The sequence below is a fragment of the Rana temporaria genome, chromosome 12 (genome assembly GCF_905171775.1).
Source record: "Rana temporaria chromosome 12, aRanTem1.1, whole genome shotgun sequence".
Lineage (NCBI taxonomy): Eukaryota > Metazoa > Chordata > Amphibia > Anura > Ranidae > Rana > Rana temporaria.
The window spans coordinates 6,770,064-6,842,152 of NC_053500.1; the positions used below are offsets into that span (position 1 = coordinate 6,770,064).

The following is a 72,089-nucleotide window of genomic DNA, read 5'->3' on the forward strand; positions in this document are numbered from 1 at the left end:
GTATGCCCTTCTTTTACTGGTCTCACCTCTACAGTATGCCCTTCTTTTACTGGTCTCGCCCTCTACAGTATGCCCTTCTTTTACTGGTCTCACCTCTACGTATCATTTACATTGTAAATCATTTTATTCCTAACATTTGAGCAGTGGCGGTGGCAGTGGCGGCGGCGGTGGTGAAAGCTTCCTTTACCTTAGTGCCGTCCTACTTCACTTACCTCATCCTTCCATTTTGCTTTTAAATGTCCTTATTTCTTGTGAGAAATCCTCACTTCCTGATCTTCTGTCTGTAACTCCACACAGTAATGCAAGGCTTTCTCCCTGGTGTGGAGAAAGCCTCTTGAGGGGGGAGGGGCAAGCAGGAGTGTCAGGACGCCCACTAACACACAGCTCCTTTCTCTATCTGCAAAGTAGAGAGTGTCCTGACTTGCCTGCTCGCCCCCTCAAGAGGCTTTCTCCACACCAGGGGGAAAGCCTCGCATTACGGTGTGGAGTTACAGACAGAAGAACAGGAAGTGAGGATTTCTCAGAAGAAATAAGAACATTTAAAAGCCAAATGGAAGGATGAGGTAAGTGAAGGAGGACTGTACTAAGGTTAAGGAAGATATTCAGGGAATTTTTTTTCCTTTACAACCCCTTTAAATTTAGAGGGGGATCAGAGAGTTTATTGACTCTGATCCAAATTACAATGTTCAAAAAAGGTCTCTGTCTCTGTCTCAGCTTGGCTGTGGGCTGTTGTTACACCCCAGGACGACAGGTGGCAATAGTGGAGTTGAGATTTGGGTGCTTTTTCCTAGCAGCCAATCAGGAGGGAGTTTCCTCGCTGGTCATGCTGGGAGAGGGTACTTATGGAACAGACGCCATTGAGCCTGGGTTCTTCTTCTAGTGTGGCACCCACCTTTAGCGTGACCACATCACGGCGCCCCTGCGTTATGGCCTACCTGGCCGGGGCGTGCGTGCCACGCGGTGTTTCCGGTTTCCGGGACCGTGTTGGTCCGGAACATTTGAGCAGCGGAGGGGGCCCAGTGATCGGCTGGGTTCCCATTCTTGAAGATCCCAAGCGATATAGCTGTTCGGTGGGGGAGTCCATCTGAGGAGAGCCAATGAGAGGCTGGCGATCCAAAAGGATCTCGACAAACCACCGGGGATCAAGGTAGCCAGACACTGAAGGATTGATCACCTGTCAGTTGGTACCTGGGCGACTATCTGAAGGAGATCCAGGCGTAATTCTTTCAAGGAGGATCGTCTCCGTATTTGCAATCAGTGAGGACCTGTGGCAGAGGTTTCGCCCTGAGTCCATTCCAGGAGGGTCTGTGGCAGAGACTTTCCCTCAAGGTCAAGTTCATTCAGGAGGGTCTGTGGCAGAGACTTTCCCTCAAGTTCATTCCAGGAGGGTCTGTGGCAGAGACTTTCCCTCAAGTTCATTCAGGAGGGTCTGTGGCAGAGACTTTTCTTCAAGTTCATTCCAGGAGGGTCTGTGGCAGAGACTTTTCTTCAAGTTCATTCCAGGAGGGTCTGTGGCAGAGACTTTTCCTCAAGTTCATTCCAGGAGGGTCTGTGGCAGAGACTTTTCCTCAAGTTCAAGTTCATTCCAGGAGGGTCTGTGGCAGAGACTTTTCCTCAAGTTCATTCCAGGAGGGTCTGTGGCAGAGACTTTTCCTCAAGTTCATTCAGGAGGGTCTGTGGCAGAGACTTTTCTTTAAGTTCATTCCAGGAGGGTCTGTGGCAGAGACTTTTCCTCAAGTTCCAGTTCATTCCAGGAGGGTCTGTGGCAGAGACTTTTCCTCAAGTTCATTCCAGGAGGGTCTGTGGCAGAGACTTTTCCTCAAGTTCATTCAGGAGGGTCTGTGGCAGAGACTTTTCCTCAAGTTCATTCAGTAGGGTCTGTGGCAGAGACTTTTCCTCAAGTTCAAGTTCATTCCAGGAGGGTCTGTGGCAGAGACTTTTCCTCAAGTTCAAGTTCATTCCAGGAGGGTCTGTGGCAGAAACTTTTCCTCAAAAAGGTTCGAGTGATACTCCGGCTGTCGGGTCAGTGAGAGAGGCCTGTCCGGGTACACTAAGCCCACTCAGGCAGGAGTGGCGCAGAAAGTGTTACATGTGGGAGCAGAACTGTTTCCCTATACTACGCCTGAATCTGCTGTTCTCCTTCTTCCTTCAACTCTATCATTTCACCACAAGTTCGTTGTTTTTAACCGGCTGTGTAATAAAGAGCACAGAAAAGACACCCGTTGCGGACATTCCATTACTATTGCTATATGCACTATTCACCCCTAGGAATTCGGAGAGAGCCACAAGGTAAATGTGCCACCCAAAACAAACCAGCAGCTACAGTGCTACATATAGGAAAAGAGTGTGGAGGTTATGATAGTGGGCAGTGGCGGCTGGTGCTCAAAATTTTTGGGGGGGGTGCAAACAAACTGAAAAATACTGGGGGGGAAAAAACATTGATTGCAGCCATTGTGCCCATCATATGCCGCCACTTGTGCCCATCATATGCAGACACTTGTCCCCAACTTGTGCCCACCATATAAAACCATGTGTGCCCAACTTGTGCCATCATATTCAGCCACTTGTCCCCAACTTGTGCCCATCATATGCAGCCACGTGTGCCTAACTTGTGCCCATCATATGCAGCCACTTGTGCCCATCATATGCAGCCACTTGTGCCTAACTTGTGCCCATCATATGCAGCAACTTGTCCCCAACTTGTGCCCATCATATGCAGCCACTTGTGCCCAACTTCTGCCGATCATTTGCAGCCACTTGTGCCGATCATATGCAGCCACTTGTGCCCAACTTGTACCGATCATTTGCAGCCTTTTGTGCTCAACTTGTGCCCATCATATGCAGCCACTTGTGCCCAACTTGTGCCCATCATATGCAGCCACTTGTGCCCATCATATGCAGTCACTTTTGCCGATCATATGCAGCCACTTGTCCCCAACTTGTGCCCATCATATGCAGCCACTTGTGCCCATCATATGCAGCCACTTGTCTCCAACTTGTGCCTATCATATGCAGCCGCTCGTGCCCAACTTGTGCCTATCCCTTTCATTGTTGCCGCTGTGCCAATTGTCCCCATTGATGTCACTGTGCCCCTGTCTCCCCCCCGCCCAGCACTTACCTTTACTGGAGTCAGCCATCCACGTCCTCGACCCTCGCCTCGATGTCCTCTCCCGCCCTTGATGACGCTTCAGCCAATCAGGTTACCGGTAGCCAGAACCGGCCAACCTGATTGGCTGAGATGCCTGTCAGTCTTATCCAAGGAGCGCACATACCATGCATTCCGAGGATAAGCTTCCGGGGACCTGAGGGCTGTACTCGGAAAGCCTATCAGAGCCGCTGGCTCTGATAGGCACTTCCGTACAGCCAACCAGCTGCCGTTATTCAGCTGGCTGGCGCTCAACATACGGCCAGCTGAATAGTGGGCGGCAGCGGGACAATAACATAGATTCGTGCAATGCATGAATCTATGTTATTAGACTCAGTGGTGGTGAGAGCCAGAGGGGGCGGCGCTCCAGCGCCCTCTATGGACGAACCGCCACTGGTGCCCACTGTGTGGGGACAGGCTGGGGAGAGACAAGTCAGCAGTGGGCCATTGAGCTCAGTGCCTCTGACAAGAAGTGAGGAGAGGCACTGTGAGCTCATCCTCTCAGTCTGCTGTAGAGTGTGTCAGCTTGTATTTAAACTGACCGCTCTGTATGTAGCTTCTGACAGGCTGTGCAAGGAGCCCTGTATCTCCGGAACCATAGGTCGTAGGAGCCCCAACATTCAATGGAGGAGTATACCTCCTAAATCTGACGTCTGTGACCCCTGGTCGCTGAGCCACGACCCTCGAAGTAGATTGTTTTTTTTGTTTTTTTTAGGCAAATGGGCCTATCCTAAGATAAGGGGCCTGGAGCTGCAGCTCCAATAGCCCCTATGGTAATCCAGCCCTGTATGTGAATCTGGTACCCATCATCATACCAGGGGTTGACTATCCATCGTACTCATCATACATTGGTCACACCCATCGTCATACCATTGTACCACAGGTTGCTACCCAACCTTCTTCCAACCTCATCATAACTGAGACTGCTACCCATCTTACCAGGGGCTGGTGCCAATCTTCACCAAGGACTGATATCCATCATATGTACTCATTGTCATACCTGGAGCTGGTACCCATGATACCAGGGGTACTCATCCTACTTTTGGCCGTTATCCATCGTACCAGAGGTACTCATCCTACTTTGTGCTGCTATCCATCGTACCAGAGGTACTCATCCTACTTTGGGCCGCTATCCATTGTACCAGAGGTACTCATCCTACTTTGGGCCGCTATCCATCGTACCAGAGGTACTCATCCTACTTTGGGCCGCTATCCATCGTACCAGAGGTACTCATCCTACTTTGGGCCACTATCCGTCGTACCAGAGGTACTCATCCTACTTTGTGCAGCTATCCATCGTACCAGAGGTACTCATCCTACTTTGGGCCGTTATCCATCTTCCAGAGGTACTCATCCTACTTTGTGCTGCTATCCATCGTACCAGAGGTACTCATCCTACTTTGGGCCACTATCCATCATAACCAGGGGTACTCATCCTACTTTGGGCCACTATCCATCGTACCAGAGGTACTCATCCTACTTTGGGCCGATATCCATCGTACCAGAGGTACTCATCCTACTTTGGGCCGTTATCCATCTTCCAGAGGTACTCATCCTACTTTGTGCCGCGATCCATTGTACCAGAGGTAATCCTCCTACTTTGGGCCGCTAACCATCGTAACCAGGGGTACTCATCCTACTTTGGGCCGCTATCCATCGTACCAGAGGTACTCATCCTACTTTGGGCCGCTATCCATCGTACCAGAGGTACTCATCCTACTTTGGGCCGCTATCCATCGTACCAGAGGTACTCATCCTACTTTGTGCCGCTATCCATCGTACCAGAGGTACTCATCCTACTTTGGGCCACTATCCATCGTACCAGAGGTACTCATCCTACTTTGGGCCACTATCCATCGTACCAGAGGTACTCATCCTATCCATCGTACCAGAGGTACTCATCCTACTATGGGCCGCTATCCATCGTACCAAAGGTACTCATCCTACTTTGGGCCACTATCCATCTTACCAGAGGTTGCTACCCCACCTTCCTTGCACAGGATACTTTGGTTGGTACTCAGTAAAATGTCTTCTTATATAGGTGATCTGTGGAGAAAGGTCTTCTTATAAAGGTGATCTGTGGAGAAAGGTCTTCTTATATAGGTGATCTGTGGAGAAAGGTCTTCTTATATAGGTGATCTGTGGAGAAAGGTCTTCTTATATAGGTGATCTGTGGAGAAGAACCTTCTTAGATTGGTGGTCAATGGAAAGAATGTCCCTCTTACAGATAACTACAAAGATCACCAGTGTCTCTGGTTACTTATCTCAGAGGCAGAAACTGATCACTGCTCAAGAAACCCCTAGCAATCTCTGGAGGAACCCTAGGCTTCCATGGAACCTTGGTTGAAAAAGGCTGAACCGTACTATACCTCTATAAAATAGAGACAATGGGCATCTAACTCACAGCCCAATGCTACATGATGTCAATTGGAACTTTTCACATCTTCCGGGAACGTTCTGAAATTCTACCCTTCTGGCAACAGAAGCCCTACCTTCTGCTGACTACAGTTCTGAGTTTTAACTTACTGTTTAACCCGCAAACCTATCAAAACTACATACCAAGTGCGCACACCAGGATTTAGGAGGTATTCACCACTGAAAACGCCATTTCTGTTCTATACCAGGAAAACCCTTCTGTAGACAGTCTTCAATGCTAGACTTAAAAAAGTTTATTTTAATTTTAAATGGCATGCTACCAAAATACCAACAAGTGTCATTAGCAGGGCGTGCCCAGCCAGGTTTGGTAAAATCTGTGGCCTGTGGCTGTGGGCCTCACCCCTAATAACTTTGTTTTATATAACCTAGATTTATGTGTAGGCAAGAACTGACAGCACTCCCGAACCTATAATTATATGTGGCATCCTGCGAGTTCCTATGGGTACTTTGGAGGGGGGCTATTGGTTAATCCAGTAGCATGTGCAACAGTTTTTTCCTGAAGCTAGTTGATTCAAATGTTATAATCTATGAGTGTAACATTAGAGGTAAACATACAATACAGTGGGGATCGAAAGTTCGGGCACCCCAGGTAAAAATTTGTATTAATGAGCATAACGAAGCCAAGGAAAGATGGAAAAATCTCCAAAATGAATAACATTACAGATTAGACATTCTTATAATATGTCAAAAAAAGTTAGATTTTATTTCCATCATTTACACTTTCAAAATTACAGAAAACAAAAAAATGGCGTCTGCAAAAATCTGGAGTTAATATCTTGTACTGCCCCCTTTGGCAAGTATCACAGCTTGTAAACGCTTTTTGTAGCCAGCCAAGAGTCTTTCAATTCCTGTTTGAGGTATCTTTGCCCATTCTTCCTTACAAAATTCTTCCAGTTCTGTCACGCACTGCTCTTTTAAGGTCTATCCATAGATTTTCAATTATGTTGAGGTTAGGAGATTGTGAAGGCCATGGCCATTGAGGGTTAGATGGTCATGGAGGGATGAACTGTTAATTGGGGGCGAGGTGGCCATGGAGGGATGTACTGTAAATGGGGGATGTGGTGGCCATGCAGGGATGCACTGTTAATGGGGGGGGGTAGTAGGTCTATTATGGGTTCGGTGCTCATGGAGGGGTGAGGTCGAAATAGAGGGATGTACTGTTAATGGGGGATGTGGTGGCCATGCAGGGATGCACTGTTAATGGGGGGTAGTAGGTCTATTATGGGTTAGGTGGTCATGGAGGGGTGAGGTCGAAATAGAGGGATGTACTGTTAATGGAGGGTAGGGTGGTCATTAAGGGTTGGGTGGCCATGGAGGGATGAACTGTTATTTGGAGTGAGGTGGCCATGGAGAAAGGCACTGTCAGTGGAGGGTAAGGTGGCTATTGAGGGTTAGGTGTCCATGGAGAGATAAACTGTTAATTGGTGGTGAGGTGGCCATGGAGGGATGCACTGTAAATGGGGGATGAGGTGGCCACGCAGAGATGCGCTGTTGGGGGGAGTAAGGTGTCCATTATGGGTTGGGTGGCCATAGAGGGGTGAACTGTTAACTGGGGGTGAGGTGGAAATAGAGGGATGCACTGTTAATGGAGGGTAGGGAGGTCATTAAGGGTTGGGTGGTCATGGAGGGATGGACTGGTAATTGGGGGTGAGGTGGCCATGGATGGATGCACTATAAATGGGGGATGAGGTGACCAAGCAGGGATGCACTGTCAATGGAGGGTACTGTGGTCATTAAGGGTTAGGTGGCCATGGAGGGATGAACTGTTAATTGGGTGAGGTGGCCGTGGAGGGATACACTGTTAGTTGGAGTAAGGTGGCCATGGAGAGAGGCACTGTCAATGGAGGGTAGGGTGGCCATTATGGGTTAGGTGGTCATGGAGAGATGAACTGTTAATTGGGGGTGAGGTGGCCATGGAGGGATGCACTGTAAATGGGGGATGAGGTGGCCACGCAGAGAAATGCGCTGTTGGGGGGAGTAAGGTGTCCATTATGGGTTGGGTGGCCATAGAGGGGTGAACTGTTAACTGGGGGTGAGGTGGCCATAGAGGGATCCACTGTTAATGGAGGGTAGGGTGGTAATTAAGGGTTGGGTGGCCATGGATGGATGCACTGTAAATGGGGGTTGAGGGGACCATGAAGGAATGCACTGTTAATGGAGAGTAGGGTGTCCATGATTAAGGGATGGGTGGCCATGGAGGGATGAACTGTTAATTGAGAGTCAGGTGGCCATGGATGGATGCACTGTAAATGGGGGATGAGGTGACCAAGCAGGGCTGCACTGTTAATGGACAGTAGGGTGTCCATTAAGGGTTAGGTGACCATGGAGGAGCGAACTGTTCAATGGGGGTATCTCACTGTAAATGGGGGATGAGGTGACCATGCAGGGATGCACTGTTAATGGAGAGTAAGGTGGCCATTAAGGGTTAGGTGGCCATGGAGGGGTAAATTGTTAATTGGGGGTGAGGTGGCCATGGAGGGATGCATTGTGAATGGCGGGTAAGTTGGTCAGGTGTTCATAGATGAATGAACTGTAAATGGATGATGAGCTGATCATAGAGGTATGCATTGTTAATGGACCAGATAAGATCGGACTTGCGGCACCTCAATGGCCGTGCTTATAAGGTCTCTGCTGAAACTAATAGGGAACGAGTAAGCGTGACATTACAAACGGGTCGGGAGAGATGAGTTGGAGCAGGATGAAGTGATGAACTGAAGAGTGGGGTTGAGGTGATGGTACCAGGACATAGCAGAGGAGACAGAGCTCCGTCCTGAACCTTGGTGGCCAGAGGGTCCAGAAGCAGAAGAGATGTACACTACACCAACGCGGTGTCTAAAGACCTCCTCCAGTCAGTGGCTTTTCTAGGCTGAGCACATGAAATCAGTCTGCTGCAGGGAAAGGAAGCATTTCCATGGTCTCCTCTTCCCAGTAATGAAGCTGTAACTTTGTAGCATGTCATACGGTGAAAAGGTGACAAATTACTTAGCACAGGCCTGGACAGATTTTCACCAAATTTTCCAGCAGCCAACTTTATAAAACCTAGGAGCCAAACTCTACGCAACCTGCATATGACCGTAGAGGAAGCTGAATGAACCGCAGTCAAAAGGAAAAACAGTTTGTTCTGAAAATTTTCAAAAGACTTTATTTTAGCAATTAAATTAATAAAAAAAAATACAGAACAGACTATTACTTTACTGGTAGAACAACTTGAAACCATAAATAACAAGGAAGAGAAAGTGCCAAATATTCCGAACATAAAACCAGGAATTATTTCATTGGTGGGGGGGGGGGGGGGTTATAACAGAATGCCAGTCGGTTCCCTCCCCACCCCTCCACACACACGTGCCATGGCTTGCCTGCAACGCAGTAGTAGGTAGCGCCCTTCTCTCGCGACTTAGACAAATAATGGTCCTGGAAATTATACATTTTGGTTTGGGAAAGGGGAGGGACCATTTAGGCATGGGGTGTTCCCCAACATGCTGATAAAGCTATAGCAGGCGGGTGCTAAAATGCCGGGGCTCTCATTAGGTAAGCCAGCGCTGGGTGAGAAAGTAGTAGCTGATGTTATTGTATTGACAGCCGGTGTTGTGTGAGACTGACTGAGCGAAGTTCACCATTCTCACATGCAACACCGGCTGTCAATATAGTCACATCAGCTACTATTTCCACATGCAACACCGGCTGTCAATACAGTCACATCAGCTACTATTTCCACATGCAACACCGGCTGTCAATATAGTCACATCAGCTACTATTTCCACATGCAACACCGGCTGTCAATACAGTCACATCAGCTACTATTTCCACATGCAACACCGGCTGTCAATACAGTCACATCAGCTACCGTACTACTTCCTCATGCAACACCGGCTGTCAATACAGTCACATCAGCTACCGTACTACTTCCTCATGCAACACCGGCTGTCAATACAATCACATCAGTTACCGTACTACTTCCTCATGCAACACCGGCTGTCAATACAGTCACATCAGTTACCGTACTACTTCCTCATGCAACGCCGGCTGTCAATACAGTCACATGAGTTACCGTACTACTTCCTCATGCAACGCCGACTGTCAATACAGTCACATCAGCTACTATCTCCCCATGCAACGCCGGCTGTCAATACAGTCACATCAGCTACTATCTCCTCATGCAACGCCGGCTGTCAATACAATACATCAGTTACCGTACTACTTCCTCATGCAACACCGGCTGTCAATACAGTCACATCAGCTACTATCTCCTCATGCAACGCCGGCTGTCAATACAGTCACATCAGCTACCGTACTACTTCCTCATGCAACACCGGCTGTCAATACATTCACATCAGCTACCGTACTACTTCCTCATGCAACACCGGCTGTCAATACAGTCACATCAGCTACTATTTCCACATGCAACACCGGCTGTCAATACAGTCACATCAGTTACCGTACTACTTCCTCATGCAACACCGACTGTCAATACAGTCACACCAGCTACCGTACTACTTCCTCATGCAACGCCGGCTGTCAATACAGTCACATCAGCTACTATCTCCTCATGCAATGCCGGCTGTCAATACAGTCACATCAGCTACTATCTCCCCATGCAATGCCGGCTGTCAATACAGTCACATCAGTTACCGTACTACTTCCTCATGCAACGCCGGCTGTCAATACAATCACATCAGCTACTACTTCCTCATGCAATGCCGGCTGTCAATACAATCACATCAGCTACCGTACTACTCCCTCATGCAACACCGGCTGTCAATACAATCACATCAGCTACTACTTCCTCATGCAACGCCGGCTGTCAATACAGTCACATCAGTTACCGTACTACTTCCTCATGCAACGCCGGCTGTCAATACAGTCACATCAGCTACCGTACTACTTCCTCATGCAACGCCGGCTGTCAATACAGTCACATCAGTTACCGTACTACTTCCTCATGCAACGCCGGCTGTCAATACAGTCACATCAGCTACCGTACTACTTCCTCATGCAACGCCGGCTGTCAATACAGTCACATCAGCTACCGTACTACTTCCTCATGCAACGCCGGCTGTCAATACAGTCACAGCAGCTACCATACTACTTCCTCATGCAACGCCGGTTGTCAATATAGTCACATCAGCTACTATCTCCTCATGCAACACCGGCTGTCAATATAGTCACATCAGCTACTATTTCCACATGCAACACCGGCTGTCAATATAGTCACATCAGCTACTATCTCCTCATGCAACGCCGGCTGTCAATGCAGTCACATCAGTTACCGTACTACTTCCTTATGCAGCGCTGGCTTTACCCAACAATAGCCCCGGCATTTTAACACTCACCTCCCCAGCGTATAAATACATTCTATTGTGAAGGATAGAGATCGGTAAGTAGTTCTTTAGGTGACCAATGATTTTTTTTTCCAGGGGAGAAACAGATGCAATAAAAGTTATTTGTGTAAAAAAAACAAAAAAAACGTGTGCCAGAATTTTTGGTGCCATAAGCACCTTGCCAAAAACAACCACGCCAAATTGCAGAAGGCGGAAACTGATACTCCCCAGCACTGCCTTTGCTATACGGCTACGATAAGAGTCTCAAAAATGTTGCTGCAGTTTTCGCAATTGAAAAAGAAAACAGCAATTGTGAAATCTTCTCCAAACACAAGTGCAGAGCTCCCTATGAGGTTATTTATTTCATGAGCCAGTGACCAACCAAGAGGGAGCAGATAAACACTTTAAGAGCATGCTGTAGAATGTTGTTGTTCTGGTATCCTCAAGTGTCAGTGTGTCATTGTTCTGGGACCCCAAGTGTCAGTGTGTCATTGTTCTGGGACCCCAAGTGTCAGGGTGTCATTGTTCTGGACCCCCAAGTGTCGGGGTGTCATTATTCTGGACCCCCAAGTGTCAGTGTGTCATTGTTCTGGGACCCCAAGTGTCAGTGTGTCATTGTTCTGGACCCCCAAGTGTCAGTGTGTCATTGTTCTGGACCCCCAAGTGTCGGGGTGTCATTATTCTGGACCCCCAAGTGTCGGGGTGTCATTATTCTGGACCCCCAAGTGTCAGTGTGTCATTGTTCTGGGACCCCAAGTGTCAGTGTGTCATTGTTCTGGACCCCCAAGTGTCAGTGTGTCATTGTTCTGGGACCCCCAAGTGTCAGTGTGTCATTGTTCTGGACCCCCAAGTGTCAGGGTGTCATTGTTCTGGACCCCCAAGTGTCGGGGTGTCATTATTCTGGACCCCCAAGTGTCAGTGTGTCATTGTTCTGGGACCCCAAGGGTCAGTGTGTCATTGTTCTGGGACCCCAAGTGTCAGGGTGTCATTGTTCTGGACCCCCAAGTGTCGGGGTGTCATTATTCTGGACCCCCAAGTGTCAGTGTGTCATTGTTCTGGGACCCCAAGTGTCAGTGTGTCATTGTTCTGGACCCCCAAGTGTCAGTGTGTCATTGTTCTGGACCCCCAAGTGTCAGTGTGTCATTGTTCTGGGACCCCAAGTGTCAGTGTGTCATTATTCTGGACCCCCAAGTGTCAGTGTGTCATTGTTCTGGGACCCCGAGTGTCAGTGTTTCATTGTTCTGGACCCCCAAGTGTCAGTGTGTCATTGTTCTGGGACCCCCAAGTGTCAGTGTGTCATTGTTCTGGGACCCCCAAGTGTCAGTGTGTCATTGTTCTGGGACCCCCAAGTGTCAGTGTGTCATTGTTCTGGACCCCCAAGTGTCAGTGTGTCATTGTTCTGGCCCCCCAAGTGTCAGTGTGTCATTGTTCTGGAGCCCCAAGTGTCAGTGTGTCATTGTTCTGGACCCCCAAGTGTCAGTGTGTCATTGTTCTGGACCTCCAAGTGTCAGTGTGATACTGTTCTGGAACCCCTTACTGGCGGTTTGTCTCTGCTCTGGAACCTCCAAGTGTCAGTGTGTTACTGTTCTGGAACCCCTTACTGGCGGTTTGTCTCTGGTCTGGGACCTCCAAGTGTCAGTGTGTTACTGTTCTGGAACCCCTTACTGGCGGTTTGTCTCTGGTCTGGGACCTCCAAGTGTCAGTGTGTTGTTGTTTTAGGACCTCACGGGTGTGAAGATCGAGTCAACAGCTACGATGAACTCCTGTGAACTTTCGCTCACGTTATCTGCCCCATCTTATCAGCACCATTGCCAATCTGACCTACTTCTAGAAAAACAAACAGTAGATTGTACAAGCGCCTCTGTTTAGGTTGGGAGCAGTGTGGGCGGCTCCGCGCTTCCATCATGGAAATCGACCTTTGCCAGCTCTGGCGCTCTGACGTCGGGGAGGGCTGTAAACACTGGCCATTCGCCTGATCTCGCAGGGTTCAAGGCCTGAAATCTGCGCAGTCAGTAAATGAAGCAGAAACTGGGTACAGCTCGCTCAGCCATCTTCGGATGCGTCACGTGGAGAGACACTGCGGACAGAAAGGTGAGTTGCAGTCAGGCATGGTGGTGGAATTTCCAATCTCAACTTTACAAGGTCCTGCCCCATGTTTTTACAATTTTTATAATTGCTGTCCTTGATCTACACAAAAAAAAAAGAGCCCCTCTAGCCAGACATACATGTTGGAGGACAGTTGGGCATGCATGTTCAGACCCATCATCTCCTGGGCCGATTCCTACCCATGACATGAAGTGATGAGATACTGTATATCAGAAACAGAGCATGGCCCTACCATAGAAACAGAGCATGGCCCTACCATAGAAACAGAGCATGGCCCTACCATAGAAACAGAGCATGGCCCCACCATAGAAACAGTCCATGGCCCCACCATAGAAACAGACCATGGCTCCACCATAGAAACAGACCATGGCCCCACCATAGAAACAGACCATGGCCCCACCATAGAAACAGACCATGGCCCCACCATAGAAACAGACCATGGCCCCACCATAGAAACAGACCATGGCCCCACCATAGAAACAGACCATGGCCCCACCATAGAAACAGACCATGGCCCCACCATAGAAACAGACCATGGCCCCACCATAGAAACAGACCATGGCTCCACCATAGAAACAGTCCATGGCTCCACCATAGAAACAGACCATGGCCCCACCATAGAAACAGACCATCGCCCCACCATAGAAACAGACCATCGCCCCACCATAGAAACAGACCATGGCTCCACCATAGAAACAGACCATGGCCCCACCATAGAAACAGACCATGGCCCCACCATAGAAACACCCCCCCCCCCCCTGATGCAAGCTGAGACCTCTCGGAAACGAAAGTTTAATAAACCTTTATCGGTCTGCCGGTAGGGTGACCACGTGTGCCGGATTTTGCAGGTCTGTCCCGGGCACATTCATTCCAGGACAATACAGTGTCCCGGAATGAAACTGACACAGCCACCCCCCCCCCCGGCCAATCTGATGCCCCCAAAAAAGGCCGCCACATCACCGCTTTACTAACTGACAGTCAGGGTCGCCATCAGGAATTATGGGGCCCCTTACACAGCTTCAGGCCTGGGCCCCCTGGAGCACAGAGAACCGGGGGGGTGCACTGCCACCGCAAATTGGGAAACCCGGGGGGGGCCCTTTACAAAAAAAGAATAAATAAAGAAAAATATATATTAAAAAAAAATTATAAAAAAGGGGGGGGGTAGCCATTCAGGGCCCTGTGGACCTCTGGGCCCTTTAATAAAAATAAAAAAAAAATAAAGAAACCTCTGGGCCCTTTAATAAAATAAATAAATAAACATTTATAAAAAATAAATAAAAAAAAGGGGGGTTGACATCCGGGGGCCCTGGGAACCTCTGGGCCCTTTAATAATAATAATAATAAAAAAATAATATATATAACAATTAAAAAAAAAAAAAAAATATATATATATATATATATATATATATATATATAACAAATTATAAAAAAAGGGGGGGTTGCCATCCGGGGCCCTGGGGACCTCCGGACCCCTAAAAAAAAAAAACTCTGGGGGCATCCGGGCCCCTTACAGGTGTACTGCCTGTACCCCCCTGATGGCGGCCCTGCTGACAGTGCTTGTCCTGGCCGGGAATGGCTGGAGGAGCACAATCCCCGCCCCCTGCTTGTGATTGGAGAAATCATAAATCCCGCCTCTTGTGTCCAATCGCTGTGCTGTGATTCGTTACAGCACAAGCTGATTTTTGGGAAGGGAGGGTGTCCCTGTATGGTAGTTTGGAAATGTGGTCGCCCTATATTCCGGTACAATTATAATCTTGGTGCCGGTACATCTTTGGTGGGCGTTATTACCAGATGGCACCGACTCACCTTGGGTCTACCTGCGAAGGAAGGCCACCGGCAGCTCTCTGCTTGGCATCAGAGTCCCCAAATGTAAGGTGTCCACAGGATGGTTATCAGTGGCTACGATGTTATATCTCCTGACGAGCTGCAAGAGAAACACGGAACACAAACTTACTACAAGAGGGAAAAGGGCGAGAGCGTAAAAATGGCTAATGGATCCGAATATCAGAATTGTTTACGGCTGTAACCTATTACCAAATCCGTCTCAGTCTGGGAGAGGCTGCTAAATACGTGTCCCATCTGATCTCCTGACACCCAGAATAATCCGGTATCCTTGCCCCGCCCTGTTTTAATATGAATGTTGTGAGCAGTAGGAATGCCGTGTCTGTGCCCCGCCCCTGTCACGCCACCACCACTATGGGTGGCACGTGAAGAAGAGAAGAGAAGAAAAAAAAGCTCCCGCAGAGACATTCTGAGGAGGTGGGTATGCCAGGCCATGTACAGAAGAGCTAAGGAAAGATGAATTTGGTCCAGTAGGAACCTTATGGCAAACATGGGTGAGGAAACTAAGACTTTATGGCAGTTATGCCAGGCCATGTTCTTCTGTACTTGGCCTGGCATAACCACCTCCTCAGAATTTCTCTGCGGGGAAAAAAAATGTTCTTCTTCACGTGCCACCCATAGTGGTGGTGGCGTCAACAAAGTGTGCCCTCACACTCAGGGCAGCCTCATCACAAGTTTTGTGGCCCCTTACACAGCTTTAGCAGAGAACCGGGGGCTGGGGACTCCTGATGCAAGATAATAAGCGGGGGGGGCTGGGGACCAACATTTACGGTTCCTGCAATCTGTCTCATATATAGTACACGCTACAATCTGATTGTTCAAACATCCTTTCCTTTGCCATAACCATGAAATGTGAGGCCCCGTACACACAATTCAGCCAGAAACTCGATCGGAGCCGTATTCTGCCGAGAAACCCGGTTGTGTGTACACTTTTGGCCGAGGAAACCGACAAGGAACTCGTCGAGCCAAATAGAGAACATGTTCTCTATTTCCTCGTTAGTCAATGAGGAAACTTGGCTCGCCGAGATCCTCGGCAGCTTCACAAGGAACTCGACGAGCAAAACGATGTGTTTTGCCCGTCGAGTTTCTCGGACGTGTGTACGGGGGCCTGAGGAGAGTCTACCTAAAAAGAGCCCATGCTTTATATATTCAGGCAGGCTTGTGTAACACATCGTTTGTTGATAGATCTGAAGGTTCATACTCCATATGCTCAGCACATACGCAGCTATCAACCTGTTAAAGTGTCCCTTGCATCATGCCCACCAATCGATGAGAGGGGGGCCTCCCCCACGCTGGAGAGGACCCATGCCCTTTACAAGGGCAAGGGTGTGGGATGCTATTTTAGTGCCCAATGTGATGGTGCTGGGTATGTCGAAGATTTTATCTCTGTGGTGGGATGGGAGGACCTTCAGCTAGACTGGCCAGGAGGCCACGGATTGGTCCTGGGGTTTGAGTCCTGAGTTCGGGGTAACAGTTTTGGATAGCCCTGAACTGAATTATATGGATGCACCAAGTGATGTCTGTTCTATAGAAGTTGGTGGGATAGGGAGACCTCCAGCTAGACTAGTGGACAGGCCACTGATTGGTTGAGTCCTGAGTTCAGGGAAACGATTTTGGATAGCCCTGAACTGAATTATATGGATGCACCAAGCAATGTCTGTTGCAAAGAAGTTGGTTCCCATGAAGCCCCATTGTAAATTACACAATTTGATGCATTGCTTGTGGACAGGCCACCGATTGGCCTTGGGGTTTGACTCTTGAGTTTGGGGTACAGTTTTGCATAACCCTAAACTTAATTATATGGATGCACCAAGAAATGCCTGTTCTATAGAAGTTGGTGGGATAGGTAGACCTCCAGCTAGACTGGTTGACAGGCCACTGATTGGTTCTGGGGTTTGAGCAGGGGCGGACTGACCATTGAGTCACTCGGGCACGGCACTGCCCGAGGGCCCCATGCCACTAGGGGGCCCCACCAGGGTTGCCAGGCTCAGTAAAACCAGGGACAGTATGTAAAAATCTATGTTTTTTTTAGATCTGTCTCCGATATGTCCGAAACCGACATGTTTTTGATGTGAAAATCCCAAGAATTTAGCTGCCCTGCCTCCTGGCGTGGTGGCCATCTGTAAGCCCAGGGGCCCCATAATCTTCTATTGCCCGGGGGCCCCATGAGTTGTCAGTCCGCCCCTGGGTTTGAGTCCCGAGTAACGGTTTTGGATAACCCTGAATTGAATTATGTGGATGCACCAAGTAATGCCTGTTCTATAGAAGTTGGTGGAATAGGGAGAGCTCCGGGTAGACTGGTGGACAGGCCACTGATTGGTCCTGAGGTTTGAGTCCTGAGTTCGGGGTAACGGTTTTGGATAGCCAGGAACTGAATTATATGGATGCACCAAGTGATGTCTGTTCTATAGAAGTTAGTGGGATAGGGAGACCTCCAGCTAGATTGGTGGACAGGCCACTTATTGGTCCTGAGGTTTGAGTCCTGAGTTCGGGGTAACGGTTTTGGATAGCCAGGAACTGAATTATATGGATGCACCAAGTGATGTCTGTTCTATAGAAGTTGGTGGGATAGGGAGACCTCCAGCTAGACTGGTGGACAGGCCACTGATTGGTCCTGGGGTTTGAGTCCTGAGTTAAGGGTAACCATTTTTGGATAACCCTGAACTGAATTACACAATTACACAATTTGATAAAGTGCTCGTTGAAGCAGCAAAGTGCCAGCCGCTGACACAGTGAGCCACGGTGGGACAAAGAAGATTTGGGGGGGGGGGGGTGGGGACGACCCCAGAAACCTGCAAAGTAACTCACCCAACAAATGCCAAGCTGCAATTGAAGCTCAGCTAGCCGGCGTCCGATGCACATTCGCTTTCCAATGCCAAATGGGACGTGGGCGAAAGGGTTGATGGTGTTCTTGACCTGCAGCCAACGTTCAGGCCGGAACTCAGACCAGTCATCGTAGCATTCTTCATTGGAGCCCAGCACATGGCTGTTTATGGTCAAGACCGTCTGCAGAAAAAAAAAACAGATGCTTAGTTCCATTCTTCTTCTATTCTACTATTGTCCTCAATCCAAATATCCAGTCTTAGCTCTGAGATGGTCAACAAAACCCAGAGGAAAAATCATATTAGAATGCTCAATGGATAAACAACTAAGTTCTACAACCAGGCCCGTTGCTACAGGACAGGCAAAACAAACAATTGCTTGGGGCCCCGAGCTGGCCTGGGGCCCCCAACTTCCCCTTCCCAGGCTGTAGCGTGGCCGAGCTCCTCTTCCTTCCACCTGGAGTCCTGTCAGTCCGGCCGGGTACCGCGCGTGGTACAGGAGATTCAATTTCCTGTTCCCAGCCGGACTGACAGGAAGTGCACACTGAGTGCTCACTTCCTTTCAGTCCGGCCGGGAAGACAGGAAACGGAATCTCCTGTACCACGTGCGGTTACCCGGCACTTTCTGATAGGGGACTGGGTAAGAGAAGCTCGGCCACGCTACAGCGGCAGCCTACAGGGAAGAACGGGAGGTAAGAATAGAAAAAAAAAATTAGTGTAGTGTTAACGTAGGCTTTGCATGCTGGGGGGGGGGGTGTTGCTTGGTGGCCCCCATTTTGCTTGGGGCCCCCAAATTCCTTCAAACGGCCCTGTCTACAACATCAATTAATGAGAAATGGAGATATGACAACTTATAATTAAGTTTTTAAAATATTAACTTGTTTGAAAGACCGCCCCACAAATATAGGCCCAGGTTCACAAAGCACTTACGCCGACGTATAGCACGTTACGCCGACGTAAGTGCAAATGTGCGCCGGCGTATGTGTGCGGCAGACCCACGAACCAACACGCGCCTAAAAACAGGCTACACCCCGCGGATGTAGCTCGCACACGCCGGCGTAGAGTGGGGGCACATATGGGCTGGGCGCATGGTGCCGCTCCCATTGATTAGCCATTCAAACATGCAAATGAGGGGAAATACGCCGATTCACGAACGTGCGTGTGCCCGGCGCATGCTACGCGAGATGCGCGCAAGTTGTACGTCCGGCGTAAAGTTATTCTCCATAAATGAGGTGCAACCCCGGCAACGGACATGCACAGGTCTGCACCAGGGAACACAAACCTGCCTATTGTGCAGTGGACGTGGGCCAGATTCACAAAGAGATACGACGGCGTATCTCCTGATACGCCGTCGTATCTCTGAGATCCGACGGTTGGATCTATGCGACTGATTCATAAGAATCAGTTACGCATAGATATCCCTTAGATCCGACTGGTGTAAGTGACTTACACCGTCGGATCTTAGGCTGCAATATCCCGCCGGCCGCTAGGTGTCACTTCGGTTTTTTACGCGAGGAATATGCAAATTCCTGATTTCCGCCGATTCAGAAACGAACGCCCGCCCGTCGCTTTTTTTTTTTACGTAGTTTGTGTTCGGCTTTTTCCGGCGGATAGTTACCCCTGCTATATGAGGGGTAGCTAATGTTAAGTATGGCCGTCATTCCCGCGCCGAGTTTCAAATTTTTACGTCGTTTGCGTAAGTCTGTCGGGAATACGGATGGCCGGAATTTACGTTGCCGCCGAAAACAATGACGTCCTAGCGACGTTATTTGGAGCATGCGCACTGGGAAATATCGCCGGCGCGGCATGCACAGTTAAATCGGCGCGGGAACACGCCTGATTTAAATTGTACACTCCCCCTAGCCGCGGAATTTGAATTCCGCCGGGGGAGTTACGATCCGCCGGCGCAAGTTTGAAGGTAAGTGCTTTGTGAATACTGCACTAGCCTCGCAAAAGTGCGCCGGCGAGTCGTAAATCACATAGATTACGCGGATCTAAAGATCCGCTAATCTATGTGAATCTAGCCCCGTGTGTCTGGCTGGGCGTACGTTATGTTCACGGCGTACGCAGTGATCCGGCTTAGCTTAGGCAGTTGTGCCGGCGTGGTTGTGAGCAGGCGCAGGGGGGTGCTGTGCATGCGTCCACGTCACGGCGCATGCGCAGTTCGCGAGACGTACCTGTCTGGCGCTCGGCCCATCATTTGCATGGGGTCATGCCCACTTCCACCTACGCCTACGCCGCCGTTAAACTTGTAAAATGAAAAGTTCCGGAAAAGGCTCGGGTCAGCAAGCAGAATTTCTAATTTCCGCTATCAGTAAACAGAATTATGTAACATGGGAGTCTGGCCTATTCTGCGGGAACACCCGCCAAGCTACGAGGGTCGGGGCGTCGCGATCCTCCAATCTGCCAACGTGAACTTAATATTGGGCTACTCATCGGAAATCTTACATAAGGCACATGCTAAATTTACAAGCAACGATCGTTCTGTCCTGCAATAAGGTCCCAGAAGCCTTTGCTGCCAGCATTTAGTGGTTTCGGAAGAAAAAAAAAACAAAAAAAACAAAACCTCAGCTCTGTTGCACAAACCACTAATAATGATAAAAGGGGGGGGGGGGGGGGGGTTCTGTTTTAAATAGCATGACAGCAAAACTTTTCAGAACTTGCAGTACTGTGGTCCGGGGTTCAGTGCCAAGCAATGCAATCTCTATGGAGGGATTATGTTCTTTCCATGTTTGCTTATGTGATCGCGTTTCCACCCACAACCCAGAAAAAAAAACATGGAGGTGTTTAAACTGGCTTCTGACCAAGCTGGCCGCAGGGTGTCTTCTGACGCTAGATAAATAACTATAATAGTGTGTGACTGGGGGGTGGGGAGGGACATTAGAGTGTAAGCTTCTCTGGTACAGAGACTGATGTGACTGGTTCTGTGTTCTATGTACAGCACAGCGACATAAGTCAGAGCGATTTAAGGCCCAGATTCTCAAAGGGCTTACGACGGCGCAACGCAATGTGCGCCGTCGTAAGTCCTAATCTGGGCCGTCGTATCTATGCGCCCGATTCTTAGAATCAGTTACGCATAGATAACCATTAGATCCGACAGGCATAAGGCTCTTACGCTGTCGGATCTTAAATGCGATTTTTTTTTTCGCCGCTAGGTGTCGCCTCCGTCGTTTTCCCGGTCGAGTATGCAAATGAGCAAAATACGCGAATTCCCGACCGACGCAGTGAAGTTACGACGTTTACCTTAGATTTGCGACGCGTAAAGTTGCCCCTGCTATATGAGGGGCAACCAATGTTAAGTATGGCCGTCGTTCCCCTGCGTCGAAATTTAAAAATTTACGTCGTTTGCGTAAGTCGTCCGTGAATGGGGCTGGACGCCATTTACGTTCACGTCGAAACCAATGACGTCCTTGCGACGTCATTTAGCGCACTGCACGTCGGGAAATTTTAAGGGACGGCGCCTAATTTAAATGATCCACGCCCCCTACCCGGCTCATTTGAATTAGGCGGGCTTGCGCCGGGGGATTTACGCTACGCCGCCGCAACTTTACAGGCAAGTTCTTTGTGAATAAAGCACTTGCCTGTAAAACTTGCGGCGGCGTAACGTAAATGACATATTTTACGCCGCCGCAGTTTTACGCCCAGATACGAGAATCTGGGCCTAAATGTATAATAACAATATTAATAATATGAGGGTGTGACTGTGGGGGGGGGGGGGACATTAGAGTGTAAGCTCCTGTGGTGCAGAGACTGATGTGGATCATTTCACATCCTCTGTACATCACTGGGGCATATGTCAGCGATATATAAATGCGTTTATTTCACAACTTCCTATGTGGCCTTGTTTACTGAATCCCCGCTGTGTAGATCATGGGCGCACATTATCCATCAGATAACCACAGATACTCACCCCCTCAGGCAGTACATAATCCCCCAGCACGGTCTCCTTATCCAGAGTGCGAGTGGTGAACGGCACCGAGGGGTTTATCCTGCAAATGGAACATTAATATGAGAAGTCATCAGAAGTATGTACATGTATCTCCCCCCTTCAGCGTGACGGATAAGATCTACAATTAGCATGTATCATCCAGGGAGGGTCGCCAGTGATCAATTCCTAGCAGGCATGAACTGTCATAGATTCCCGACCAAAGCTCCATCGCCGTTTTCCTGTCGGGGAAAACCTCTTGTGTGTAGGTGGCAGTGGCGGCTGGTGCTCCAAATTTTTTGGGGGGGCGCAAACAGACAAAAAAAAAACAAACAATTGCAGCCTCACTGTGCCCATCATACACAGCTACTGTGCCCATCAATTGCAGTCACTGTGCCCATCGAAGGCAGCCACTGTGCCCATCATACACAGCTACTGTGCCCATCAATTGCAGCCACTGTGCCATGCCATCAATTGTCGCCACTGTGCCATCAATTGTCGCCACTGTGCCATGCCATCAAACGCAGCCACTGTGCCAATCAACTGTCACCACTGTGCCATGCCATTACACGCAGCCACTGTGCTATCAATTGTCACCACTGTGCCCATCAATTGTTGTCACCACTGTGCCATGCCAAATGCAGCCACTGTGCCATGCCATCAAACGTTACCACTGTGCCCATCAATTGTTGTCACCATTGTGCCCATGAATTGTTGTCACCATTGTGCCCATGAATTGTTGTCACCACTGTGCCCATCAATTGTTGTCACCATTGTGCCCATGAATTTCTGTCACCACTGTGCCCATCAATTGTACTCGCCACTGTGTCCATCAGTTGTACTCGCCACTGTGCCCATCAATTGTACTCGCCACTGTGCCCATCAATTGTACTCGCCACTGTGCCCATCAATTGTACTCGCCACTGTGCCCTGTTAAATTCTGCCACTGTGCCCTATAAAATGCCCCCTCCCCATTTCAGCCCGGCACTTACCTTTTTGGGGTCAGCCATCCTGCTTCCACCGTCCCTCGATGTCTTCTCCCGCCCTCGATGACGCTTCAGCCAATCAGGTTACCAGAACCGGTGAACCTGATTGGCTGAGACGCCTGTCAGTCTTATCCAAGGAGCGCATCCCTAGTGCGTTCCTTGTATAAGCTTCCGGGACCTGAGGGCTGTACTCGGAATAGCCTATCAGAGCCGTTGGCTTTGATAGGCACTTCCGTACAGCCAACCAGCTGCCGTTATTGCAAAAAAACAAAAGAACAAAAGCTGGACAGCCGCACTCCAAAATTTTCTTTAAAAGAGATGTCTTTATTTTCAACTGTGCATACAGTCACTGCAAGCCCACAAAAATCAGTATGGCCAACGTTTCGCACTGGCGTCAGTGCTTAGTCATGGCTAAAAGCTGCCGTTATTCAGATGGCCGGACATGAGCGCCGCGTCGACCATCTGAATAGAACAGCGGCAGCGGCCATAATAACATAGATTCGTGCAATGCATGAATCTATGTTATTAGACTCAGTGGCGGTGAGAGCCAGAGGGGGCGGCGCTCCAGCGCCCTCTATGGACGAACCGCCACTGGTAGGTGGAAAAACAAAACTTACCAAGCAGGTTCCCGGTTTTCCCCTCGGGATTCCCGCCGGACGTTTTTACTGCCGGGAATCCCGTACGTGTGTACGAGGCTTGAGTGTCTAGGACAGGGGTCTCCAAACTGTGGCCCTTTGCTTAACTTTCTCCGGCCCTTGGGGCACTGTCCCTCCCACTGAGACGAGACACTATTCTTCCATCTGCCACCGACATTGGAGCACTATTTCTCCCACTGACACCACTAATGGGGCACTTTTCCTCCCTATGATACTAACGATGGGGCACTATTCCTCCCCCTAATACCAGATATTTAGTCCCACTAAAAAATGTCCACCCCCGCTGGCCAAAGCCAGGCCCTCCAAGAATCTGAAGGACAATAAACCGTCCCTTTGTTTAGACTGTTTGGAGACCCCTGGTCTAGGAGATCAGATTTTTCTCTATTGCCATTAGGTATCACTTACAGGTCTTGTCTCCCCCCCCAACCCAGCCTGTGATTGGACAGTGGGAAGAAGCAGACGGATGAGCTCATCTCTCTGCTCTTTCCCTCTATCAACCTACGGTATTTATTTATTTTTTCTAGCGCATGAGCACTGCAGCACATCCAAATTTGCACATTTTGACAGTCGATAGTTTTTTTTTTACACAAAACTGACTTAGCTAATTTAAGACCTACCTCATCGATTCCTTTAGGCAGGCCTTTAGGTACGGCATGTGCCTCAAGTCGTCCGCGCATGGCACCTGGTCGGGCGACAAAACCCCTTGGATTTCGGCGTAAAGCTTCTCTTGGATGTGCGGGTTTCGGGAAAGGTTGAACATGGCCCAGAGTAAGCTGTTTGCCACCTGGATGGATGACAAAAAATACAAATAAAAAAATATGTTAAAAAGGGAAAGATAATTAGAAACATTAACTAAATATAAATACAATTTTTACACTGTGTCAGGAATGAGGAACAGCGATCACAGAGAGTGGAGTGTGTGTGATGAAACAATTAATATCGGAGAGAATAATCATCTGAATACACAGAAATTAAAGTTTAAAAAAAGAAGAAGAAGGTGGGCTGGACAACAGAGAGAAAAAAAAAGGATGAGAAAGAGGAAGAGAGACACTGAGAGGGAAACGAAAAATACGATAATATATATATATATATATATATATATAGAAGCATGTATGGAAAAAAGGAAATAAAAACATAAAATAAACTGGAAATATCAAGGGCAGGCAATAAAAAAAAAAAGAAGAAAGAAAATAAAACAGAAAGGAAAAAGGGAAGGAATGAAATGAGATAAAGAAAAAGGAAGGAAAAAGGAAAGGGTGGTTAAAAAAAAAAAAAAAACTTAAAGAGAAGAAAATAAAACAAATAAAACAGAAAGGGAGGGAAAAGGAAAGGAAGGCAGGAAAAGAGAAGAGGATAGAAAGGAAAGGGGAAAGAAAGGAAAAGAGAAGAGAATAGAAAAGAAAGGGTAAGGGAAGGAAAGGATAAGATGATAGAAATGAAAGGAAAAGAGAAGAGGACAGAAAATAAAGGGGAAAGGAAGGAAAAAGAGAATGGAAGGGAAACATAAGGAAAAAAGAAAATAAAAAAAGGAAAGGAAAGGTATAGATGATAGAAAAGAAAGGGGAAAGGATGGAAAAGAAAAGAGGATAGAAATGAAAGGGGAAAGGTGAGAAAGGGAAAGAGGATAGAAAGGAAAGGGGAAAGGAAGGAAAAGAGAAGACGATAGAAAGGAAAGGGGAAGGGAAGGAAAGGAGAAGATGATAGAAAGGCAAGGAAAAAAGAAGATGATAGAAAGTAAAGGGGAATGGAAGGAAAAAGAAAAAAGAGAATAGAAGGGAAAGATAAGGAAAAGAGAAGAGAATAGAAAGGAAAGGGTAAAGGAAATAAAAGAGAAAAGAAAAAAAAGGAAAGTGGAAGATGACATGAATGAAAGGGGAAAGGGAGGAAAGGAAAAGAAAAGAGGAAATGGTAGATAGGATCTGCTTGGCCTAGATTAAAGCATATGCACAACAACGCACCTCATACCTTATATTATGAGGTGCGTCAAAAAGAAAAGAGGATATAAATTAAAGGGGAAAGGAGGGAGAAGGAAAGGGGATAGAAATGAAAGGAAAAGAGAAGAGGATAGAAAGAAAAGGGGAAAATAAGGAAAAGAGAAAAGGAAAGGGGAAAGGATGGAAAGGGAAAGAGGATAGAAAGGAAAGAAAAAAGGAATGAAAAGAGATGAGAGTAGAAGGGAAAGGAAGGAAAAGAGATAGAATAGAACAGAAAGGCGAAAGAAAGGAAAGGAGGACAAAAAGGAAAGGGGAAAGGGAGGAAAAGAGAAGAGGATAGAAATGAAAGGGGAAAGCAATGAAAAAAGGGAAGAGGATAGAAGAGAAAGGGGAAAGGAAGGAAAAGAGAAGATGATAGAAAGGGAAGGAAAAGAGAAGATAATAGAAAGGTAAGGGGAAAAGAATGAAGAGAAAAAAAGGATAGAAGAGAAAGGAAGGAAAAGAGAAGAGGATAGAAAGAAAAGGGTGACAGGAAGGAAAAGGGATGACGTGAAAGGGAGGGAGAATTATTAGAAAGGGAAGGGGTGGAGAAAGCAAAAAGGAAAGGAAAGAGAATGTCAGGGGAAGGAAAAGAAGATGAAATATAAGGAAGGGGGAATGGAACAGGAAGAATAATGAAAGAAAAAGGAAATGGAATTAAAAGCAAAGGAAAGGAAATTGGTAGGAAATAAAAGGAAAGGCCAAGAATATAGAAAAAGGAAAGAAAAGGATTTTGGTTGATTTGTAAGTAAAGCCGGGGCTCCAATAACAAACATCTGCAGATTCTATCAAAGTTTGTTGGTCTGCAATTCCCACAGCTTACCGTTTCTACGGCTCCGATCAGCATCTCGGTGATGGTGGCGTACATCTCTTTCTTGGATAGCTTGCTGTCTTTGTAGATGGTGCAGAGGAAATCCTCGTCCCCCTTCCCGGAAAGCTTCATCAGTCTTCTGTCTATGTGACACTTTGCTGTGAGGGGAGACAGATGACTGTGTAAAGCCGGCTCTACACCACATATCCCGGTAAGAAAGAAGGGACTCACATGGCGTAACAACACAACGTAAATCAACAGCGCAGATAAAAATGACAACGCTGTCACCGTTGTTTATCAATCACTGTTGTAAGCGAGCAGAATGATTGACGGGACGATAGCGGGCTCATTGTGCTTCCTTCAGACAGTAATTGCTCCATGGGTAAACATCCATAACAAGTACTGTTGTATCACTCTTTTATGTGTTTTCCTACCTTTTATTTTTATTTCTTTTTGTGTTTGTCACTTTACAAATGTCATGTTTGTACTATAACTTCAATAAAAAAAAATCCCAAAAAAATAAAAAACATCCATAGCAAACAATAAAATATAGATTGTGATCAGCTGGAATTTGATTAGCTTCTTCTACAGCTTCAAGAGAAGCTCTATTCAAAGGGAAATAAAGTCTAAGGGACGGATTCTTAAAGCACTTACGCCAACGTATCTACTGATACGCCGCGTAAGTGCACGGATGCGCCGTCGTATCTATGCGCCTGAGTCTCAATGCAAGATACGCCTGAAATGTGGCTTCATGCGACCGACGTAAGTCTCCTACGCCGTCGGAGCCTGGGCGCATATTTACGCTGGCCGCAAGGGGCGCTTCCATTGATTTACGTGTCGAATATGCAAATGACCGAGATACGCCGATTCACGAACGTACTTGCGCCCGTCGCATGAGTATACGCCGTTTACGTAAGGCGTACGTCCGGCGTAAAGTTAAAACACCTATAGGGAGGCGCAACCCATGCAAAAGTATGGACGACGGAACAGCCGTCGGATTTTACGTCGTTTACGTAGGACTACGTGAATAGGGCTGGGCGTAGGTTACGTTCAGTGATTCAACGTATCTTAGGCATTAGGTCCGACGTGATTCTGAGCATGCGCACTGGGAAGCGTCCACGGGACGGCGCATGCGCCGTTAGTTCGGCCATTCATTTGCATGGGGTCACGGTTCATTTAAATGGATCACGCCCACTTCCTTCCTATTTTGAATTAGGCGGGCTTACGCCGGCCAATTTATGTTACGCCGGCGCAAAGTTGGGCGTGAGTGCTTTGTGAATACAGTTCTTGCCTCACTGAGTTACGTCGGCGTAGCGCATATGAGATGCACTATGCCGGTATAAAGATGCGCCAAGCTACGTGAATCCAGCCCTAAATGCGTTTCAATGGACTGATAACCTCACCATAATATGCCTTAAGCCTCGTACACATGATCAGTCCAACCGATGAAGCTGACTGATGGTCCGTCGCGCCTACACACCATCAGTTAAAAAAACGATCGTGTCAGAACGCGGTTACGTAAAACACAACGACGTGCTGAAAAAAACTAAGTTCAATGCTTCCAAGCATGCGTAGACTTGATTCTGAGCATGCGCGGGTTTTTAACCAATGCTTTTGCATACTAACGATCGGTTTTGACCTATCAGTTAGGAATCCATCGGTTAATTTTAAAACAAGTTGCCTTTTTTTTAACCGATGGTTAACATGGCGCCCACGCATGATCGGTTTTGACCGATAAAAACGGTCCATCAGACTATTCTCATCGGTTTAACCGATCGTGTGTACGCGGCATTATAGTACAACTCTTCCCAAGACTATTTTGCTTTGGATACAGCAGGAGAATATTTTAGCTGGAGTTAGGCCTTAAGTTTAAGCAGACATAGAGGATGAAGAGAGGCCACCAGCTTGGATCCCAGAAGGTTCTCTACCTGTTTTGAAGATGCTGTCCCAGGCTTGGGTGTGATCTTTCCAGATTTTGGTGTTCAGACGTTTGTGAAATTCCACCGGTGTCACCATCATCAGACCGAAGGTGCTCATCATCTGTAGGTTGAATCACAGAGGGGTATATTCTTAGTCTAAAAGTACGTACCTGCAGCCATATCAAAACTCAAGCTTTAATATATTTTAAATCCTTTTATTTTTTCTTGCCAGAGCACTCATGGCTTTATTTGCCAAGACAGACTTGGGTATGGTCCTAGAGAAGTCTATAATGATCTACTGTGCATGGTGGCCATCACAATGAAGATTTGCCCTGATGTGAATATTTTAGGAAGCCACGGGCACAGTTTGGAGGTATGTATCTGGGGAGGGGCAGAATGGGATATTTTAAGTCAGGGGTTTAAAAAGCATAAGCTGGGTGTTGAGTCAACAGGCCCTACACAAAATGCTTATTGTGCACTATGCAACATCTTCTCATAATGAACATGGCTCCACGATGGATCGATTTTCAGAGAATGGTACAAGCCGTCTCCTGAATGCCCCAAACACGGTTTTTGATTGGAAATACTTTGCCTTAAGCATGAGCCTAGCGTTTGGCTCGCGCTCGTTTGGCTTAACCCAATTTACTTGAATGGGTCACATTTGGCAGCATGATCTCTCCAGCATCTGACTTAAGAGAAGAGGAGAGATCGCCTGCAATGGCTGCAGAGCCTGAGTGGTGACGTCGCCCATAGGCTTACTATGGGGCATACATTGTTGGCTGTCCTTCCTCTACACCAGCTTCTCTCAACCTTATCAACACAGAAGAACCATTGAAACAACTAACTGGTCGCAGGGAATACCCTGCTAAAGAATTCTATATCTACATCTCATAATACATTAGTGTGATGGTCAGTGGAAAGAAAGTCTCTTACATTGGTGATCAGTGGGAAGAATGTCCCTTACATTGGTGATCAGTGGGAAGAATGTCCCTTACATTGGTGATCAGTGGGAAGAATGTTCCTTACATTGGTGATCAGTGAGAAGAATGTCCCTTACATTGGTGATCAGTGAGAAGAATGTCTCTTACATTGGTGATCAGTTAGAAGAATGTCCCTTACATTGGTGATCAGTGGGAAGAATGTTCCTTACATTGGTGATCAGTGGGAAGAATGTTCCTTACATTGGTGATCAGTGAGAAGAATGTTCCTTACATTGGTGATCAGTGAGAAGAATGTCCCTTACATTGGTGATCAGTGAGAAGAATGTCTCTTACATTGGTGATCAGTGAGAAGAATGTCCCTTACATTGGTGATCAGTGAGAAGAATGTCCCTTACATTGGTGATCAGTGGGAAGAATGTCCCTTACATTGGTGATCAGTGGGAAGAATGTTCCTTACATTGGTGATCAGTGAGAAGAATGTCCCTTACATTGGTGATCAGTGAGAAGAATGTCCCTTACATTGGTGATCAGTGAGAAGAATGTCTCTTACATTGGTGATCAGTGAGAAGAATGTCCCTTACATTGGTGATCAGTGAGAAGAATGTCCCTTACATTGGTGATCAGTGGGAAGAATGTCCCTTACATTGGTGATCAGTGGGAAGAATGTTCCTTACATTGGTGATCAGTGAGAAGAATGTCCCTTACATTGGTGATCAGTGAGAAGAATGTCCCTTACATTGGTGATCAGTGAGAAGAATGTTCCTTACATTGGTGATCAGTGGGAAGAATGTCCCTTACATTGGTGATCAGTGAGAAGAATGTCCCTTACATTGGTGATCAGTGGGAAGAATGTTCCTTACATTGGTCATCAGTGGGAAGAATGTTCCTTACATTGGTGATCAGTGAGAAGAATGCTCCTTACATTGGTGATCAGTGGGAAGAATGTCCCTTACATTGGTGATCAGTGAGAAGAATGTCTCTTACATTGGTGATCAGTGAGAAGAATGTCCCTTACATTAGTGATTAGTGGGAAGAATGTCCCTTACATTGGTGATCAGTGGGAAGAATGTCCCTTACATTGGTGATCAGTGAGAATAATGTCCCTTACATTGGTGATCAGTGAGAATAATGTCCCTTACATTGGTGATCAGTGGGAAGAATGTTCCTTACATTGGTGATCAGTGAGAAGAATGTCCCTTACATTGGTGATCAGTGAGAAGAATGTCCCTTACATTGGTGATCAGTGAGAAGAATGTCCCTTACATTGGTGATCAGTGAGAAGAATGTCCCTTACATTGGTGATCAGTGGGAAGAATGTCCCTTACATTGGTGATTAGTGGGAAGAATGTTCCTTACATTGGTGATCAGTGGGAAGAATGTTCCTTACATTGGTGATCAGTGAGAAGAATGTCCCTTACATTGGTGATCAGTGAGAAGAATGTCCCTTACATTGGTGATCAGTGAGAAGAATGTCCCTTACATTGGTGATCAGTGAGAAGAATGTCCCTTACATTGGTGATCAGTGGGAAGAATGTTCCTTACATTGGTGATCAGTGGGAAGAATGTCCCTTACATTGGTGATCAGTGGGAAGAATGTTCTTTACATTGGTGATCAGTGGGAAAAATGCTCCTTACATTGGTGATAAGTGGGAAGAATGCTCCTTACATTGGTGGCCATTGGGAAGAATTACAACCTTACAGATAACTACAAAGATCAATGGTGTCAGTGGGAACGTATCCGAGAGGCAGAAATTGCTTAAGGAACCCCTAGCAACCTCTGGAGGAACCATGGTTGACAAAACCCTGCACTACACTGAAGGCGGCGCTGTGACCGAATCATGTTACGGGACCAGAGCACCCTCAACATAGGTAAGACCTCTTTCCTTTGACAGGGTATATAGAATAGGCTTAGAATGGGGGTGGGAGTATATTTAGGCATAGTAAGGATTTGACTGGAATGCTACTTTAAAGCGAAGCTCCACCCAAAAGGGGAGGCTCCACTTGTTCGCACCCTCCACTTTTTGGAGGGGAAGAGGTTACCTGGTTTTGACAGGTACTCGCTCCCACTTTCGGGTTTTTCTTTTATACAGACTGGAGCTCCTCTTTAAGCTTTAGAGTCACAATTTTGGCATATTTAGCACAGATCTATTTTTATTAACATTTTGGTTTTTAAGGGGTGTGCTTGATTGCGTGTATTATTTGGAATCTTTGGTGCTCTTGCGACACATGAATATTTAGTTGAACTCATTATTGGCATCTCCTGGAATGAAGTGTATTATAAAAAGGGTGGCACCTTTATTTCCTTCCAGTAATCCCAGCCTAAGCTTCATGGAAAGCCTACGTAAATACTGGCACTGCCATCCAACCATGAGATTTTATTTTCACCGACTCTTCAAAACTCCCCAAAATTTCCTAAACCCCGACCCGCCTGTTATCGGGAGACCCGGCGGCTCTAACCTGCCTGTTATCGGGAGACCTGCCTGTTGCTGGAACAATCGTCGTACCTTTTTTATAGCCGTGATAAAGTCCAAGGCTTCTTCTCCTAAATTCGGCTGTAAGAAGCCGAACCGCTTCTCGTAGAGGACCAGGCAGATACCTGGGAAGGAAACACAAAATGATCTGTAAATTGGAACGTTAACGGGAAGGGGCGGCCTGGGGGGCCTCCTGATCTTCTTTCAGAACGTTCAACAAACACGTTAGAGCCAATCAAAATGTCACGTTGATGTAAATAATTTTGGGGAAACAATGTACAGTATCTCACAGAAGTTAGTACACCCCCCCTCACATTTTTGGAAATCTTTTCTTCTATCCTTTCATGTGACAACACCGGGGTAGATTCAGGTACAGCTGTGCGCTCCTTACGGAGGTGCAGTGTACCCTTTTTACCCTGCGCCTACGCAAATTATTTGCGCTACGCTTCATTCATGAAGCAGTAGCCACGTAATTTGCGTGGGTGCTCCTCAAAAATGCCCTGCGTAAGGGCGCCTAATGTAAATGATCCCGTAGGGGGCGGAATCATTTAAATTAGGCGCGTTCCCGCGCCGAGCGTAGAGCGCATGCTCCGTCGGGAAGCTTTCCCGACGTGCATTGCGGTAAATGACGTCGCAAGGACGTCATTTGCTTCAAAGTGAACGTGAATGACGTCCAGCGCCATTCACGATTCACTTACGCAAACGACGTAAAATTTAAACCTCGCGACGCGGGAACGACAGGTATCCTTAGCATTGGCTGCCCCTGCTTTTAGCATGTGCAGCCTTACGCGAAACCCGACGTACGCAAACGACGTAAACTGCGTATGCAGAGCTCGCGTAACGTTGTGAATCGGCGTTAGTATGCAATTTGCATACTATACGCTGACCACAACGGGAACGCCACCTAGCGGCCTGCGTAAGAATGCAGCCTAAGATATGAGGGCATAAGAGCCTTATGCCACGCATATCTTAGGCTGCAGTCGGCGTAACAAGCTCTCTGAATCAAGAGAAGTCGTTAAGTAAGCAATTGCGCTGCGTAACTATGGTTACGCAGACGCAATTGCTTCTTGAATCTGGGCCACTGATGAAATGACACGTTTCTACAATGTTGTGTAGTGAGTGTACAGCTTGTATAACGGTGTAAATTTGCTGTCCCCTCAAACTTCCTGTTTGGCTCTGGGACAGGAAGTGAAGGTAAATCTCTGCAATGGGACACAGTTGCTCTATCCCAGCCTATAGTGCTACTTTCATGAAATGAAGGCAGAGGATCATCATGACAGCCAAGAAACTAGCATGGGGATTGCTCTTATGACAGGTCGTCTTTTACAGGATTACTAAATATTCAAATAGAGAAAGTAACTTACTCTCCAGAGACCACTTATTCAGTTCACAATACAAGTCCTCGATCTTCCCCTCGGGAGTCAGCACGTCATCCATTCTTTGCACCAAGTCCACCATCACCTTGGTGTAAAGGAAATACATTCAAAGTTTAGGAACAGCTTTTGTACGGTTCCTGGCCACAAATGTATCCCAAGCAAGTAAAAAATAAAATAGAAAAAGTGCAGCGCAAAACTCAAATATATAAATGATACTGGTATACTCAAACACCAATACCATAAGTGTGAATATGAATATGCAGAAAAAAAAAAAAAAAAAAAAAATTAAAAATTAAATACAATTCAAACAAACAGTCCAAAAGTCCATAAGTGTCAGAAGATGAGTGAATTAAACGAAAATAAATCTCCACCACGTGACAATCCACCAAAATTTTGAAGTGATCCCTCCACCGTTGTAGATGGCTACTCTCACCTTCATATATGGACCACTGAGTTAACAGATGGTCAATAAAGCAAATCAAATAGGCAGGTCATGAACAGGAACCAGGCTGATGTATTAGATCCTCATAAGACAACCAAACCGCAAAGGACAGGTGCATGTAAAGAGATAATCACAGACTAAGTGCTCACTGTTGCAATGTGTGAATTTATTCTTTAAAAGAAGCAAAAGTCAGGCTACTCACATTTGGCCAGACAAAAAACGGCATGAAGTAACAATCTTTAGGAATGAACAGCAGATGAGCGACGTGATGTTTCAGGCTCCTAAACCACCGGACGCGCCCCGCTGAGGAAGTTGATATAACGTAACGCGTCCGGTGGTTTAGGAGCCTGAAACATCACGTCGCTCATCTGCTGTTCATTCCTAAAGATTGTTACTTCATGCCGTTTTTTGTCTGGCCAAATGTGAGTAGCCTGACTTTTGCTTCTTTTAAAGAATAAATTCACACATTGCAACAGTGAGCACTTAGTCTGTGATTATCTCTTTACATGCACCTGTCCTTTGCGGTTTGGTTGTCTTATGAGGATCTAATACATCAGCCTGGTTCCTGTTCATGACCTGCCTATTTGATTTGCTTTATTGACCATCTGTTAACTCAGTGGTCCATATATGAAGGTGAGAGTAGCCATCTACAACGGATCACTTCAAAATTTTGGTGGATTGTCACGTGGTGGAGATTTATTTTCGTTTAATTCACTCATCTTCTGACACTTATGGACTTTTGGACTGTTTGTTTGAATTGTATTTAATTTTAAAAAAAAATTTCTGCATATTCATATTCACACTTATGGTATTGGTGTTTGAGTATACCAGTATCATTTATATATTTGAGTTTTGCGCTGCACTTTTTCTATTTTATTTTTTACTTGCTTAGGATTTTTGCGAATTTCCCTTAGTGTTCAGCTGGCATTACCAGTGATTTGAACCCTGGGGGTCTGTATCACATAAATACACTTTAATATCATCATTTTTTGATCTATATATTTGCGCTGATTGCACCCTGTTTTTTATATATTTTTGCACAAATGTATCCCACCCATTATCACAAATCTAAATCCCTCCCAGTGTGCCAGGCAGCCCCTGATCCATTTGTGTAATACACGTCCATCCATGAAACTTTATACTGATGTCTCCAGCTGATGGAGTATCCGGGGCTATTCCCATACGTTTTTGCCATCATGAATGTTTTGAAGTATAACCTCTTCCCCTCTCTCCTTCCTCTCTTCTTCTCTCGCCTTTCTATATCTCTGTCACTTTCAGATCCCTATTTCTCCTGCTTTTTCTTTTTTTCTGCCTCCTTAAATTTTTGCTCTCCTTGTGTCTCTTTCTTCTCCTCCCCCCCTAATACTCATTTAATTTCTCCCACCTCCTCACTATACCATTATTTTGCTTCTTACTTTCTCTCCCACTTTCCCTCCACGTATTCACCGAATTTCTCTCGCTCTTACTTTCTCTCCGTCATTACTCTCCCACGCTCCCCCTCTCACCCAACTTGCCTCTCTCCCCTCCTTTTACTTTCTCTCTCTCATTCCTCTCCAGTTCTCCCCTCCTCTAATCCTCCTCTCTCTCGCTCACTCTCCCCCTTTTACTTTCTCTCCCTCATTCCTCTCTCTCGGCTCCCATCCACTTCCTCTCTCTCTCTCTCCCTCCTACTTTCTTCTCTCTCTCATCCCTCTCCCGCTGTCCCCCCCTCTCATCCACCTCCTCTCTACTTCTTACTTTCTCTCTCTCATTCCTCTCTCTCTCTCTCCCTTACTTTCTCTCTCTTATTCATAGGCGTTTGCACAGGGTGTGCCAGGTATGCCTGGGCACACCCTAATCCCCCTGTGCTGGGCAGATTCCCCCTGCTGCTTGGCTACAGAGAAAGGGACTGGATAATCTCTGTCCCCAGTAAGGATGAGCTCTGGCGTGTTCGCATAGTACACGTGCAGAGCCCGCCAGGAAGTGTGCACGGTGCTGTGCTAATCACAGACAGGGAGACATTTCACGATCCCTGCAGCCGAGCATCGGGACAATGTCTCCCTGACTGTGATTAGCGCAGCGCCGTGCACACTGCCTGGCGGGCTCTGCACGTGTACTATGCGAACACGCCAGAGCTCATCCTTAGTCCCCAGTCCCTTTCTTTATCTGAAAAGTAAGACTTTAGGGGGCCGTTTAGACCCCTAACATTTCACCAAAGCCCCCAATGGAGAAAATTGTAAAAAAAAAAAACAATAAAAATGATTGTATAAAAAATGATGCAATTGTAAAAATGTAATAATAAAAAAATATAAAAAAATGTGACCACTCACACCAACCTCTGCTCTACTGACTTTGTCCACTGCTCTACCGATGCTGTCCATTGCCCTACCGCCCTATATATTTATACACACACACACACACACACACACGCGCATGTGTGTTTGAGCTTTGGGGTGCACACCCTAATGCAATAGGCTGCGCACACCTATGCTCTTATTCCTTTCCGGATCTCCCCCTTCCATCCATCTCATCTCTTTCCTTTACTACCTTTCTCTCTCTTATTTCTCTCCCACCCCCCTAACCCACACTTTCTCTCTCTCTCATCCCTCTCCCTTTCATCTCCACCCTAACCCAACTCCTCTCTCCCTCTTACTTTCTCTCTCTCTCATTCCTTTCTCTCTCCCCTATCATCCAACTCTTCTCCCTCTCTCCCTTACTTTCTCTCTCTCATCCCTCTCCCGCTCACCTCCACTCTAACCCACCTCCTCTCTTATTCTTACTTTCTCTCTCTTATTCCTCTCCCTCTGTCCCCCCTCCCATCCACCTCCTCTCTCCCTCTTACTTTCTCTCTCTCTCTCATTCATTTTTCTCTCACCTCCACTCTAACCCACCTCCCCCTCCTTACTTTCTCTCTCTCTCTCTCTCTCTCTCTCATTTCTCTCCCGCTGTCCCCCCTCCCATCCACCTCCTTTCTCTCTCTCCCTCCCTTTCTCTCTCTCTCTCTCATCCCTCTTCCGCTTTCCTCCACTCTAACCCACCTCCTCTCTTATTTTTATTTTCTCTCTTATTCCTCTCCCGCTGTCCCCCCTCCCATCCACCTCCTCTCTCCCTCTTACTTTCTCTCTCTCATCCACTCTATCCCACCTCCCCCTTCTTACTTTCTCTCTCTCTCATTTCTCTCCCGCTGTCCCCCCTCCCATCCACCTCCTCTCTCTCTCTTTCTCTCCCCCTTACTTTCTCTCTCTCTCTCTCTCATCCCTCTTCCTCTCTTCTCCACTCTAACCCACCTCCTCTCTCCCTCTTACTTTCTCTCTCTCATTCCTTTCCCGCTGTCCCCCTCCCATCCAGCTCCCCGCTCCCTCTTACTTTCTTTCTCTCATTCCTCTCCCGCTGTTCCTCCTCCCACAAACCTCCTCTCTCATCCCTCTCCTCCACTTTAACCCACCACCTCCCTCCCTCTTTCTCTCTGTCCCCCTCCCCCCCTTACCCTCTCATTAGCTCTGGTAACATTAGCCATGCATATTAAGCATCTTGGTGTAATTACCTCATTGATTTTGGTGTCTAATTTCCCCACTTCTGTCGGCTTCATTAACTTTTGTTGAAAAGCACTTCGAACTCGCTGCCAGTCCTTCCCTTCCCTGTACAAGGACATAAACTAATTACTGAAACATCCTACAATAGTAACACCATGATACTTTGTTTTTCTACATTGTGTTTGGGAGGGAGCTCCTCACAAATTTACTTGCCAAGAGTAGTCATATTGGTCGATTGATAGAGATCTATTAGCCTTGTTGCACTTTTCTCTTCTACCACTAGGTGGCCGGGAACATGGTGGTACTAGATATGAGAGGGCAACCCGAGGTCAGGTTATGGCTATAGGGGGTATCTCAGACAATGAGCAAGGGTTTTTTTGAATCCCTTGGCCTGCTGGGAGAACAGGGATGGACTGGCCATTGGGACTACAGGGAGTTTCCCGGTGGGCCGATGGCTCAGTGGTGGGGTGACCACATTTCCAAACTACCATTCAGGGACACACTCCCTTCCCAAAAATCAGCTTGTGCTGTAACGAATCACAGAACAGTGATTGGACCCAAGAGGCGGGATTTATGATTTCTCCAATCACAAGCAGGGGGCGGGGATTGTGCTCCCCCAGGTATTCCCAGCCAGGACAAGTACTGTCAGTGAGTAAAGCGGTGATGTGGCGGCCCTTTTTTGGAGGCTTAAGATCGGCCGGGGGGTGGCTGTGTCAGTTTCATTCCGGGACACTGTATTGTTCTGGAATGAATGTGCTCGGGACAGACCTGCAAAATGCGGGACTGTCCCGGGCAATCCGGGACACGTGGTCACCCTACTCAGTGGGCCGGCTTCAGTGACAGCGGACCACCGCCCCCCTCCAATCCTCTGTCTCTCCCTTCCCGCAGCGCTCACCTGGGGGGAACAAAGAAGCAAGGGGACAGACAGCTGACTCAACAGCTATGGCCTGGGAGTTTCTCACTTCTGCCTAATCTTGTCCCATAAGGGGGGGCACCGAACTGATTATTTGCCCCAGGTGAAATAATGTCTAGCTTCCCCACTGGTACTGCCTATAACAGTACCAGTACCAGCCGTTCTACTATAATAAAGTAGGACAGTTAGTGGCTAGTGAAGGGGGGAGAGGGGGTTTGGGTGGCCGGGGGGGGTGCAGGAGTTGTCCGGCCGCCATGGGAGAGACCTGTCAAAGTGGGCCAGTCTGGATGAAGTCCAGGGCCAAATTTTTGTCCCAGTCCAGCCCTGTGGGAGAACCTATATATTTGGGTGAGGTCAGGTGATCTGTGTTCTGTGCCACCTGAATGGCTGTCGGGGTGGACGTGTGTGGTATGCCCTGGGCTGCTAGGCCGGAGATTGGGCCTATGCCAGGTTGTGTGAGGTCCTATCCAGAAGTAAGAGGGATTCCTGGTATAACAATGACAAAGGGCTTACGATGGCGCAACGCCATTTGCGCCGTCGTAAGTCCTAATCTGGCCCGGCGTATCTATGCGACTGATTCTTAGAATCAGTTACGCATAGATATCCATTAGATCTGGCAGGCGTAAGGCTCTTACGCTGTCAGATCTTAGTTGCAATTTTCTTTCCCGCCGCTAGGTGTCGCCGACGTCGTTTTCCCCGTCGTCTATGCAAATTAGCTATTTACGCGAGATTCCCGAACGTACGCGCGGTCGACGCAGTGAATTTAGGACGTTTCCGTAAGCGTAAACTTACCCCTGCAATATTAGGGGTAAGTTTACGAAGGTCCGTCGTATGCCATGTTAAGTATGGCGTTGGGTCAGCGTCGTCTTTTTCCGTCGTTTACCTAAGTCGTTCACGAATAGGACTTTACGTCAATGACGCTCACGTCGGCGTCATTGACGTTTTCCGTTGTGAGCTGGAGCATGCGCACTGGGCTGTTTTTACGCCCGGCGCATGCGCAGTTCGATCGGCGCGGGGGCGCGCTTAATTTAAATACAAGCCGCCCCCTTTGAATTACGCGGCCTTACGCCGGGCCAATTACACTACGCCGCCCGCAAATTACGGAGCAAGTGCTTGAAGAATACGGCACTTGCTCCAGTAAGTTGCGGCGGCGTAGTGTAAATGGCTTACGCTACGCCGCCGCGGATTCTACGAGAATCTGGCCCTAAATTTATTTTTAGGAGGAGCTCTAAATAGGATTTCCCAATCAGAGATGGGGTTGTTGGGATTCAATGCCGAAACTGACAGATGAAATGAATGAAGCGTATGATTCATATCCCCCCCCCTGGCTCAGTCGCACTACAGCGTGCCGGAATTTACCAGACCGACGAGAAAACAGTCTGGCCGCGGCAGAATCAATCACGGAAACCTGATTCTGGAAATAGCTCTGCATCCAAACAAAAAAGAGGACCCCGCCTGGCTAATTTACGATGCCTCCTCAAGAAAACCGCGAAAGGCTTAACGTCTTGGCCAATTAAAAAAAAAAAAAGTTTATATATTTTAGCTACCCGGCTGCGTCTGTCGGCCCTGCTTACGTGACGATTGGCCCGGTCCGAACAATGAACCCCATAGACAGTTGGTGTAGGTCGGAGCCGCCCGTCTGCTTTTTTTTTCATCTCTATTTGTAAAATTCATAACCAAAGTAGGGAAGCAAAAAAAAAAACGCCACGCCATCTGCAAATATTTTTATAGGACCTCAGCTATTCCTAACAAATCAAAAGTTTTCTAAAGGCGTTGGCTTTATCCAATCCAATCTCCTCGTAATCAAAATGTAAACATCTGGTATTGCGCATGCTACAGCAACACTCGCAAACCGAGTCCAATTTAGAAAAAAAAAAAGTTGCTCGTCTTTCAAAATGCTCGTTGACCGCGTTACTCGTAAACCGAGGTTCCACTGTGCATTGAAAATTTCATGAAGTATTAACCACTTAAGGACCGCCTCCTGCACATTTACGTCGGCAGAATGGCACGACTGGGCACAAGCACGTACAGGTACGTCCTGTGCTAGTACACAGCAGTGGGTCACGGGCGCATGCCCGCGGCCTGGTCCGAAGCTCCGGGACCGCGGGACCCGATCGCCGCTGGAGTCCCGCGATCGCTCCCCGGAGCTGAAAACCGGGGAGAGCTGTAAGTAAACACAGCTTCCACGTTCTTCACTGTGGCGCCGTCATTGATCGTGTGTTCCCTTTTATAGGGATACACAATCGATGACGTCACACCTACAGCCACACCCCCCTACAGTTAGAAACACAGATGAGGTCACACATAACCCCATAGCGCCCCCTTGTGGTTAACTCCCAAACTGCAATTGTCATTTTCACAGTAAACAATGCATTTTAAATGCATTCTTTGCTGTGAAAATGACAATGGTCCCAAAAATGTGTAAAAATTGTCCGAAGTGTCCGCCATAATGTCACAGTCACGAAAAAAATCACTGATCGCCGCCATTAGTAGTAAAAGAAAAAAAAATTTAATACAAATGCAATAAAACTATCCCCTATTTTGTAAACGCTATACATTTTGCGCAAACCAATCGATAAACGCTTATTGCGATTTTTTTTACCAAAAATATGTAGAAGAATACGTATCGGCCTAAACTGAGGAAAAAAAAAATGTTTCTTTTTATATATTTTTGGGGATATTTATTATAGCAAAAAGTAAAAAATATTGCATTTTTTTTCAAAATTGTCGCTCTATTTTTGTTTATAGCGCAAAAAATAAAAACCGCAGAGGCGATCAAATACCACCAAAAGAAAGCTCTATTTGTGGGAAAAAAAGGACGCCAGTTTTGTTTGGGAGCCACGTCGCGCGACCGCGCAATTGTCAGTTAAAGCGACGCAGTGCCGAATCACAAAAACCTGTCCGGGTCCTTTAGCTGCCTAAAGGTCCGGGTCTTAAGTGGTTAATGACTACAATTCTGCATTACTGTGGCGTTGTACGATTCGCCCCTCACTGCTCCAATTGAGTTTTCCGTTCTGAATTTCAGGAAAACAAAATTAAACAAAAAAACGCACATTATGCCGCCCTTCGGCAAAACATTCTTCAACTGGGAGTTCCACCAGACAAGTTGGGAGCTTTGATGCGGTCGGAGAATTATTTGAGCGCCTCGAAGAATAGAACAATAAAAATAAATGATTACATATTTCAGAGATGAGTAAGGATTGTTACACAACGCAATGGAAACCCAAAGAATCTCACTTTCCTCGGAGATACAAAATAACAAAATCCGGCGCGGGTCTGGTTTGCAGAAAAATAAACAGTTTCCACTTGCTGCCCCTCCCAGTGTGAAAGAAGACGTATCTAACTGCCGAATTCTGATACGCCCAGGAAATCTTTACCTATGTAGGTGGAGGGTCAGTCCATCCAAAAGTAATATTTTAATTACAGATATAATCTGGTGGGCGGAGTCTAGTCTTTCATAGTTCAACATCAAGATGCCAGAATCTCTGAGCATAGGTGTGTGCAGGGTGTGTGCCAGGTGTGCCTGGGCACACCCTAATCACTAAGTGCAGTGCCGTTCCCCCTAATGCCACCCCCCCCTTTGTTGACCCCCCGCCCTGCATTGATGCTGGCTTCCCTCCTCTCCTCTTCCCCCCTCCGGCTGCTGCAGGGGATTTTTCAGGATGAAGAGTGGGGGGAAGGGGCCGGTAAATATGTAATTTACCGGCCCCTTCCTTTTCTAAATGAACACAGAGCACACACTCGCTCACTGTCTCCATTCATGACTGAAGCATAGTAAACTCTGTTCACTATTGCTCAGTTTGTGAATGAACAGGAAGCCTCTCAGCACAGAACTTCCCATTCATTCACTGTCCAGTGCAGCTGAGGCTGCAGAGAAAGGCATTAGATGTGTGTTTGAGCTTTGGGGTGCACACCCTAATGCAGTAGGCTGCGCACACCTATGCTTAGGAGATTTATGTCCCACCTCCTCCTGTTACATGTTCCATAATATTGTGCAGGGAGAATGGTCACAGCAGGTCTACAGACTCGGGAACTCAGCACAGGGATGGTGGGAACCCCTCCTAATTTGCACAGAAGGGGTACAGACCCGGGAACTCGGCACAGGGATGGTGGGAACCCCTCATAATGGGCACAGCGGGTGTACAGACCCGGGAACTCAGCACAGGGATGGCGGGGACCCCTCATAATGGGCACAGCGGGTGTACAGACCCGGGAACTCAGCACAGGGATGGTGGGAACCCCTCATAATGGGCACAGCGGGTGTACAGACCCGGGAACTCAGCACAGGGATGGTGAGAATCCCTCATAATGGGCACAGCGGGTGTACAGACCTGGAAACTCATCACAGGGATGGTGGGAACCCCTCATAATGGGCACAGCGGGTGTACAGACCCTGGAACTCAGCACAGGGATGGTGGGAATCCCTCATAATGGGCACAGCGGGTGTACAGACCCGGGAACTTGGCACAGGGATGGTGGGAACCCCTCCTAATTTGCACAGAAGGGGTACAGACCCGCGAACTCAGCACAGGGATGGTGGGAATCCCTCATAATGGGCACAGCGGGTGTACAGACCCGGGAACTTGGCACAGGGATGGTGGGAACCCCTCATAATGGGCACAGCGGGTGTACAGACCCTGGAACTCAGCACAGGGATGGTGGGAACCCTTCATAATGGGCACAGCGGGTGTACAGACCCAGGAACTCAGCACAGGGATGGTGGGAACCCCTCTATATGGGCACAGCAGGTGTACAGACCCGGGAACTCAGCACAGGGATGATGGGAACCCTTCATAATGGGCACAGCGGGTGTACAGACCCAGAAACTCAGCACAGGGATGGTGGGAACGCCTCATAAAAGGGCACAGCGGGTGTACAGACCCGGGAACTCAGCACAGGGATGGTGGGAACCCCTCATAATGGGCACAGCGGGTGTACAGACCCAGGAACTCAGCACAGGGATGGTGGGGACCCCTCCTAATGGGCACAGTGGGTGTACAGACCCGGGAACTCAGCACAGGGATGGTGGGAACCCCTCATAATGGGCACAGCGGGTGTACAGACCCGAGAACTCAGCACAGGGATGGTGGGAACCCCTCATAATGGGCACAGCAGGTGTACAGACCCGGGAACTCAGCACAGGGATGGTGGGAACCCCTCATAATGGGCACAGCGGGTGTACAGACCCGGGAACTCAGCACAGGGATGGTGGGAACCCCTCATAATGGGCACAGCGGGTGTACAGACCTGGGAACTCAGCACAGGGATAGTGGGAACCCCTTATAATGGGCACAGCGGGTGTAAAGACCCGGGAACTCAGCACAGGGATGGTGGGAACCCCTCATAATGGGCACAGCGGGTGTACAGACCAGGGAACTCAGCACAGGGATGGTGGGAACCCCTCATAATGGGCACAGCGGGTGTACAGACCTGGGAACTCAGCACAGGGATGGTGGGAACCCCTCATAATGGGCACAGCGGGTGTACAGACCTGGGAACTCAGCACAGGGATGGTGGGAACCCCTCATAATGGGCACAGCGGGTGTACAGACCCGGGAACTCAGCACAGGGATGGTGAGAACCCCTCGTAATGGGCACAGCAGGTATATAGACCCAGGAACTCAGCACAGGGATGGTGGGAACCCCTCATAATGGGCACAGCGGGTGCAAAGACAGAATGTATATATATATATATATATAGGGTTTACGTACAATATTAGGAGACCATAGGCTTCGTCCCGGTAGTCTCGGTAAGCCTTCCAGGGCTTGATCTCCAGTCTTTTGGGGTAATTGCTCTCCTCTCTGTACAAGGCTTCTAACAGGCAGGGAGCCCCGATGTGGACGGAGTCAAACGATCCCAGCTTCATGCGGAAAATTTTCCCATACTGCTTGTGGTAGTCGGCCTGGAGAGAGGAAACACGGACATGTAACGTTACAACCAGCGCAGCGGTTTCCCCAACCACTGGAGATGGCGCTCCATCGGTCGTGGTTACAGGACATTATGGTCATCCTGCGCCAATACACGCAAAGGCTTATATAAGATAAAGCAGAACCAGAGTAATGAGAACGTCGGCTGCAATTGGGATTTTAGGCTCTATTCACACCTATACATGTGTAGGGTGCCTATGATGCCACCCTATAAAGGGCAATCAAATGCACCAGCCCCTGCAATGTACATAGGTACAAATGCTCTGAGCACTGCCTCTTGCTGCATAGCCCAATAGAAGCAGAGCAGCTTAGTCACCACCACAGGACTGGAAGTATGTTAGGACTACAGAACACCCCCCTCCTCTCCTTATCTACATAACATATCGGGAGGTCAGCTGGTTAGGGCTGATAAACATTGTTTTAGATGATACTGGACATCTCTGGATTTCTTACAGGATATACAGATATTTTTGAACTTTTTCAAATTATCAGCTATACCAAGGCGCTGTACAAAAATACTGTATATATTTAACAGACCAAAAGGGAACAAACAATAAATAAAAAGAAGCTCATTTAAAAAATGGATGGTGTGCATAATTGTACATAGAGCCTTACAGACTCATTTTTGAGGGGCAGGTGGGGAGTGTCTGAACTCCTCTCATTATATTAACCTCAACACTGATTCTGGGGGTCCCAATGATGATATTGTAGAAGGGAAGGGAAGAGAAGGGAAGAAAAGAGAGGAGAGGAGAGGAGAGGAGAGGGAAGACGAGACGAGACGAGACGAGACTAAAAGAGAGGAGGGAAAGGGAAGAGAGAAGAGAGGAGGAGGGGAATGGAAGAGAAGAAAAGAGAGAAGGGAAGAGATAAGAAGAGAAGAGATGAGGGGAGGGGAGGGGAATGGAAGAGAGGAGAGGAGGGGATTGGGAAGGGAAGGGAAGAGAGAAGGGAAGAGAAGAGAGGAGGGGAAGGGAAGAGAAGAGAGAAGGGAAGGTAAGGGAAGAGAAGAGAGAAGGGAAGGGAAGAAAAGAGAGGAGATGGGAGGAGAGGAAGGGAAGAGAAGAGAAGAGAGAAGGGAAGGGAAGAGAAGAGAGAAGGGAAGGGAAGGGAAGAGGAGGGGAAGGGAAGTGAAGAGAAGAGGGGAAGGGAAGTGAAGAGAAGAGAGGAAGGGAAGTGAAGAGAAGAGAGGAGGGACAGGAACGGAAGAGAAGAGAAGAGAAGAGATCAAAATAAAAGGGGAAATGAAAGGAGGAAGAAAAGTAAAGAGGAAAGAAAAGGAAAAAGGAAAGAGGAAATTAGAGGCAAAGGAAAGGGAAAGAAAGAATAAGCGAAAGCAGAGCGGAAATGAGAGGAGAAAGGAAAAGAGAAAGGGGGTAGGAAAGGAAAAGAAAGAAAGGAGAAATGAAAGGGGAAAGGAAAGAGGAAATGGAAAGAAGGAGAAAGGAGGCACAAAATGAGAAAGAAAAGGAAAGGAGAAGAGATGTAAAGGAAAGAAAGGGGGAAAGGAAAGGTAAGGAAGGGAAAGGAAAGAAAATGGAAAGAAAGAATAAAGGAAAGGAGAAAGGAAAGGAGAAAGGGGGAAAGGAAAGGAGAGGAGAAAGCAAAAGAGAAAGAAAAGGAGAAAGGGGGAAAGGAAAGAGGAAAGGGGAAAAGTAGAGGATAAAGTAAAGGAGAGGAGGAAGGAGAAAGGGGAAAGGAAAAAGAGAAAGGAAAAGAAAGGAAAATAAATATAAGGTATAGGAAGGGAATAGAAAAGAAAGGAAAAGAAAAAATAAAGTAAAGGAGAGATGAAAGGAGAGATGAGGAAAGGAGAAAGGGGGAAATAAAAGGAGAAAGGAAAGAGGAAATGAAAAGGGAAGGAAAAGATAGAGAAGGAAAGGAAACTAAACAAGCTGAGAGAAGAATGGAAGTCTGGGAAATGAAAGTAAAGGGAAAGAAAAAGAAAGATAAGGAAAGGAAAGAAGAGAAGGCAAAGGAAAGTAAAGGAGAGAGGAAAGAAGAAAGGAAAGGAAAGAATAAAATAAAGAAGAAAGGAAAGAAGAAAGCAAAGGAAAGAATAAAGTAAAGGAGAGAGGAAAGGAAAGGATAAAATAAAGTAAAGGAGAGAGGAAAGGAAAGGAGAAAGGAGAGGAAAGGAAGGAAGAGAAGGCAAAGGAAAGTAAAGAAGAGAGGAAAGAAGAAAAGAAAGGAAAGAATAAAGTAAAGGAGAAAGGAGAGAAAGAAAGGGAAAGGTTGTGTCTAGCATGACACTAATTATTATTATCCTCAAACAGAACCAGTATTTCCGGAAGGTGAGGTTTCCCTGGCCCTGTAACCTGCATTTTCTCCTGCTGTCAGTTTCTCTGCCTAATAAAGAATATTTGAAGGTTTACAATCCCGATCCTCATTTCCATTCTGGAGAAACAACAACTTGTTGTATTTATCAGACATTTCATACACACTGTGGCGTCGTGTAGCAGCTTCCCTCTCACTGCTCTATGAGGGACTTTCATGACAAGGCTGCTTTGTCCGGTGATCAATGCCAAACGACAGTGACCACCGCCAACCATCTGTGAATGTGTTCCTTTCCCTGCAGACGGCAATCATAGAGATGCACATCCGAAGTCGCACAGGGAAGACGCGCTCTCTGATAGTAGCTGTACACCTGTAGCTAGTACACCCTAAGGCAGGGATCCTCAAACTACGGCCCTCCAGCTGTTGTAGAACTACACATCCCATGAGGCATTGTAACACACGGACATTCACAGACATGACTAGGCATGATGGGAATTGTAGTTCCTGAACAACTGGAGGGCCGTAGTTTGAAGACCCATGCCCTAAGGGGTTAAACAACCTCTTGCACCTTATATTGAACAAGGCAGCGAGCCACGTGGAAAGTTCAGCTATCTGCAACAGATTTCAGGCTGCCATAATCCAATCACTACAAAAAAAAAAAAAAAAGTATTTGCATACCGCCGCCTTCGCAATAATACGGAGACCTGCTGCTGTTAACCCTTCGCGCTCTAAAATAAAAAATTGGCAGCAGTGATTTTTACCTTTTTTAAGTGCCTTATAGTACAAAAAAGTGAGAATAATGTAAAAACAAAACAAACAATGAATATAAAAAATATTATTATAAATAATAATAATAATAATAATAATAATAATAATATTATTATTATTATATATAACCTAAGCATTTGAAATATAAAGATAAACTTGAATAAAAATCAACTTGATGCAAAAGGATTAAAGGACTATACAAATGTTTTTAAAAATAATAAAAATAATAATAATAATAGTAAAAAAATATATATATATATATATATAAAAATATATAAAAAAATGATAATAATAATAAAAAAAATATATATAAAATAATAATAATAATAAAAAAAAAATATATATATATATATATATATATATATATATATATATATATATATATATATAAAAATATAAAATAATAATAATAAAAAAATATATATATATAAAATAATAATAATAATAAAAAAAAAATATATATATATATATATATATATATATATATATATATATATATATAATAATAATAATTAAATATATATATAATATATACTGTGTATATATATAAAAAATGTAAGTAAAAATAAATAAATAAGATGACATAAAAATCCAGTAAATTTTAAGATTTACCAGCGCCTGGTGCTGCCTCTTCAGCCCTCCTTTGCGCAGGATGTCCACGAGGCTGCCCAGCACGGGCCAGTTGGTGGGTCCAGGCAGGGTGGACAGGGAGTGTGGGCACTGGGGTGGGGTAACCGGAAGCCCCTGGGTTTTCAGGTCGCAGGCTGTGGCCCCTGGGATGCTGTGGTGCAGGCTGATGTACCTGGACTTGAGCATCATCCACAACTTCTCCGCTTTGATCTTGGCAGCCATGGCGTTAACAGAAGCAGGCGTTGAGCAGCTGTGAAAATCTGCATTTTTAGCTATGGTATATATAGACGGCCGAGGTGTCAGAAAGGTCTCCTTCACAACAATCCCCAGCCAATCAGAGAGGCCCAATTAGACGATGGATCAGCTTCGTCAGGAGGCTGCTCTGGTACTTTGAGTTCATTAAAGGGCTGTTTTCCTGGCATGGGAAAGGCAGGCAGGAGCCAGATCCCAAGATAAAGGCGTTCCACAGAGAACTCCACTGATTAGTCACCTCTCTCGGAGGATGGACTTACTTTGCAGGGAAAGTTGACTTTTTTTTTATCTTCTTCCCTGATTTGCTTTTGTTTGCTGTATGTCAGGTGTCACCCAACGCTGACACAGGGGTGTCATGGCTGCACTCGCTCACCTGCACTGATCGGTCACCGTGACTTTCTGCGCCTTCAATGTAGAAACGTTGAGTCTGAACTTTTTCAAAAGATTATTTTTTAATCAGTCGGTTTTAATCGAACAATTAACTTCATTTATTACTTTATTCATTTATAGATCGCAGCAAAGTTCCCTAAAACCGCGTACTTTCCAGCAATGTGCGGCGGTGCCATTGGTTCATTGTACGCTTTCCTGCAATGCGCAGTAATGTGCGGCGGTGCCATTGGTTCTTTGTACGCTTTTTGTACGCAGTAACAGGCTGCCCTTCTGCACATGCCCAGCGGTGCCATTAAAATTTGGTGCGCTTTCCTGCAATGCGCAGTAACGCTCTGCCCTTTTCCAGATGTGCGGCGGTGCCATTTATTCTTTGTGCGCTTTCCTGCGATTCCTGCATTGCGCAGTAACACGCCAATCTTCTGCAGATGTGCGGCGGTGCCAATCAGCAGTGGAAAATCAGGTTGCAGTTTTCTGCAGCTGCCATTCTAGGCTCATTACAGAACTAAAGGACTCCAAAAATCAGAATTTACTTTCAATTCTAGAGACGTTTCCCTGCAGGATTGTATTTTTGCCACTAGATGTCCTCAGCCATCATTCAATCCACTGCCTCTCTCAGCCCAGGTCATCCCGGATGAGCCCCCAACCTGTGACTGGACAGTGAAAAGAGCGGCAGCACAGCGATGAGCTCTTCTCTCTGCCACTCTACTCTCTCCTTCTATCAGCATCAGAAGACTTCATCTGAAGTACCTTATCTCTGCCACTAGATGTCCTCAGCTTGATGACCAGCATCATTCTCTGAGGCCAGATTTTTCTGGACCTGCCCCCAGCCTGTGACTGGACAGTGACAGGAGAAGCAGCACAGTGATGAGCTCATCTTTCTGTCACTCCTCTCTCTCTCTCCTCCTATCAGCATGCTTCTTCTCAGCACATGAACTGGTTGGCTCCTTGTGCTGCTTCTTCCTCTCATACTCCAGCCCTGCTGTACAAGGACTGCAAGAGGCTTATACTAGGTCACACTGCCCACTTCCTCTGAGCCCAGGTCACCCTGGACGCACCCCCAACCTGTGACTGGTTTTCAAGAGGCCGATACCAGGTCAAACTGCTGAAACATGTGGTGCGCGTTCCCAGATGCATGGGGTTGCCATTCAGAATTAATAGTCCCGCCGCACATCTGCAGAAGGGCAGCGCGTTATTGCGCATTTCAGGAAAGCGCACCAAGAATTCATGGCACCTCCGGGCATGTGCAGAAGGGAAGCGTGGTATTGTGTATTGCAGAGACGCGTATTCCTTTCCTTCCCTTATCTTTCTTTCCCTTTCCTTTATTTCTCCTTTCCTTACTTTTCCTTTCCCCCTTTCTTTCCTTTTCATCTCTTCTCCTTTCCTTTCGCCTTTCATTTCCTTTTCCCTTTCTCCTCTCCTTTCCTCCCTCCTTTACTTTATTCTTTCCTTTCCTTCTCTTCTCCTTTCCTTATCTTTTCCTTTCCTCTTTCTTTTCCTTTTTCCTTTTATTTCTCCTTTACTTTCCCCCTTTTCCTCTCTTCTCTCCTTTACTTTATTCTCTTTTCCTTTTCTTGCATTCCCTTTCCTCTTTCCTTTCCCTTTTCTCCTCTCCTTTACTTTATTCTTTCTTTTCCTTCTCTTCTCCTTTACTTTATTCTTTCTTTTCCTTCTCTTCTCCTTTCCTTTCCTTCCCTTATCTTTTCCTTTCCTCTTTCTTTTCCTTTTTTCTTTTATTTCTCCTTTACTTTCCCCCTTTTCCTCTCCTCTCTCCTTTACTTTATTCTCTTTTCTTTTTCTTACATTCCCTTTCCTCTTTCCTTTCTCCTCTCCTTTACTTTATTCTTTATTTTCCTTCTCTTCTCCTTTCCTTTCCTTCCCTTATGTTTTCCTTTCTCCTTTCGTTTCCTCCCTCCTTTATTCTTTCCTTTGCTTCTCTTCTTTCCTTCCCTTATCTTCTTTCCTTCCCTTATCTTATCTTTCCCTTTCCTTTCTCTTTCCTTTACCTTTTATTTCTCCTTTCCTTTGCCCCTTTTACTATCCTTTCTCCTCTCCTTTCCTCTCTCCTTTACTTTATTCTTTCCTTTCCTTCTCTTCTCCTCTCCTTTCTCCTCTCCTTTCTCCTCTCCTTTCCTCTCTCCTTTACTTTATTCTTTCCTTTCCTTCTCTTCTCCTTTCCTTTCTCCTCTCCTTTCTCCTCTCCTTTCTCCTCTCCTTTCCTCTCTCCTTTACTTTATTCTTTCCTTTCCTTCTCTTCTCCTTTCCTTTTCCTTTATTTCTCCTTTCCTTTTCATTTCTCCTCTCCAACCCTTTCCTCTCTCCTTTACTTTGGCGGTGCCATTTATTCTTTGTGTGCTTTCCTGCAATTCCTGCATTGCGCGGTAACACGCCAATCTTCTGCAGATGCGCAGCGGTGCCACCGATTCTTGGTGCGCTTCCCTGAAATGCGCAATAACGCGCTGCCCTTTTCCAGATATGCGGCGGTGCCCTTCATTCTTTGTGCGCTTTCCTGCAATACACAATACCACGCTTCCCTTCTGCACATGCCCGGAGGTGCCATGAATTCTTGGTGCGCTTTCCTGAAATGCGCAATAACGCGCTGCCCTTCTGCAGATGTGGGGCGGGACTATTAATTCTGAATGGCAACCCCATGCATCTGGGAACGCGCACCACATGTTTCAGCAGTTTGACCTGGTATCGGCCTCTTGAAAACCAGTCACAGGTTGGGGGTGCGTCCAGGATGACCTGGGCTCAGAGAAAGTGGGACCTGGTATCAGCCTCTTGCAGACATTGGTACTGCAGGGCTGGAGTGTGAGAGGAAGAAGCAGCACAAGGAGCCAGCCAGTTAATGTGCTGAGAAGAAGCATGCTGATAGGAGGAGAGAAAAGAGTGACATAGAGATGAGCTCATCACTGTGCTGCTTATCCTGTCACTGTCCAGTCACAGGTTGGGGGTGCGTCCAGGATGACCTGGGCTCAGAGGAAGTGGGCAGTGTGACCTGGTATAAGCCTCTTGCAGACATTGGTACAGCAGGGCTGGAGTATGAGAGGAAGAAGCAGCACAAGGAGCCAACCAGTTCATGTGCTGAGAAGAAGCATGCTGATAGGAGGAGAGAGAGAGGAGTGACAGAGAGATGAGCTCAGCACTGTGCTGCTTCTCCTGTCACTGTCCAGTCACAGGCTGGGGGCAGGTCCAGAAAAATCTGAATGATGCTGGTCATCAAGCTGAGGACATCTAGTGGCAGAGATAAGGTACTTCAGATGAAGTCTTCGGATGCTGATAAAAGGAGAGAGTAGAGTGGCAGAGAGAAGAGCTCATCGCTGTGCTGCTGCTCTTTTCACTGTCCAGTCACAGGTTGGGGGCTCGTCCGGGATGACCTGGGCTGAGAGGCAGTGGATTGAATGATGACTGAGGACATCTAGTGGCAGAAATAAAATCCTGCAGGGAAACGTCTCTAGAATTGAAAGTAAATTCTGATTTTTGGAGTCCTTTTAGCGCTGCCTTTAGTTCTGTAATGAGCCTAGAATGGCAGCTGCAGAAAACTGCGACCTGATTTTCCACTGCTGATTGCTCTGCGATGACAGAATTCATGTCAGCTATTCATACATTGCTCCACCCTGTTCTGCAGCGCTGTAACCTCAGGGGTCACCGATGACAGAATCGCTGCAGGGGAATCACTTTTTGTTCCCTCGGTGCACTCATTAACCCTCCATTGGCTCGCTCCCATTTTAGGTTGTGACCCTTGCACCTTCGTGCCCTGAACAGCCTGCACACCAGATACAAGTCAGATATGTGATAATGGATTTTCCATTATGTCTGAGGGTTACGGGAAGGCAAAGCAATAGACAATGAGTTGAGTTATTACAGGTATCGGAGCCGGGGGGGGGGGGGGGGTTGGCACATATGAGTTTTTACAAATCAGAGTCCCCCCTTACATCAGAGATCCCCTTTACGTCAGGGTCCCTATCAGAGCCCCCCCTTACATCAGAGATCCCCTTCAGGGTCCCTATCAAAGTCTTACCTTACATCAGACTCTACACCAGAGTCTACCCTTACATCAGAGTTCCCCTTTATGTCAGGGTCCCCATAAGAGGCCTCCTTACATCAGAATCCACACCAGAGCCCCCTTACATTAGGGTCCCCATCAGACTCTCCCTTACATCAGGGTCCTCCCTTACATCATGGGCCACATCAGAGACCCTCCCTTACACCAGACTCCACACCAGAGACCCCCCTTACAGCAAAGTCCCCCCTACATAGGGGCCCACATCAGAGTCCCCTTTACAATAGGATCTGCATCAGAGTCCCCTCTTTACATCAGGGTCCCCATCAGAGACATTCCCTTACACCAGACTCCACACCAGAGACCCCCCTTACGTTATAGTCTCCCCAACAGAGTGCCCTTTACATCAGGATCCCTGTCAGAGTCCCCCTTACATCAGGGTCCCCATCAGAGACATTCCCTTACACCAGACTCCACACCAGAGACCCCCCTTACGTTATAGTCTCCCCAACAGAGTGCCCTTTACATCAGGATCCCTGTCAGAATCCCCCTTACATCAGGGTCCCCATGAGAGAGCCCCTCCCCCATTTACGCCAGAGAACCCCCTACATCAGGGTCCTCCTGTACATCAGGGTTCACATCAGAGTCCCCCTTTACATCAGACGCTGCACTAGAGTCCTCCCTTACATCCTAGTTCCCCTTTACATCAGGGTCCCCATAAGAGTCCCCCTTACATCAGAATACACACCAGAGCCCCTCTTACATTAGGGTCCCCATCAGAGACCCCCCTTTACACCATACTCCACACCACAGACTCCCTTACATCAGAGTCCCCCCTACATTAGGGTCCCTATCAGAGTTCCTTTTACATCAGGGTCCCCATCAAAGTCCCCTTCCCTACATCAAGGTCCCCATCAGAGACCCCCCTTACACCAGACTCCACACCAGAGACCCCCCCTTACATCAGAATCCCCCCCCCCCCTACATTAGGGTCCTCATCACATCAGGATCTGCATCAGAGTTCCCCCTTACATCAGGTTCCCCATCAAAGTCCCCTCCTTACATCAGGCTCCCCATCAGAGACCCCCCCCCCCCCACTTACACCAGACTCCACACCAGAGACCCCCCTTATGTCAGAGTCTTCCCTACATTAGGGTCCCAACCAGGATCCACATCAGAGTGCCCCCTTACATCAGGGTCCCCATCAAAGTCCCCTCCCTACATCAAGGTCCCCATCAGAGACCCCCCTTACACCAGACTCCACACCAGAGACCCCCCCCCTTACATCAGAATCCCCCCCTACATTAGGGTCCTCATCACATCAGGATCTGCATCAGAGTTCCCCCTTACATCAGGTTCCCCATCAAAGTCCCCTCCTTACATCAGGGTGCCCATCAGAGACCCCCCTTCCCACTTACACCAGACTCCACAAGAGACCCCCCTTATGTCAGAGTCTCCCCTACATTAGGGTCCCAACCAGGATCCACATCAGAGTGCCCCCTTACATCAGGGTCCCCATCAAAGTCCCCTCCCTACATCAAGGTCCCCATCAGAGACCCCCTTTACACCAGACTCCACACCAGAGACCCCCCCCCCTTACATCAGAATCCCCCCCTCTTCATCACATCAGGATCTGCATCAGAGTTCCCCCTTACATCAGGGTCCCCATCAAAGTCCCCTGCTTACATCAGGGTCCCCATCAGAGACCCCCCCCCCCCACTTACACCAGACTCCACCCCAGAGACCCCCCTTATGTCAGAGTCTCCCCTACATTAGGGTCCCAAGCAGGATCCACATCAGAGTGCCCCCTTACATTAGGGTCCCCCTGTAAGGCAAACCAGATTCCCAGCACCAGAAAAGCAGTGCAGGCTTGGTGTGTGCGCGCATTGCTCACATGGTAATGCTTCTAGGCAAAGAGGCAATGGATGTTCTATTCCAGTTCATCGCGCCCTCATTCGTGCGCACACACAAGTTGGCATACATACTTGGCACCCCTGTGGCCTTGCACAATGAGCAGTTGCTGAATGGTCTTCAGCTTGTATTCCTGTGACCTGATCCACCTGCTTACCTGTGTACCCGGCTTTCTCCTGGACTTTGCTCCGGCACTAACCTTGGTCACTGATCTCCCCGACCTCGGCCTGTTTACTGGACTCTTCTCCTGATTCACTGCGCTGCCCCCGGCTCTTACCGACCTTGGTCTGCCTCCTGGACTCGCTCTGCCTGCTGACTCGGTGCTTTGTTTTTCGGAAAAATATGCCGGTACCCAAGTTGCAGGTCAGAGACAACAGTTTTTCCACATAAAAATTACAAACATAATAAAAATTCAGCAAAACCATTCAACATCACCAGTGTAGTGCAACGGAACTCCCAGATAAATAAAAGCAGCAATCTTCCCAGAGCAAATAACGAAGAAAAAAAGAATAAAACAATGATATGATATATTATACAGGATCTCACAGAAGTAAGTACACCCCTCACATTTTTGTAACTGTTTTCTTCTATCTTTTCATGTGACAACACTGAAGAAATGACACTTTGGCCCGGATTCACATACATCGGCGCATATTTAATTGCCGGCGTAGCGTATCGAATATACACTACGCCGACGTCGCGCAGAGCGGCGAGCACAGTATTCACAAAGCACTTGCTCCCAACGTTGCGCCGGCGTAACGCAATTTCTTTGGGGTAAGCCGGCCTAATTCAAAGTAGGTGGAAGTGGGCGTGATCCATTTAAATGAAGCGTGACCCCATGCAAATGATGGGCCGAACGAACGGCGCATGCGCCGTCCCGTGGCCGTATCCCAGTGCGCATGCTCAGAATCACGTCGGAAATACTCCCTAAGACGACGGATCACTGCCTACGACGCAAACGTAACCTACGCCCAGCCCTATTCACGTACTACTACGTAAACAACGTAAAATACGATGGCTGTTCCCTGGTCCATACCTTTGCATGACTTACCCCTGCTTTATGAGGCTTAACTTTGCGCTGGATGTACCACTTACGTAAACCGCGTATATGAATGCGCCGGGCGCAAGTACGTTCGTGATTCGGCGTATCTCCCTCATTTGCATATTCGAATCGTAAATCAATGGGAGCGCCCCTTGCGGCCAGCGTAAATATGCGCCTAGGATACGACGGCGTAGGCAAGTTACGTCGGTCGTAGGAAGCCTATTTTCAGGCGTATGTAGTTCTGTGGGTACGGCGCACAGATACGACGGCGCACATCGACACTTACGCGGCGTATCTCGAGATACGTCGGCGTAAGTGCTACGTGAATCCGGGCCTTTGTAACTACAATGTTGTGTAGTGAGTGTACAGCTTGTATAACGGGGTAAATTTGCCGTCCCCTCAAAATAACTCAACACACAGCCATTAATGTCTAAACCGCTGGCAACAAAAGTGAAAATGTCCAAATTGGGCCCCAAAGTGTCAATATTTTGTGTGGCCGCCATTATTTTCCAGCACTGCCTTAACCCTCTTGGGCATGGAGGTCACCAGAGCTTCACAGGTTGCCACTGGAGTCCTCTTCCCCTCCTCCATGACGACATCACGGAGCTGGTGGATGTTGGAGATCTTGCGCTCCTCCACCTTCCGTTTGAGGATCCCCCACAGATGATCAATAGGGTTTAGATCTGGAGACATGCTTGGCTCACTATCACCAATGATAGGACACTATTCCTCCCACTGACACCAATGATGGGACACTATTCCCTCCCACTGACACCAATGATGGGGGCACTATTCCCACCCACTGACACCAATGATGGGACACTATTCCTCCCACTGACACCAATGATGGGACACTATTCCTCCCACTAATACCAATGATGGGACACTATTCCTCCCACTGACACCAATGATGGGACACTATTCCTCCCACTCACACCAATGATGGGACACTATTCCCTCCCACTGACACCAATGATGGGACACTATTCCTCCCACTAATACCAATGATGGGACACTATTCCTCCCACTGACACCAATGATGGGACACTATTCCTCCCACTCACACCAATGATGAAGCACTATTCCTCTCACTGATACCAATGATGGGACACTATTCCTCCCACTGATACCAATGATGGGACACTATTCCCTCCCACTGACACCAATGATAGGACACTATTCCTCCCACTGACACCAATGATGAAGCACTATTCCTCCCACTGACACCAATGATAGGACACTATTTCTCCCACTGATACCAATGATGGGACACTATTCCTCCCACTGATACCAATGATGGGACACTATTCCCTCCCACTGACACCAATGATAGGACACTATTCCTCCCACTGACACCAATGATGGGACACTATTTCTCCCACTGACACCAATGATGAAGCACTATTCCTCCCACTGACACCAATGATGGGACACTATTCCTCCCACTGACACCAATGATGGCAGTGCTGGGACAAGATCATCCAGTGCCCAGGGCAAAGATGCCAAATCCCCCCCCCCCCCCCCGTTCATTATGTGTGAGCTTATGAGGAGGAGAGAGAAAACAGCCCCCACCTCCTCCTGGCTCTCTCCTTTTCTCCTTGCTGCTTCCAGTGCTGGGCTGACAGAAGTTGTGGTTCCCCTGTCACTACTCCTGTCAGCCTTCTAGTAGAAGGAAACTTGCAGCACCCCCATCCCTACAATACACGCTGCGCCCAGGGCAGTGGTCCCTTTCTGCCCACCCCTGGCAATTGGTGACATGGTCAGAGCGTTGCCACCCTACAACAGGAAATGCCTGAACAAGGGTCTTCATGGCAGGATCACCAGGGATCGTTCCAAAGTGAGTTCAGAAGACGGGTGATTGGGTTTACACGCACTTAAGGTGGGATGTTCAGATTCTTGCACAATCCCAATTGTGGTCGGTTCTCTTTCAGCTCCGCGGCCCCCCTGTAGAGGAAATCCGCCGGCCTTGTACAGATGGTAAACCCGATGAACTCCGGCTAGTTTTACTTTCTATGGGAGAATTATGAAGTGGCCAAACACATGAGTCATGTGACGTTACCTTGTATCTCGGGATGGCGGTGCCGGGATGATGCGTTCCCCTCGCCCTGGCCGGCATCGATAAAACAATTCCTCCTTCTCCAGAATCCACAACGGCACAGACTGTTCTCTGACCCCAGAAGGGAAAGTGGGGGGAACGGGGGCCCCGCAGATTATTACTCACAAGTCAAAAACAAACATGGATTCCTCAGGTCTGTTCAAAGGAAACGGCAAACGATACATTGTAACAAATTGTATTCACGTCTCTTTACTTCTCTTTTATTTCACGGCAGACGACTTCCCAGAGCCGGAATAAAACTTCGGACACTAAGGCTGCATTCACACCTCGGCGTATATACGCCTGAAGCGCGACCCTCGTGCTGCTGGAGGGGCAAATTTCCATTGATGTCTATGAGATGGTTCACATCTCACGCCGAACGCCGAAACGCCGTACGCCTGCCGCCTGAAAACAAGTCCCGGACCCTTTTTTTCAGGCGGCAAAGTTAAGTTAACAAATCGCGGCAAAATACGCCGCGTACGCGGCGTTACAGTGTGAATGCAGCCTAAGGGCCAGATCCACAAACGAATTACGCCGGCGTATCTATTGATACGCCGCGTGCTTTCAAAAGTTCCCGCGTCGTATCTTTGTTCTGTATCCACAAAACAAAGATACGACGGAATGAGGGATCGATCTGACAGGCGTACGTCTTAGTACGCCGTCGGATCTTAGGTGCATTTTTCCGGCGGCCGCTAGGTGGCGTTTCCGTCTAATTCCGCGTCGAGTATGCAAATTAGCTAGATACGGCGATCCACGAACGTATGTCCGGCCGGCGCATTTTTTTATGTCGTTTGCGTTCGGCTTTTTCCGGCGTATAGTTACCCCTGCTCTTATGAGGCGTACTCAATGTTAAGTATGGCCGTCGTTCCCGCGTCGAAATTTGAATTTTTTACGTCGTTTGCGTAAGTCGTTCGCGAATAGGGATTTGCGTAGAATGACGTCACCGTCGTAAGCATTGGCTTGTTCCGGTTTCATTTCGAGCATGCGCACTGGGATACCCCCACGGACGTTGTTTACGTCGGGTCACGACGTATTTACATAAAACACGCCCCCATCACATCGATTTGAATTGCGCGCCCTTACGCCACCAAAGATACACTATGCCGCCGTAACTTACGGCGCGCATTCTTGGAGGATTCGAAAAAAAAAAGTAAGTTATGGCGGCGTAGTGTATCTTAGATACGCTAGGCCCGGCGGAAATATGCGCCGATGTACGTGGATCTGCCCCCAAACCTGCCCATAGATACGTTTATAAAGGTATGGGGTGCTGGATAGAAAAGAGCTCCACAGCATCTGATGAATTGCCCCCTGGTTGGGGGTCCCCCCCCTTTTTGTTTATTTTATTTCTATTTTATTTTTTATTTGTGTCGAGATGCTGGGTCTATGTGGGTCTTGATGGGCACTTTGATATCTCTTGTTATCACAAGGGGATATAGTGTTGTACTTGTATGTACCCTTTTATATACTGTATGGGCCAGATCCACGTATCGTAATTTTCGGCACGCGTAGCGTATCGTATTAACTACGCCGCCGCAACTTTGAGAGGCAAGTGCTGTATTCACAAAGCACTTGCCTCTAAAGTTACGGCGGCGTAGCGTAAATCTGCCGGCGTATGGGCGCGGAATTCAAATGTTAAAGATGTGGGCGTGTTTTATGTTAATTTTACTTGACCCGACGTAAATGACGTTTTAGTGGCCTGGGACAACTTTGGGTGCCTCGAGGAGAGTAGTAATGGGGTTCGCATAGCGTGCCGAGGCGAACGGTGATTCTAGGCCAATTTGTTTTTGCCGACATCATCACCCTGCATCCCAGTGATGCCAAACCTGCCCCCAGAGAGCCGCCCGCAGCTCCCGGATGGCACCAGATTTGTGTGTGGTGTGACTGTCTTGGTTACTTGGGGAGCCACAGCCCGGTCTGAATAATGTGTCCTGGTTTCTGCCCGCCTGAAACCCGGACACATGTTTCAAAACCCGGACTGTCTGGGTGAATCCCAGACAGGTGGCAACCCTCCCTCCCAGAGAACAGGATCCGTCTGGTTTCAGCCATATGGACCAGTGAAGTACCCCAGTCCCCTTCTGGAGCTTAACGCCCCCCGGGGGGGGGGATCAGGGCTAGGGTCCTTTCTCTTCAGAGGACTCAGAAAGACTATTGGCCAGATTCAGGTAGGGCAGCGTAACTTTGTGCGGGCATAGCGTATGGTATTTACGCTACGCCGCCGCAAGTTAGAGAGGCAAGTGCTGTATTCACAAAGCACTTGCGTCCTAAGTTACAGCAGCGTAGCGTAAATGGGCCGGCATAAGCGCGCCTAATTCAAATGAGGAAGAGGTGGGCGTGTTTTAGGGAAATTAAGCATGACCCCACGTAAATGATGTTATCAACGAATCTTAGTGCGCATGCGTCGGATAGAATGCCTAAGATACGCCGAACACTGCCTACGACGTGAACGTAACTTACGCACAGCCCTATTCGCGTACGACTTACGCAAACGACGTAAAAAGATAGGCTTGTTCCGACGTCCATACCTTGCATGGGCTGCGCCACCTAGGGAGCAGCTTTATCTTTACGCCGGCGTATCTCTTACGTAAACGGCGTAACTGATTGCGACGGGCGCACGTATGTTCGTGAATCGGCGTATCTTGCTCATTTGCATATTCAACGCGGGAAAACAACGGAAGCACCACCTAGCGGCCAGCGTAAATATGCACCCTAAGATACGATGGCGTAGGAGACTTACGCCCCTCGTATCTTAGCCTAATTTAAGCGTATCTGGTTTCCAGAATACGCTTAAATTTACAACGGCGCAGATTCAGAGTTACGACGGCGTATCTACTGATACGCCGCCGTAACTCTCTCTGAATCTGGCTATCTGTGTTTTGTGGTTTTGCACCGGGTGGAGTTCGAGTGTGTTCACACACCACAAGCATAAAAAAAAAATGGGAGAAGAGCGCTTATGTTTTATGGCTTCTGACGTAGTAAACGGTGACAAGCGGAGGATATTAAATAACGACGGCCTCAGGATTTCATAAACATCCCGCGTCTCTGGCTAGACATGTTACTATTTGTGCTGTAACAGGCGTACACAAAACAGTCAGCGCTGCAGGGCTGGAGAAGTCAGGAAAATGGAATGAATCCGATGTAGGGTAAAGGTGACTTGGATTTTACGATGTACACAAGACCAGGGGGACTCCACCCAGATTTAGTCCCAATTAATAAAATGATTGTTGAGTGAATTAACGCTATCAGCTCTCTGCTGCCCCCCAGTGGACAAAAAAAAAACAGAAACGGTCTGGAGGTTAGTACAGGGATTAGGGGTCCTCTTTGCAGTCTTCACTACAATCAGCCAATAGCAGGCTTACTTTATTTCTTTCTATTACAGGTATTTATACAGCATCTTAGGGCTAGGCAGTCACAGCAGTCTCTGTCCTCTAGGAGCTTACAATCTAAAAGGTCCCTCCATCACATGCACACGCTCAGTATAGCCGATTACCCACCAGAGAGGGAGAGAAAGGGAGAGGGGATAAGAAGGGAAGAGGGGGAGCGAGAGAGGAAGAGAAAGGGATAGGGAAAAAAGGGAAGAGGGGGAGCGAGAGAGGAAGAGAAAGGGATAGGGAAAAAAGGGAAGAGGGGGAGCGAGAGAGGAAGAGAAAGGGATAGGGAAAAAAGGGCAGAGGTGGAGGGAAAGAAAGAAAGAAAGAAAGAAAGAAAGAAAGAAAGAAAGAAAGAAAGAAAGAAAGAAAGAAAGAAAGAAAGAAGGGAAGAGGAAAAAAAGGGGGAGGGAGAGGAAGGAGAGATGGAGAGAAAGGGGGAGAGAGAGAGAGAGAGAGAGAGAGAGAGAGAGAGAGAGAGAGAGAGAGAGAGAAAGAAAGAAAGAAAGAAAGAAAGAAAGAAAGAAAGAAAGAAAGAAAGAAAGAAAGAAAGAAAGAGGGGGAGAGAGGCAAGGAGAGAGGGGCAGAGGGAGAGAAAGGAAGAGGGAGAGAATGAAAAAAGGGGGAGGGAGAGAGGGAAAGAGGGAGAGAAAGGAAGAGGTAGAGAATGAAAAAAGGGGGAGGGAGAGAGGGAAAGAGGGAGAGAAAGGAAGAGGTAGAGAATGAAAAAAGGGGGAGGGAGAGAGGGAAAGAACGGGGAGGGAGAGAGGGAAAGAAAGGGGAGGGAGAGAGGGAAAGAAATTGAGATAAATTGAGAGAGGAAAATAAGTGAAGAGAGGGATAAAAAGGAGGAATAGAAAGGAAGAGAGTGAGAGAGAGAGGGGGGGGAGAAGGACAGAGGAGAGAGAGAGAGAGAGAGAGAGAGAGAGAGAGAGAGAGAGAGAGAGAGAGAGAGAGAGAGAGAGAGAGAGAGAGAGAGAGGAAATGAAAGAGGGAAAGAAGGAGAGAGGGAAAGAAGGAGAGAGGGAAAGAAGGAGAGAGGGAGAGAAGGAGAGAGGTAAAGAAAGAAGAAGATAGGGAGAAAGAAAGAAAGAAAGAAAGAAAGAAAGAAAGAAAGAAAGAAAGAAAGAAAGAAAGAAAAGAAGAAGAGAGGGAAAGAAGGAAAGTTGGGGAGAAGGAGAGAGGAAAAGCAGGAGAGAGGGAAAGAAAGGGAGAGAGGAAATGAAGAAGAGAGGGAAAGAAGGAGAGAGGGAAAGAAGAAGAGCGGGAAAGAAGGAAAGAGGAATGGTGTCGCCTTCTCCGCGCGGGATGAGGACGTGACGTGAGCGAGGAGGGGAGGTGCCGGACTGCTCCATGCCTGCTCCCGGCGTGTGCTGTGCTGAGCCTCCGACGGAACCATCAGCGGCTTGCTGGAAGACAGCGTGAGAGGCTGCTAGTACGGCGGAACGCGCAGGAGACTCTACAGCCCCGCTCCCGACCTGACGAAAATGACCTTTCGGTAACCGGAGGAATACACTGCAAGGCTCCGGATGAATGAGAGGAGCACCGCAGCAGAGCGTCAGCGGGGATTCCCTACAGGTGTTCCCCCGATAAGGCTAGTACGGCTCAACGGCTGCCGGAGAGAGGACCAAAGGGAATGGTGAGACGCTCGTAAGAGCCGAGTCGGGTCGGGCTGCGGCCCCCCCTTTTTTTTTTTTTCTCCCCGGACCCATCCAGCCCGGACCCGGATATGTATCGAATCAGGGGAGGGTGTTGTCTCTTTCCTCGTAAGGTATATAGACAGGACTGATCACAGAATCCATCCATCTGCCAAGAAATGTTCAAATAGCAGCGCTCAAAGTCCCTTTACTTATGAAAATGTTTTACACGATCTGTGATGGGGGCTCGAGTAATACTTGGTTAAACTGCTGGGTCTGTGCTATAGGGACCAGTATAGCGGACTATCGATCAAATCTTCTCGCTCCTTACACAGGTCATTGAATGCCAATTTGATCAAGTGGTCCCAGTGGTTGCCCCATCTATAATCTCTTTACATTTGTATTACTATTCACTGCTGTCTCAGGCTTAAAAGGAGGTCTCGATAGGCATGTTGTATGGAAGAGTAGACGGGCCCATCTCGCTCTACGTAGCTCTTTGACTCATGACCCATGATACATTTATAAAAAAAAAAAAATATGTGAAATAAGCAGGACTTGCTACACAGGGACCTGTAAATCGGACCGCACAGGTTCATTTTCTCACTTTATTTTTTGCCCCCGACCCTTCGTTGACCTCATGGAGCAAGACAATAGTGAACTATTGTAAACCCCCCCGGGATTGCCCTGGAACGGCTTACAGAGCTGACACCACAAGGAGACTTTATTCTCCGCTCTGTGTCCCTTTTCTCCCTGCATCTAGAGGGGGAGATGGGGAATGGAGGGAAACAGGCTACTTGACTACAGTGGACCAGCGAGGCGGAGGTGTCCCCACCCCAACCCGTAGCGGGGGACACATACCCTTATAGGCGTCTCTCTGGGTATGTGAGGCAGGGTAGCTCCACGGGCTGGCTACCAGTTGGGGGAAGGAGGAGAGGGGGAAGGGAAAGGGAGAAGACATACGGGTCCGACCGGCCGCGAGAAGTGCTCTCGCTTGTCGCTCGGCCCTTTGCCTCCTTATCTCAGCTCCATTTCCAAACTGGGGAAGAGAATCAGACCTTCCAACAAAATGAATAGATCGACGAGAGGGGGTACTACAAAACCAACTAAGAAGAATTCAGGGAATAGTTCCATTCAACAATATATGACTCAAGAAGGCAGCCTCAAAAGCCCTGGTCTCGCAAAAAAAAAATGAAAAAAAGAAGACAGATACAAAAAAGGGTGCAGGAACAGGTAGTGTGGAGAGCTCCCGAGGTGAAACGACACTAGAAAGCGAGCAAGAGCAATATAATGCAGAGGAGCTAGCCCAAGATGCACTTCCCCCTACAAAGGCAGAGATGAATGCAATGTTGTTGAGGATGGAAATCGTCATGGAAAATATCATTAAGACAGAAATTAATAAGGTGAGATCAGATCTTGGAGGGCTCTGTGACAGAGTGGTAGAGACGGAAAGGAGAATAGAGGAGCAGGACCAGGAGATAAACTCCTTGAAAAAACAAGTAAAGGCCCTGACTGAAAACCAGAGAATGGCGGCATATAGGATTGAGGATCAGGAGAATCGTAATCGGCGACAGAATCTTAGAATTAGAGGGGTGGTAGAAGAAAAAGATGAAGATCTCAGAGATACTATGAACACAATTTTTAACCCTTTGTTAGAGAGATCCGTAGAACCTAAGCCCCTCAAGATCGAGAGAGTGCACCGAGTGGGGAATCCCCATCAGATAGAAAGATACGGCCCAAGGGACGTGATCGTGCGATTCAGGAATTATGTCGATAAAGCAGAAATCTGGGGAAGTCTTAGGGGAAAACCCCCCCTGAGATATAGAGACACTGAGTTACAAATATTCTCCGACCTGTCGAAAGAAACGCTGGCAAGGAGAAGACACTTGAAACCCCTTTTGGAGCTTATGCGGGCACAAAATATTAGGTACCATTGGGGCTTCCCGGCGTGCCTTGTAGGCATTAAGGGGGGCAAAACAGCACGATTAAGGTACCCGGAGGACCTGAATGATTTCTGCTCTAAAATGGACTTAACAATACCTGAACTTCCTGATTGGCTTGATTAGTTGGGCTATGCTTGATCCGGGTTTGTGGGTCGGGGTGGGGGGGGGGCGGGGGGAGACAGGGGAGCGCCCAGAGCACCACCATAGATGAGGAGCCAAGGATGAGGGCGAGGAGTCTTCTACCAGCGGCTCCCAGGTCAAGTTTTGGCCAGGGTGGGAGAGGGAGGGATGAGGGGTGGGGGGGTTGGGGGGGGGAGAGGAGGAGGGGAATTTGGGGGGCAGGCCAAGAGTGGGCCAGGGCGGGGGAGGGAGGGAGGGGGGGGTTGGGAAGGTGGGGGAAGGGGGGGTAACGGGAGGGGGACCATCTGCACGACTCCACAGGAATTCTTCTCAAACGCAAAAAAAAAAAAAAAAAAAAAAAAAAAAAAAAAAGAGAGATAAATGGCAGATATTAAGTTCTTATCATATAATGTAAAAGGATTAAACTCCCATATTAAGAGATATAAAATTCTTGCCGAACTTACGCAGTATAAAGTAGACATAGTCTTCCTACAAGAGACCCATATTACCTTAGAGTCTAATATCAAGCTATATTCATCTGATTATCCCGTCTGGTATTATGGGGACACAGTCTCATCGAGATCTCGGGGGGTCGCTATAGGATTTGCAAGAGGAGTTAGATACACAGTGGTGGACAGATTGAACGATCCGGAAGGGAGGTTCTTGTTCTTGAAAATAAAACTAGGAGAGGAGGACTACACTCTGGCAAATGTATATGCACCCAATGTCAACTCGGCTAAATATATTAGTAAAATACTCAGAAAATTAAAAGATTTTGAAAAGGGGCATGTGGTGTTAATGGGGGACTTTAACTTTTGCATGTGTCCGAGCCTCGACAGTACGTCCCATGCTCAGGGGAATAACGGTGAGCACCTTAAGATACTGAAAAAACAAATGATACAAAACCAAATGGTGGATGTCTGGCGAATCTTCAACCCTAAGACAAGAGACTATACGTTTTTTTCCCCTGTGCATGGGACGTACTCGAGGATCGACTACATCCTCGTAGATCATAGACTTTTGGAGAGGGTGGTCGAAGCAAGTTGTGAGATCATAACGCTATCAGACCACGCCCCTATAACCATGAAAATAAGTACATCCATACAAAAATGCAGCCCTCCTGAATGGAGATTGGATGAAGGTCTGTTGAGGGACGAGGATGTGGTCGAGAGAGTACAGAAAGAACTGGAATGGTATTTCCAGGAGAATGACAAGGAGGGAATCACAGGAGCAACCCTGTGGGACGCCCACAAAGCGTATATAAGAGGGATTTTTATTGCTGAGGGGGCAAAGAAAAATAAAACAAGAATGAGTAAACTAAAAACATTAAAAGAGGAGATATATAGGCTGGAACAGGAACATAAATTACAGGGCCACAAGAGGGAAACACTCCGTAAGTTAACTATAATAAGGGATGAATACAAAGCCCTTGCCGGGCAAGAAACCAAGAATTTCATAGACAGGGTAGAGAGAGAAAGATACGTCTGGGGAAATAAACCTAGTAAAAATTTGGCCAGAATGGTAAGAAAAAAGAAAACCAGGAATTTTATCGAAAAAATTAGGAATGGGAATGGGGACTTAGTGTATGCGACAAACAAAATAGCAGAATCCTTTAGAAGCTATTATGAAAAACTATACGACGTCCAACAGAAGATCAGGGACCCAGCCGAAAAAAAGGATAAGATCAGGGAAGTATTACAGCAAACCAATCTACCGAAGATAGAAGAGCATGAGATAGAAAGAATGGAGGAAAGTATAACCGAGCAGGAAATAAGGGAGGTCTTAAGGAATGCTCCCAATGGGAAAAGTCCTGGACCAGACGGCTTCACGTCTGCCTACATACAAAGGTTTAGTACCATCTTAGTCCCTAGACTATGTCAATATTTCAATGGGTTGGGGCTAGACTATGAGATGAGTAGAGAGGCATTAACAGCTACGATCACTGTCATTAAAAAAGAGGGAAAGGACAATACGAATTGCTCAGGGTTCCGACCTATCTCACTCCTGAATGCAGATACCAAACTGTATGCAAAAATTCTGGCCGAACGAATGAAGGGGGTAATGACAGCCATTGTCCACCCGGACCAGGTTGGTTTCATACCTGGTAGGGAGGGAAAGGACAATGGAGTTAGGGCACTTCTTCTCATGGAGCAGATCAAAGAAAGAGGGACCCCCGGTCTACTCCTGTCAGTAGACGCTGAGAAAGCGTTTGACAGGGTAGACTGGGGGTTCATGATACAAACACTAGAATTTATAGGAATAGGCCCAAGGATGATCAAATGGATCAAAACGCTCTATTTCCACCCATGTGCTAGGATCAAGATCAACGGATCTTTATCCGCACCCTTTGAGATGCGAAATGGAACCAGACAGGGCTGTCCCCTGTCCCCCCTTCTTTTTGTCTTATCATTGGAACCCCTGCTTGCAATGGTTCGACAAAATCCAGAAATATATGGAATAGAAGTTGGAGAAGATGAGCACAAATTATCCGCCTTCGCAGATGATATTCTATTCTATATAAGTAGCCCAAGAGTCACCCTCCCGAAGTTAATAGCTACCTTAAAACAATATGGTGAGGTATCAAACTTCAAAATGAATACAGAAAAGACGGAGATCCTGAATATCAACATTCTTAAAGAAGAAGAACAATATCTGCGGAAGAAATATAATTTTAAATGGCAAAAAGAAATAAAATACCTGGGAATAAAACTGGCAAATACCATCAAGAAAATATATAGAATAAATTTTATCCCCCTACTCAACGAAATAAAAAGTGAAATTAAAAACATATATAATAGACCAATTTCGTGGTTCGGGAGGATAAATGTGGTAAAAATGGTTCTCATCCCAAAAATTCTATACAAGTTTCAAATGGTCCCAATTTACCTACCACCGTCATTCATCAAAATAATTAACTCCCTCATAATGAACTATATTTGGAATAATAAAAAACACAGGGTGTCTGCTCAAACCCTAAAACGGGCCAAGAAAAAGGGAGGATTAGCTGTACCCGACATCAGATTGTATTATAACGCTTCGGTTCTCTCACGGGTTATAGAATGGGCTAAAGAGTCCCAGGACAAAAGATGGATAAACATTGAATGCACATTAGCGAGGGCACAGTTAGGGAGATTAATTTGGAATCCACCACAATATAGATCTTTACACACTTCAACACACACAATTACACATAATGCATGGAGGATCTGGGATAGACTTCACAAACAATTAAAAACAGAATTCAATTCACCCTTTATAGATTTAAAAGAAAACGAATATTTCACCCCAGGGACAAAAGAAGTAGGGGGAAATTGGATCACAAATAGAACACAGCTAAAAGATATAACACTAGATGGTAAAATTAGGACACTTCACGATATTAAATATAGGATTGGAATTAGGGCGCTCGACGAGTGGAGATATTTGCAGTTAGTGTCATTCGTCAAACGCCTACCACACCCTTTGAGGTCACAAGAGGACTACACTATATTGGAACAATTGTGTAGCATCGAAAGCTCAAAAGGAAATATATCTAAAATCTATAATTACTTGCAGAAAACGGAAGAGTTGGACACGCTAAAATACATCCAAAATTGGGAAACAGACTTAGGGGTCCCAAGGGGGAAAACGACCATAGGAAGAATCCTGAAAATGACTCACACCTCGGCAGTAGATGTAAGAACTGCCGAGATGAACTTCAAATGTTTGACGAGGTGGTACGCTACTCCAGATAAAATGGCCAAATTCAGAGGGGGTGAGTCAGAGAAATGCTGGAGAGGTTGTGAGTTAAGAGGAACGATGGCACACCTTTGGTGGGACTGCCTGAAAATTAAAGCCTATTGGAAAAAAATCTTGGCCCTGATAAAGGTAATAACAAAAAAAGAAGTGGAAGATAACCCATGGGTAGTTCTTTTTCATGGAGGGGAGGTTCCAGAGAAGGAGTATAAGGGTTCCCTGACCCCTCATTTGTTGAACGCAGCGAAAAGATTGATCCCCCTTAAATGGAGAGACGCGAAAAGCCCGCAAATGTGGGAGTGGATCGACTCCGTAGAGGACACCTATAGGAGAGAGAAATTAAAATACGGAAGTTTCAAACACGAGGTAGAGGAAAAGGACATATGGGTTCCCTGGTTGGAATTTAAAAAGACCTGGAGGTTCGCAGAAAACCTGAGAGAGGAATAGGAACACATTGTCAATTAATGGGAGTGAATTCTTATAGTGGAGTCGAGGGATGGTCAAGGGTGGGGTGTGGGAAGGGGGGGAGGGTAGGAGGGGGGAATTAGTCGGGGAGGGGGGAGAAGGGGTGCTGGGTATCTCTTTGTCACGCGGATAAAACCTGTTAAAATTCCGTACTTAATACAAAAGAGAGTCTCCCAAACGGAGAAAAAAAAATAAATAAATAAATAAATATAAATAAATAAATAAATATATAATAAAAATAATAACAAGTATAAAAACTTGTATAAGAAATACACCACAAATGATGCTAAACCAGATGTAGAGACGGAATAATGAATAAAATCATGAGCAAGTCTCTCACTGCGGTGAAGTCTGAAGTGGCAAAAAAAAAAAAAAAAAAAAAAAAAAAAAAAAAAAAAAAAAAAAAGAAGGAAAGAGGGGGAGCAGGAGAGAGAGAAAGAAGGGCAGAGGGGGAGGAGAGAGGGAAAGAAGGAGAATGAGAAAGAGGGAGAGAAAGAGAGAGGGGAAGAGAGGGAAACAAAGAGAGAGAGAAAGGGAGAGGTTGAGTGAGAGAGATATAGAAAGGGAGAGGGTGAGAGAGAGAGAGAGAGAGAGAGAGAGAGAGAGAGAGAGAGGGAGAGAGAGGGAGAGAGAGGGAGAGAGAGAGAGAGAGAGAGAGAGAGAGAGAGAGAGAGAGAGAGAGAGAGAAAGGGAGAGGGTGAGAGAGAGAGAGAGAGAGAGAGAGAAAGGGAGAGGGTGAGTGAGAGAGAGAGAGAAAGGAAGAGAGGCAGAAGGTGAGAGAGAGAAAGAGAGCGAGAGAGAGAGAGAGAGAGAGAGAGAACGAGAGAGGGAAAGAAGGAGAGGCAGAGGGTGAGAGAGAGGAGAGAGAGAGAGAGAGAGAGAGAGAGAAAGGGAAAGAAGAAGAGAGGCAGAGGGTGAAAGTGAGAGAAAGGGAGAGGGAAAGAAGAGAGGCAGAGGGTAAGAGAGAGAGAAAGGGAGAGGGAAAGAAGAAGAGAGGCAGAAGGAGAGAGAGAGAAGAAGAGAGGCAGGGGGTAAGAGAGAGAGAGAGAGAGAGAAAGAAGAGAGGCAGAAGGTAAGAGAGAGAGAGAGAGAGAGAGAAAGGGAGAGGGAAAGAAGAAGAGAAGTAGGGCGAGAAAAAGGAAAACACCCCCTTATCAACATGCTAATGACATTTTAAAATACCACATTTTCATGACATGCCGTATTTTAGACCCAGTGTCTCTTTGCTTCTCTATACAATGTATGCAGATCATGGCTGGTGGGAGGGGCCGGCAGAATGCTGTATGCAGCTTTCTGGTCTGAAATGCCCTCTAGGCGGGCTGTATTTGCATGCAGACAACCCTAAGTAATGCCCACATATGAGGCTAAGCCTCCAAGGAACTGTAGACCAAGGAATAAAAGGGGTTGGCCGGGGACACTCAGGCTGGGGAGGAATGATGTTGGACGTTCTCCAGCCAGGAAATGGGGAGGGGCTCTGTCTGACTTGCTGAAGCTTCTAATGCACATTGTGAGAAGCTCACAGTGTGCAGTGACATCAGAGGAAGTCATTTCAGTCCAGGAGAGGATTGGGTACACCTGTGCAGGGCTGGATGGAAGGGTGGAGGTCAGCTTTAAGCGCTGACAATGGAAACCTCAGGTCGTGTGTATCGGTGAAGGAGGCTCACTCTACACAATCACAACAATTCCTTACAGAGAGATTTATGACTTTTATTTTAGAAGTCAGTGAAAGTAAATGAACCCAATGTTATCTCTCACCTCGGTGTATGATGTTCCATTTCACACGGATTATCAGGAACACAAACAACAAACAACTTTCTCCTGAACTCCTCGCCCCCGCGCTGCGAGAGAGAAACTATCAACTGATCTTTATTCCTTAAGGTCGCCATCGTGTTAATCGTGTTTTTACAACCTGATAAAGCCTACGCTATGAACTCCAATCACTGCAACTCCATAAACAAGTAGGAGGGAAAATATTTTCATTCGCTTTGTAGGGAGTCTTGATATTGTAACTAAACCCATTAGATATAAAGCCCCACTATTCACAACAGAGGTGCAGCCTATCCAATCACTAGAGAGTGGTGACATCACTGAGAATGCAACCTATCCAATCACTAGAGAGCGGTGACATCACTGAGAATGCAGCCTATCCCTTCACTAGAGAGCGGTGACATCACTGAGAATGCAACCTATCCCTTCACTAGAGAGCGGTGACATCACTGAGAATGCAACCTATCCAATCACTAGAGAGCGGTGACATCACTGAGAATGCAGCCTATCCAATCACTAGAGAGCGGTGACACCACTGAGAATGCAGCCTATCCAATCACTAGAGAGCGGTGACATCACTGAGAATGCAGCCTATCCATTCACTAGAGAGCGGTGACATCACTGAGAATGCAGCCTATCCAATCACTAGAGAGCTGTGACACCACTGAGAATGCAGCCTATCCCTTCACTAGAGAGCGGTGACACCACTGAGAATGCAGCCTATCCATTCACTAGAGAGCGGTGACATCACTGAGAATGCAGCCTATCCAATCACTAGAGAGCGGTGACATCACTGAGAATGCAGCCTATCCATTCACTAGAGAGCGGTGACACCACTGAGAATGCAGCCTATCCCTTCACTAGAGAGAGGTGACATCACTGAGAATGCAGCCTATCCAATCACTAGAGAGCGATGACATCACTGAGAATGCAGCCTATCCCTTCACTAGAGAATGGTGACATCACTGAGAATGCAGCCTATCCAATCACTAGAGATCGATGACATCACTGAGAATGCAGCCTATCCCTTCACTAGAGAGCGGTGACATCACTGAGAATGCAGCCTATCCAATCACTAGAGAGCGGTGACATCACTGAGAATGCAGCCTATCCAATCACTAGAGAGCGGTGACATCACTGAGAATGCAGCCTATCCAATCACTAGAGAGCGGTGACATCACTGAGAATGCAGCCTATCCAATCACTAGAGAATGGTGACATCACTGAGAATGCAGCCTATCCAATCACTAGAGAGTGGTGACATCACTGAGAATGCAGCCTATCCAATCACTAGAGAGCGGTGACATCACTGAGAATGCAGCCTATCCATTCACTAGAGAGCGGTGACATCACTGAGAATGCAGCCTATCCAATCACTAGAGAGCGGTGACATCACTGAGAATGCAGCCTATCCAATCACTAGAGAGCGGTGACATCACTGAGAATGCAGCCTATGCAATCACTAGAGAGCGGTGACATCACTGAGAATGCAGCCTATCCCTTCACTAGAGAGCGGTGACATCACTGAGAATGCAGCCTATCCAATCACTAGAGATCGGTGACATCACTGAGAATGCAGCCTATCCCTTCACTAGAGAGCGGTGACATCACTGAGAATGCAGCCTATCCAATCACTAGAGAGCGGTGACATCACTGAGAATGCAGCCTATCCAATCACTAGAGAGCAGTGACATCACTGAGAGTGCAGCCTATCCAATCACTAGAGAGCGGTGACATCACTGAGAATGCAGCCTATCCAATCACTAGAGAATGGTGACATCACTGAGAATGCAGCCTATCCAATCACTAGAGAGTGGTGACATCACTGAGAATGCAGCCTATCCAATCACTAGAGAGCGGTGACATCACTGAGAATGCAGCCTATCCATTCACTAGAGAGCGGTGACATCACTGAGAATGCAGCCTATCCAATCACTAGAGAGCGGTGACATCACTGAGAATGCAGCCTATCCAATCACTAGAGAGCGGTGACATCACTGAGAATGCAGCCTATGCAATCACTAGAGAGCGGTGACATCACTGAGAATGCAGCCTATCCCTTCACTAGAGAGCGGTGACATCACTGAGAATGCAGCCTATCCAATCACTAGAGATCGGTGACATCACTGAGAATGCAGCCTATCCCTTCACTAGAGAGCGGTGACATCACTGAGAA

At 47.2% G+C, this 72,089-nt stretch overlaps 1 protein-coding gene across 3 annotated transcripts; it reads right to left on the reverse strand.

The window, feature by feature from the left end:
* Positions 1–12,355: 12,355 nt before the first annotated feature.
* Positions 12,356–47,631, reverse strand: LOC120919602 (1,25-dihydroxyvitamin D(3) 24-hydroxylase, mitochondrial). 3 transcript variants are annotated; one of them, XR_005744597.1, is made up of 13 exons: positions 47,177–47,631; positions 43,307–43,497; positions 36,693–36,786; positions 32,716–32,812; positions 31,385–31,476; positions 27,949–28,060; positions 26,033–26,178; positions 23,854–24,020; positions 21,580–21,658; positions 17,656–17,853; positions 14,812–14,929; positions 12,590–12,976; positions 12,356–12,525 (listed from the first exon to the last, which is right to left on the reverse strand). XR_005744597.1 is itself a non-coding variant. In XM_040331825.1 (12 exons), the coding sequence occupies exons 1-11, from the start codon at positions 47,414–47,416 to the stop codon at positions 14,819–14,821; spliced, it is 1,527 nt and encodes a 508-aa protein (XP_040187759.1). In that variant the 5' UTR covers positions 47,417–47,631; the 3' UTR covers positions 12,359–12,976; positions 14,812–14,818. The 3 variants fall into 3 exon arrangements, 2 of the variants coding, with proteins under 2 accessions (XP_040187759.1, XP_040187760.1); XM_040331825.1 differs by having other exon boundaries at positions 12,359–12,976; XM_040331826.1 differs by lacking the exon at positions 47,177–47,631 and adding an exon at positions 44,194–44,263 and having other exon boundaries at positions 12,359–12,976.
* Between the last annotated feature and the right edge of the window lie 24,458 nt (positions 47,632–72,089).

Excerpts from the sequence above, each read along its gene's own strand:
- LOC120919602 (XM_040331825.1), bottom strand. The coding sequence starts at position 47,416 with ATGGCTGCCAAGATCAAAGCGGAGAAGTTGTGGATGATGCTCAAGTCC. Across the intron at positions 32,813-36,692 it reads TAGACACCAAAATCAATGAG|GTGATGGTGGACTTGGTGCA; the intron begins GTAATTACACCA and ends CTTTACACCAAG. Across the intron at positions 14,930-17,655 it reads TGCAGCTTGGCATTTGTTGG|CTCGTCAGGAGATATAACAT; the intron begins GTGAGTTACTTT and ends TTTCTCTTGCAG.